Raw genomic sequence first — 72,089 nt, forward strand, 5'->3', positions numbered from 1 at the left:
TCTATTTTCTGTACACTTTTTTTAGGTACAGGAGGATATCCCATTACATTTGATAACCTTTTAAGAAGAGGAACATCAACCCAGCACTTTCTACACTCACATTTGGAATACTTGGAATTATATACACTTTTTTTGGAGCAATTTGGACTTTATTTATTTCACCAGGATTTTGAATCCTTTTTTATGACACATTTTTTATGACACATTTTTTACCACACCCTTTTATATACACACATTTTTATACACACTTTTTAGGTGTACACCTCACGAGAATTATTCACTATCACATATATTATATTCCTTCCATATGGGTTGCTGATCACAACTCATATATTTTTTTTATATATATATTTTTTTTTAATATATTTTTTTTTATATATTTTTTATATATTTTTATTCATTTTTTCATCTTTTCAAAAAATATTTTTTTAATATATTTTTTATATTTTTTACATTTTTTCACCTTTTTGATTTTTACACCAACTTTGGACATATTATCATTTTTATTTTTTTTGGATATTAACCTTGAACATTTGCTTTGGACATTTTGGTATGGGACTTAACCACTTGTATGTTACATAGGACATAACTTCTTGGACATTGTATGGGGCAATCCATTAGATTGTTGAATCTATTTTTAACTGTATTTTTAACTGTCAGTTTATGTTAATAAAATGTTTGTTTAATACATTTTAATATCACATCCTATATATATATATTTTGTTTTTTATCTTTTACCTTTTAAGTACTTTTTCACATGGTTTTATATATATTCTTTGTGTAACACAATATTATATATTAACCTTTATGTATAAACATTCCTAGTCATGGACACCATCTTTAGCAACCCAACCCTCATCTGAGGGTAGTGTAGCGCTGTATCTTGGCATTTCTTTTTACATTGTAAGACTACTCTGAATTTTTATTAAATTTAAAATATCCCATCTATTCTGGATATCTTAATTTTAATATAAGATTCTTTGAATGTCCAATTTATATTCTTCCCTTGTGTATTGCTTAATCTTATTTGTATACATTTTGAAAAAATTCACACACTTTTGCATATGATTTGTTTTTAAAAATATCAATTCCATTTTTGAAATTGATCACGTCATTTAAGGGACATGCCAACTAAATTTTACATTGAATGATTTGTAAACGTGATTTTATTGTTTTGTTTAAACATTTTATGAGCTACATTGGTTCAGTCTATTGTTTTAGTTCTTCTAAAAACATATTGATTTTGGTTTAGGTTAAACAATGCATTACTGGTATTATCCGGCAGTTTTTTTATGCATAAATTGGCATTGTGTCAAAAGTTAAAATCATGTGTTCAGATAACAGTAGTACATAGTTTCAAAAAGTATACAATTACACATTTAGAGCTTCATGTCCCTTTAATAGATGAAAATTAAATAATTCTTAGGATATCCTTAAATAACATATTAGATTCGAATTACATGCTCAATCCCATTCATTACATCAACATATGGAGTAGAGAATTCATTAACACCAACCTTGTCAAATCAATATATTTTTATATTAAAGGGACACTGAGCTAAAATTATTAATGTTGTCATTCAGATAGAGCATGCAATATTAAGCAACATTTAAATATAATACTATAATCATATGTGAAATATTCTATTGCTAAATGTATTTTAAAAACAAGAATGTACGTTTATCTGCAGCTCAATTTTGGTTGACCAACCTGGGTTTTTATTGATGATTGGTGGATACCTTCAACAAACAATATTTATTGAATCCAATATTGCTTATCTGCCTTTAAGATTAAAATGTAGCAGCATTAAAATTATAATAGGAGTCAATGTTAAATCATTTGGAACAGTTTGAACAGTGAAATCAATGATTGAAATAAATCATGTCAGTGTCCCTTTAATAAACAATTGATTCATTAATCCTTACATTCTTTGGATTAGACAATATTGATATATAATTCACATATTCACTGTTGGAGTTACTTTATAGATATAAGCATACTCTAACAGCACCATGATTACATATTTGTACTAATCAATTTTGTTTGGTATTGTGATCAATATGTGTTGTGTCCTAAACAAGATTACTGTACATTGCACAAATGGCTCGATGTGCCACATGTCTTTGTTTATATTTGTCAACAGCTGTTATTCAAAATGTGGTTTGTGTGTATTCTTTTAAGAACATTGATCAATGGGTATATTTAGATATGCAATAGCATCGTATGAGATGAGTTTGATGTCTAATATAGTCAGAAATTAAACATATGTTCAATACATCATTTTTTACAGAATCCCCTTGATTCAATCAAGCATTTTTTTTTATAATGACTGCTCTATTCTTCACATTTTCAAGTTGATTATTCTTATAAATCAGTACAGATGTGATTTAGTGCTATCCCAAATGTGTTCACTAATATATATCTATATCATTCATAGAGAGAGTTGGTGTGGGGAGCCCAGAGGAATCCAGCACCGACACAGAGCCGCCTTTGCGGTCTTCTGGTAAGTCCATTGACTCATTTATATGTCATTGAAGGTGTATTGGTAATCAATATTATGAGCATGATTCTGATGAAGCATAACATTTGAAACAAACATATAATTGACTCCTCTGATTATATATTAATTTGATTTGAATATTGAAAGATTAAGAATTAAAACTTTCTTAGTCTACACCTTTGTTATTCAGAAGATGTATAGCATATGTTTGTTTCCAGGTTCATTTTTGACAACAATCATCAAGTGATACACACATGAGAAATCTTAAATGTTCAATGTACTATGCTTTTATGATTTTAAAATTCATACAAACAATAAATAGAAAATCTGAATCAATGAGAATAACAAATCTAATGTCATTTGTATGCTCCATCAAAATGATGTAAATCATAACTTTGGGTGTGTATATCTTTAATGCAACATTGATGTGTGTCTTTGAGCAACAGTAACATATGTTATAATATCTGATCTTAACGTGTACACAACATGTTATGTTTTACAGAGATTGATTTAACATGTGGGACGGAGGAGGAAGAGGCTCCCTTGAAGTCCGATGGTATGTGGAATATATCTAACATGTTTCCAACATGTTGCTTTATTGGAAATCATTTTATTGAAGACATTCAAAGTCTACAGCTTTTGCACTTTAAAAATGAATATTATTTGTCTGTTCAAATACACTACTGCCCCCTTTATATATCAGGCAGCATGAAGATATGCTTGGATTTGTTTAAATATTTGGATTTGAAATTCATGCCATCATGATGTCACATGCATATTCTAGGCCAAACAACTATAATAATTTTAGAATTGTACAGACAGTCATTGATATTCATTTGAGTGCCTATATGCATACCATATCCTCATGTCATCATTGTTTAGAAATTCAAACACACTTCTAAGTATATTGCAAACATAATCAAGTTTAAATGCGTTGATTTCATGATGTATGAGATGTTAATATATTTATTATATTTATTTCAGATGGATCCTCTGCTTCTGGTCATCATTGTTCCTCCCCTGCCCAGTCCCCTGCCCAGCCCCCTGCCCAGTCCCCTGCCCAGCCCCCTGCCCAGCCCCCTGCCCAGTCCCTTGCCCCTCCCGGGCCTTCCCATTTGTCCTGTCATATCCCTCCCAAAAAACGCCCCTTCGTCCCCCTTCGCCACTCTCCCCGTCCTTTGGCCTGTACAGCTACCCCAGCTGCCCAGCCCCCAACTCACCACTCCCCAGCTGTACGGGCTACCCCAGAGCAGCAGCCCATCCCTCCCCAACCCAATCCCATCCCTCCCCAACCCAATCCCATCCCTCCAAAACCCAATCCTATCCCCCCCCTGTCTCAACCTTCATTGTCCTGTGTGTTGGATTGTCCTTCCCAGGCACAGCTGTAAGTATCATTCAAAATCAACATTATAAGATACTTAAAGGTACACTGAATGAATATTTTTCAATTGTGATTCAAATAGAGCATGCAATGTTAATCAAATTTTTAATTTACTACTCTTATCAATTATTCTTCATTCTCTTGCTATCTTTATTGAAACAAAGAAATGCCGATATTTTTTTTTAATTAAAAAAAAATATGGACATCATTTCTTTATTGTTGGATGAATGTATCCATCAATCAGCAGGGGCAACCAAAGTTGATAACCAAAAATGGCCTGCCCTATAAACTTACATTCTTGCATTTAAAATATAGCTTGAGAATTCAAACATTTAAAGAATATGAGTAAATTAATAATTCTTTTTAATGTCATGCTCTATCTGAATCAGTAACTAAAATATTTAGCTTTACTGTCCCTTTAATTTGATATCACTACATATACCAATCACCACTATTTGGATCCAAATATTTATGTCCAAATGTTCATACATTATCTCTTGTATAACCCAGTGGGAATGTAATTTCTTCTGGTTGCTATGTTTACACAGCTTGTCCTCAACACCAAAATGTTTAAGGATAGGTGTGCCTACCACAGTATAACTAAAATCTTAAAATTGCTAATGTAAGTACAATGTAAATCCTTTAACAAGATTTTAGACACTCAAGCTGTAAAAGTGGATCATCAAAAACCAATTAAAGGGGACAACATGTTGGATTAAAATGTCCATTTAATGGTTTAGGTCTGTCTGAATAACATATTTCATGTGTAAATAATCAATGTCAACAAATTAATTTAAAGAATTATTTGTCTTTATGATGACAATGTATCTTTGCTTTTTATTTTGTCTGTTGTGTAATTATCATTAATATTTTATTTATTCTTTATTTTAGGCTGTGACTCAACATGGCTCACGCTCGAAGGTCTAGTATGCATAGAGCAGGCCGTGTTGAGGAACGCAGCTGTCCTGAGAGGGATGGCCGACACCATGCAGGCCCAGCTACAGGTTCAGCATATGACTCTACGTCAGATGAGGCGCTGGAACTCAATGCTTGAATCTGTAGCTGGACATGCACAGGATGATGAAGGGGATGACCAGTAAGTGGAGGATCTGGAGATGCTCCAAGGGCGCAGATAAGAATCCTCCGTCCACATGTTGATGTTTTTGTAATTGTTGCCATTTGGCCTTTTTTCTGATTATTGTTGTGCCTGTTGCACTCTGTTACCTTTTCATATGTCTCCAATGGGGCTATGCTGGCCCTTGGCAACTCTCTTCATGGACTGTGATGCACTCTGTTACCTTGTCATATGGCTCCAAAGGGGCTATGCTGGCCCTTGGCAACTCTCTTCATGGACTGTGATGCACTCTGTTACCTTGTCATATGGCTCCAATGGGGCTATGCTGGCCCTTGGCAACTCTCTTCATGGACTGTGATGCACTCTGTTACCTTGTCATATGTCTCCAATGGGGCTATGCTGGCCCTTGGCAACTCTCTTCATGGACTGTGATGCACTCTGTTACCTTGTCATATGGCTCAAATGGGGCTATGCCGGCCCTTGGCAACTCTCTTCATGGACTGTGATGCACTCTGTTACCTTGTCATATGGCTCAAATGGGGCTATGCTGGCCCTTGGCATCTCTCTTCATGGACTGTGATGCACTCTGTTACCTTGTCATATGGCTCCAATGGGGCTATGCTGGCCCTTGGCAACTCTCTTCATGGACTGTGATGCACTCTGTTACCTTGTCATATGTCTCCAATGGGGCTATGCTGGCCCTTGGCAACTCTCTTCATGGACTGTGATGCACTCTGTTACCTTGTCATATGTCTCCAATGGGGCTATGCTGGCCCTTGGCAACTCTCTTCATGGACTGTGGTGCACTCTGTTACCTTGTCATATGGCTCAAATGGGGCTTTGCTGGCCCTTGGCAACTCTCTTCATGGACTGTGATGCACTCTGTTACCTTGTCATATGTCTCCAATGGGGCTATGCTGGCCCTTGGCAACTCTCTTCATGGACTGTAATGCACTCTGTTACCTTGTCATATGTCTCCAATGGGGCTATGCTGGCCCTTGGCAACTCTCTTCATGGACAGTGATGCACTCTGTTACCTTGTCATATGGCTCCAATGGGGCTATGCTGGCCCTTGGCAACTCTCTTCATGGACTGTGATGCACTCTGTTACCTTGTCATATGGCTCAAATGGGGCTATGCTGGCCCTTGGCAACTCTCTTCATGGACTGTGATGCACTCTGTTACCTTGTCATATGGCTCAAATGGGGCTATGCTGGCCCTTGGCAACTCTCTTCATGGACTGTGATGCACTCTGTTACCTTGTCATATGGCTCAAATGGGGCTATGCTGGCCCTTGGCAACTCTCTTCATGGACTGTGATGCACTCTGTTACCTTGTCATATGGCTCCAATGGGGCTATGCTGGCCCTTGGCAACTCTCTTTATGGACTGTGATGCACTCTGTTACCTTGTCATATGTCTCCAATGGGGCTATGCTGGCCCTTGGCAACTCTCTTCATGGACTGTGATGCACTCTGTTACCTTGTCATATGGCTCCAATGGGGCTATGCTGGCCCTTGGCAACTCTCTTCATGGACTGTGATGCACTCTGTTACCTTGTCATATGTCTCCAATGGGGCTATGCTGGCCCTTGGCAACTCTCTTCATGGACTGTGATGCACTCTGTTACCTTGTCATATGGCTCAAATGGGGCTATGCTGGCCCTTGGCAACTCTCTTCATGGACTGTGATGCACTCTGTTACCTTGTCATATGGCGCCAATGGGGCTATGCTGGCCCTTGGCAACTCTCTTCATGGACTGTGATGCACTCTGTTACCTTGTCATATGTCTCCAATGGGGCTATGCTGGCCCTTGGCAACTCTCTTCATGGACTGTGATGCACTCTGTTACCTTGTCATATGGCTCCAATGGGGCTATGCTGGCCCTTGGCAACTCTCTTCATGGACTGTGATGCACTCTGTTACCTTGTCATATGTCTCCAATGGGGCTATGCTGGCCCTTGGCAACTCTCTTCATGGACTGTGATGCACTCTGTTACCTTGTCATATGGCTCAAATGGGGCTATGCTGGCCCTTGGCAACTCTCTTCATGGACTGTGATGCATTCCTGTTCTTTACCAGATGATTTATAAACGTTGTTGCTGTTTTCTGACATACTAATAAAAGACATGTCATTGCACAAATCTTTTTCCTCCTTATTCATGTAATTGATTGAAATCTGTAGTTTATCTGGTTGATCCTTAAAGGGACCTACCAAAAATAATGGTGTTTCCTGAATCATATATGTAATACAATTGTAAATGACTTTAAGATTAACATCTCCAATGTAATTTTATTATTTGTCTTTATATATTTTTCTAAAAGCTTTATCATTGCATGATTATGATTAGCATAGTAATTATTTTATATATGTATATATAGATTGTTATTTGTGTATATATATGTATATTTCAAATTTCACATCCATGTGTGTATTTATAAACTCTGCATGAATTGATGCACCTTTAACAAATGATCTGAGGATTGATACAATGATATAATCCCTGTAAAGTGTTCATTTTATTGAATTAGTATTGTCTCTGTGTATCCTCTTTTCAAAAATAAAAATCATGTCCCTTTAAGTGATGGTGAGCACAATTGTTAATGAATGGATTTCCATTTCTAAAGCGTTTTTGTCCTTTTTACATGAACAAGGACATATAATCTTATTAATAAACAATCTTATTGTAATGTTGACAGCACATGTATTTCATTTTCAATTCTATCTTATTGTAAAAGTGTAACCAAATCAATCTCTGTGTGTAATGCGCATATTTTAGATGAAGAATATGTTTTGACAAATATTGTAGGCTGACCATATTTCCACTTGAATAAATGACACGTTTGATCAATACATGTGTCATTATTGTTATTACAAAACAATCTAAACATATCTTAAAACATCAATGGCAAATGTATTTCTCATGTGTATCTTTTAAATGTTAAAGATATACACCATAGCTATAGTTAAAAGGACAGTCAAGTCCGAAAAGATGATTCATGATTTCGTGAAATTCCTAGATAGCAATCTAGACACATACTAGTTACTAAAATATAAATACGTTTCTTATTGATATACCAAGCTGTCAACTGAGTCCTTTTATTGGCTGCGGTTTTTCCTTGATCTCGGATGCGCCATGTTGCTTAAGACGTCACCTGCCAGGCTGTCCAATGATTCCTTGTATTGACTGAAGTTTTTACGCGATCAAGGATGCACCTTTTATTGGATGGCGTTTTTACGCGATCAAGGATGCGCCTTTTTTTGCTTTGCGTTCTTACGTAATCAATAATGCACCTTTTATTGGATTGCGTTCTTACGTGATCAAGGAAGCGCCATGTTAATTAAGACGTCACATGCAAAGGTAAAAAAACGTCTGATTGTATTACGTAGTCCCGCAATTTTTTTTGTGCACGTTAAACACGTTTGTGAATGAGAAGACAAGTTTAAAAACATGTCGAATATGGATTGTTTACATCATGTTACATTGTTGACCCATAGCTGATAAAGACCACCACATTCTCTTTTGCTGGATGTCTGGTTGAATAAACGAACGAAAGCAAAATGTTTTCATGCATAAGATATTTCGAGGCAAGTGCAAATCTCTATAGTCCATGTTGTTGAAAATGTTTGTCAACAATATGTTCCTTTTTATGAAAAATGACTGTTGTGTTTAATGTTAAAGATATCTAATTCATAAATATGCGCTATTGTGTTAGAATAAAGTAATCAATATGCATTTATCTTTATCATATGCTAAATATATGATGCCGACTTCTTCTAAATGTAATTTCGTCATATATTTTATTAAAGGTTCATTAGACACTCACATTAAAAACCAAAATATTTTATTTGGTCTCTAGTTATATAGTCCATTGTTTACCAAATACACGTCTCATTTTGCTTCTGTTCAAATAAAATTTAAGTACTTTTCAGTCTCCTCGCCAAGCCTCAAAGTTTCATGTGAGTACCATCTCCAGCTTTCTCCAGTTTGTGTAAAGGGTCTTTTCATATGTTAATGATGGGGTATTGTCTTGTTTTACAGTTGTAATGGGGGTTCATCTATATTTTCAATAGAGATAACCTGAATTTATTAGAAAGTGTTTAAAGCTTTCTAATATTGATATCAGCATATGTTAATCTTGTTGTTTCTAGTAGTGTCTATTACATGCAGTTCTGTTAAAAATATAGTATACTGTCCCTTTAATGCAAATGTTGATTTTTGTATCATGTATGAGTTCCACATTTGGTTAATCTCCAAATATATTATTGTTAGCATATTTTTCCCCCCCACTCCTAAAAGGACTTTAAACCATATTCATTGTTAAAACAAATGTCTTTCTTAAAAAAAATAAAAACAAAAATAATGTCTCTTTAAGAAAATAGACTTTATTTAACACGTCAATATAAATATTTTTTCAAAATTTATTGTTTGAACAAGTACATGTAGATATACGAACAATCTGCAAATATTATGTTAGCATATGTAATTTTGTTAAAGGGACAGTTTAGAAAACAAATAATGTTTTGCATTATTAAAAAAGTCAATTTTGTAATATCAATGATATCAAAGTTTTCTCACCAATTAATCATTTGTGTTTATTTTAAATTGTTAGCTAAACCTATGAGGTTCGTGTGCTCATTTCTTAGAGCTTGAAGAGTGCATGTAATCATTATGCAATTTGACCACTAGAGGGCATTTGGATAGCATTTGTATATGTTAATCCTTGAGCTCATACAGCATATTTACCATGTATTGATCATTGATGTCTAAAATGTTGTTATGTCAGAACAACAAATAAGTGGTCATTTTTCATAGGCATAGATACAAGGGTAAGCACATAAGTCACACGTATTTCTCCATGTTTTGTTGTTTCCAACTTGATAATGCGTAATACAGTGTTTTCTTTGTAATCAATAATTCTGACTGTCCCTTTAAGCTGTGTTATTGTCATTCAAACAGTAATATGCCATCATGGATAATTGTAAGGTTACATTTTTTTGCGATTCGGGAAACAGTTTGGACATCACATCACAGAAACCAATCAATATCATGAACAAGGATAGGTATGTGATGAGGTTTTCACACACTTATAACCCACACTCTGCAAACAATCTGCCTCCATGGACCCGGTCCCATAGAAGTAGATTATATACAGAGTGTGGTCCACAAGTGTATGAAAACCACATCACATACCTATCCATTATACATTAAATAAAAAAAAAACATTAAACATGAAAACAAATACTTACTTCCTCTTCCTTCCCCTCTTCCCACGGGGCTGAGGCTCTGGGAGGGTCAACTGCCGACTCCGACGAGTTCTCATTGGAGATGTTGTGGGAAGAGTGGAAGGAAGAGTACTGGGACGACCAAGGTGAGGAGGAGGAGATGGCCCGGCAGGAGAAGATGGCCCGGCAGGAGAAGATGGCCCGGCAGCAGGAGGCCCAGCAGCAGGAGGCCCAGCAGCTGGAGGCCCAGCAGCAGGAGGCGGACCAGGAGGCAGACCAGCAGGAGGCAGACCAGCATGCGCCTCCCGGAAGAAATTAAACATCTCTTGTTGGAGATTAAAGGTTCTGTTTTGGCCTTCTTCTATTCGAGTAAGGATGTTTATTATTTGGCTTTGGCCTTCAATGATTTTGTTTTGTCCTTCAAGAATTCTAGTTCTGCCTTCTATATTTTGTATCCGGGAGTTACGCATCTGGTAAATGTAGTCTAGTAGAACCCGCACCTCCACTATTTCCTCTTGTTGTGCACGGCGGGGTGCCCGTGCACGGCGGGGTGCCCGTGCACAGCGGGGTGCAGGTCCTTGAGGGGCCTCTGGTTCGGCGGCCTCTTCCTCTGCTTCCGGGGCCTCTTCCTCTGCTTCCGGGGCCTCTTCGTCAAGGGGGGCCTCTTCCCTCCGAGGTGGAGATTCATCCCCACCACTCTCATCCCGGGGAAAAGGAGGAGCCTGTATTTGCTGTGCTGCCTCCTCCCCAGACTCTGTATATTTGAAAAAGAAAGAAATGTATATATTAGCATATTTCCAAATAAAGCTTTAAATGACTTAGCTTACGATACAATTACAAATGCAGCCTCATTAATCCACTTTGAAATCTAACAATCAATACGATTTCCGCATTTTCTAAACCGTATTTGTGATATCTCTGGTCAATCTGAATGTTTTAGCATTTGTTTTCATTCTGTTTAAATGCACACCTAACCTATAGCCTAGATACTGATGTAACCGCAAAGTAATTGTGAATGCGTGTAAACAACGTTATAGCATTAATCTGATCCTTAAAGGGACATGAAACCCAATGTTTTATCTTTCATGATTTAGAAGCATACAATTATAATCAACTTTCTAATGTACTTTTCTTATCTAATTAGCTTCATTCTCTGGATATTCTTTGCTGAAAAGCATATCTAAATATGCTTAGAAGATGCTGATTGGTAGCTGAATATAGCTGCCTCCTGTGATTGGTTCACCGTGTGCATGGCTATTTCTTCATTAAAGTATACCTAAAGAATGAATCAAATTAGGTAATATAAGTAAATTTGAATGTTTTGTAAAATTGTATTCTCTACCTCAATCATGAAAGTAAAGGTTTGCGTATAGTGTCCCTTGAAATACATTCGTATGTGAATTTATTCTTAAATGAGCTTACCGTCAGATGAGAATGGCAGGTTCCCGGTATCAATTCCTCCGATACTGACTACATCCACCTCGGAGATGCTGGGACACAACATTTCCTCCCATCGGCAGTAATCGATTTCCAGTGCAGGGCCACCACCGGTTCCTGTGGCATGTCGGGCCTCCAGGATTAACTTTTTCTTAAGATCCATCTTGCAGTCCCGGTATCGATGTTTAATAGAGTCCATATCTCTGTTCCGGCCACCCACTGCATTGACTGCATTCCTTATCTCATGCCAGAGCTTCCTCTTCTCAGTCGGGGTGGTCTTCTGATGCTGCAGCCTCCTATACCTGGCCATATAGGCTTCTACGAGGGCCTCCTTCTCCTCCATTGAAAACCTCGCCTCCCTAGTCGCCTTGGCCTTCCCCTGTGACAATGCCCTCTGTTTCCCGGACTGTGAAGCCCTACTCTGTCCGCCACTGGGCCCAGCCACTTGTTCATCTTGAACCAAGTGGCTGGGTCCACCCACCGCTTCCACCCCCGCTTCCTGCCCCCCTTCCTGCCCCCCTTCCTGCCCTGTTCCTCTCCCCCTCCCTCTCCTCCTCCCTCTACCTCTCCCCTACCTGCCCTCCATCTCTTCCCTAAACTAAACCCCAACTAAGCAAACAAAAAGTGAGTGTGATCAAATGAAAGGGGGTCAAAATAAAGAACTAAAAAGACCAAAATAAGTGCTGAAAGTGTGAAAGGGATATAAATAAAAGAGGGTAAGGAGTATTTAAATGAACAAAATGAAGAAGAAGACTAAAAGGAGGATATGTAAACTAAATGTAACTAGGGGATGGGGATGGGATGGGGTATGGGATAAGAGTAAATGGGATGAAAGGGAATGGGACTACAGGGAATGGGGTATGGAGTGAAGTATGAGAGGGTATGGGGTATGGAGTGTATGTAGTGTTATTGATAAGTGTATGTATGTATTGAATGTGTTTGCGTGTAAATGTGTTAAGTGTACAGAAAAAGCACTTGCACACTCACCCAAACCAACTGTCATTCACTAACTCACACTAGCACTAACTCTCTAACTCACACTAGCACTAACTCTCTAACTCACACTAGCACTAACTCTCTAACTCACACTACCACTAACTCTCTAACTCACACTAGCACTACCTCTCTAACTCACACTACCACTAACTCTCTAACTCACACTACCACTAACTCTCAATAACTCACACTACCACTAACTCACTCACGATAACACTAACTGACTCACAATAATGCACAAAATCTCTAAGCTCCAATCTCCAAAAACCCACCAGCAACACAGTGAAAGAAGCCATGCTTGTGTGGTGCTTATATACCCTGTGTAAATGTTTAATGATGTACCGGTTTGCTTTGTAAATTGTGTTCAGGTGTGCTTTATTCTTACTTATTATTTGTGCAATGTGTATTAGGTGTGTGAATTTGCGCATGCTCATTTTGAGTTAGTATTTGTGGAATGTGTAGAATGCGATGATGTCATAGTGCTCGTTTTCTATAACAGTGACCAATAGTATTATGTTTAAATGTTAATTTGCGATGGTGTGGTATTAGTGAAGTGTTGTATATGTATGTTTGTCCTGATATTGAATGCGATTATTTTGCTAGTGTATGTATTTTTTTATTTTCCTTGTTGTTATTTTGCGTATTTCCGCATCTTAAAGTATATGCGTATTCCCTGTATTTTATTTTATTAAAATTCCCCCCGCTTGTGAATGTGTAATGCTTATGTGCTTTGTTTAGTGATTGTTGTTGTGACATTTGCGGCGTGTTATTGTTGTGCATGATTTGGTATGCGTCATATGACCGAGCTGTGAGTATTTCTCGCGAGATCGAGTGTTAGGTGAAAAAAGCGTGTTTGTTTGCTTTTCCATTGATCTCTATGGGAGACTGTCTAACGCGGGCATGATTCCGCGTGTGAAATACACGCGTTAGGAGTATCGTTAGAAGGTTTTGTTTGAACTCTAAATACCGGAGTCAAACAATGCCGTGCGTTAGACATAAACCACGCATAGCGTTAGCACCCCATCTACCGCCAAACTTCAAATCTAGCCGTTGGTGAAGAACATAGGGCCTAGATTTGGAGTTTGACGGTAGCCGTGAAAACCAGCGTTAGAGGCTCCTAACGCTGGTTTTAGGTTACCGCCGGTATTTGGAGTCAGTCAAAAAAGGGTCTAACGCTCACTTTTCAGCCGCGACTTTTCCATACCGCAGATCCCCTTACGTCAATTGCGTATTCCTATCTTTTCAATGGGATCTTTCTAACTCCGGTATTTAGAGTCGTGGCTGAAGTGAGCATTAGAAATCTAACGACAAAACTCCAGCCGCAGAAAAAAGTCAGTAGTTAAGAGCTTTCTGGGCTAACGCCGGTTCATAAAGCTCTTAACTACTGTGCCCTAAAGTACACTAACACCCATAAACTACCTATGTACCCCTAAACCGAGGTCCCCCCCACACCGCCGCCACTTGATTAAATTTTTTTAACCCCTAATCTGCCGAACGCCACCTACGTTATCCTAATGTACCCCTAATCTGCTGCCCCTAACATCGCCAACCCCTATATTATATTTATTAACCCCTAACCTGCCCCCACAACGTCGCCGGCAGCTACCTACACTTATTAACCCCTAATCTGCTGTCCGCATGCCGCCGCCAGCTACATTATAGCTATGTACCCCTAATCTGCTGCCCCTAACCCCGCCGACCCCTATATTATATTTATTAACCCCTAATCTGACCCCCTCAACGTCGCCTCCACCTGCCTACATTTATTAACCCCTAATCTGCCGACCGCAAAGCGCTGCTACTTACGTTATCCTTATGTACCCCTAATCTGCTGCCCCTAACACCGCCGACCCCTATATTATATTTATTAACCCCTAATCTGCCCCCCACAACGTTGCCTCCACCTGCCTACACTTATTAACCCCTAATCTGCCGAGCGGACCGCACCGCTATTATAATAAAGTTATTAACCCCTAATCTGCCTCACTAACCCTATAATAAATAGTATTAACCCCTAATCTGCCCTCCCTAACATCGCCGACACCTAACTTCAAACATTAACCCCAAATCTGCCGACTGGAGCTCACCGCTATTCTAATAAATGTATTAACCCCTAAAGCTAAGTCTAACCCTAACACTAACACCCCCCTAAATTAAATATAATTTAAATCTAACGAAATTAATTAACTCTTATTAAATAAATTATTCCTATTTAAAGCTAAATACTTACCTGTAAAATAAATCCTAATATAGCTACAATATAAATTATATTTATATTATAGCTATTTTAGGATTTATATTTATTTTACAGGCAACTTTGTAATTATTTTAACCAGGTACAATAGCTATTAAATAGTTAAGAACTATTTAATAGCTAAAATAGTTAAAATAATTAGAAATTTACCTGTAAAATAAATCCTAACCTAAGTTACAATTAAACCTAACACTACACTATCAATAAATAAATTAAATAAAATACCTACAATTACCTACAATTAAACCTAACACTACACTATCAATAAATTAATTAAATACAATATCTACAAATAAATACAATGAAATAAACTAACTAAAGTACAAAAAATAAAAAAGAACTAAGTTACAAAAAATAAAAAAATATTTACAAACATCAGAAAAATATTACAACAATTTTAAACTAATTACACCTACTCTAAGCCCCCTAATAAAATAACAAAGACCCCCAAAATAAAAAAATGCCCTACCCTATTCTAAATTACTAAAGTTCAAAGCTCTTTTACCTTACCAGCCCTGAACAGGGCCCTTTGCGGGGCATGCCCCAAGAAATTTACCTCTTTTGCCTGTAAAAAAAAAAATACAATACCCCCCCCAACATTACAACCCACCACCCACATACCCCTAATCTAACCCAAACCCCCCTTAAATAAACCTAACACTAAGCCCCTGAAGATCTTCCTACCTTATCTTCACCATACCAGGTTCACCGATCGATCCAGAAGAGCTCCTCCGATGTCCTGATCCAAGCCCAAGCGGGGGGCTGAAGAGGTCCATGATCCGGCTGAAGTCATCATCCAAGCGGGAGCTGAAGAGGTCCATGATCCGGCTGAAGTCTTCATCCAAGCGGGAGCTGAAGAGGTCCATGATCTGGCTGAAGTCTTCTATCAACGGCATCTTCAATCTTCTTTCTTCGGGAGCCATCATCTTCCATCTGACGCGGAACATCCTCTTCTCCCGACGCCTACTCGCCGAATGACGGTTCCTTTAAATGACGTCATCCAAGATGGCATCCCTCGAATTCTATCAGCCAATCGGAATTCGAGGGACGCCATCTTGGATGACATCATTTAAAGGAACCGTCATTCGGCGAGTAGGCGTCGGGAGAAGAGGATGTTCCGTGTCGGATGGAAGATGATGGCTCCCGAAGAAAGAAGATTGAAGATGCCGTTGATAGAAGACTTCAGCCGGATCATGGACCTCTTCAGCTCCCGCTTGGATGAAGACTTCAGCCGGATCATGGACCTCTTCAGCTCCCGCTTGGATGATGACTTCAGCCGGATCATGGACCTCTTCAGCCCCCCGCTTGGGCTTGGATCAGGACATCGGAGGAGCTCTTCTGGATCGATCGGTGAACCTGGTATTGTGAAGATAAGGTAGGAAGATCTTCAGGGGCTTAGTGTTAGGTTTATTTAAGGGGGGTTTGGGTTAGATTAGGGGTATGTGGGTGGTGGGTTGTAATGTTGGGGGGGGTATTGTATGTTTTTTTTTACAGCCAAAAGAGCTGAATTTCTTGGGGCATGCCCCACAAAGGGCCCTGTTCAGGGCTGGTAAGGTAAAAGAGCTTTGAACTTTAGTAATTTAGAATAGGGTAGGGCATTTTTTTATTTTGGGGGTCTTTGTTATTTTATTAGGGGGCTTAGAGTAGGTGTAATTAGTTTAAAATTGTTGTAATATTTTTCTGATGTTTGTAAATATTTTTTTATTTTTTGTAACTTAGTTCTTTTTTATTTTTTGTACTTTAGTTAGTTTATTTCATTGTATTTATTTGTAGATATTGTATTTAATTAATTTATTGATAGTGTAGTGTTAGGTTTAATTGTAGGTAATTGTAGGTATTTTATTTAATTTATTTATTGATAGTGTAGTGTTAGGTTTTTTTTTTTTAAATCTTTTTTATTGAAGTCATAGATCAATACAAAGTATAGGGTATGTCTCAAAACATTCACAAGACAAAGTATACAAAGCATAATTAGGAGACAATATATTCTAATATCTCAAACATTTCCATAAAATGTGGGCTATCACTTAAAGAGACTTTGGTTTTGTTTTAGAGTATAACAAATGTAATAATAACAACAAAATGGTCCTCTCCTAGCTGTATGCAAAAAAACGTAAGGTATCTATTCAGATAAAGGTAAGACTAGTGAGGGGGTGACTCTATAATTATATGGGGAAGGGGGATGCAGCGGGCAAGAGCCGCTCAAAGTATAATAGGGAGGGAGGTGGGGGGGGGAAATGGAGGGCGGAGCCAGCTAGTATGTCCTTACCAAAAGCAAATTTAGGTGGGGCTAGAGTATAATTACTTAGCATAAGCAAAATCACACTTATCAACACCTTTGTACTCCAATAGTGGGAGCCTGAGAAGATATAATATATTATCTAGAGGAGGGGGGGACGTTAGAAAAGCTGGAGTCTGGGGGACCTGGGGGACCTCTGGGTGAGCCCCTCTCCTAGGGGAGTGCCACCTATAGGCGATGCGGGAAAAAGGAGAAGGGATATGACCCGCAGGCATTAAGTACCGGCGGGAAAGGGAGGAGAGAGGCTTCATCAAGACAACTATTATGAGCTAGTAAAGTGAACAAGAGCATAGATCAATTAGGGATGACAATCATACAGTCACAGAGGATAATAGCCAGTAACAAAAAAAATATGAATATAACACAGCATTTAAGCAGAGAGAGGTCATATACACCACTATAAACAACAATAACTATTAAACATAATATAGAACAGGTTTTAAACTTGTTACCCAGTTACTGTTAGTGATTCATGAACTAGTATGTTGCTGGCAGTAGAAATAACTCCCCTTAAGATGTCCCGGCTAATTGTACCGTGTGTTACTAATTTTAATATATGTCCCAAATATTTGTGTCAATTAGCTGCCTATCAATAGTATATAAGTTGCTATATGGCATACTGTGAGGGGAGTGTAGGAAGCTAGTATTGTAAAGGCTTTCACAGAGTGCAACAGTTATATGATCATAGATATACACAGAGTAATAAAACAGGAGCAATGAGTAAGACAATTGAAAAAATGAGACGGCCACGATGAGAATAATTAATATAGAAAGCTTCATATGCAAGTCAATAAATACTCTGCTGCGCTAATATATAAGAGGATAAAGGGCCATGTAAATCAACATATACCTCAGCAGCTCAACATATGTTATAACTAGCGTTGAACACTGAATATATAGCGTATATAAAATATAAACAGTAGTGTGTGTCTCAGGATTAACTTTACAGACCTCATGAGGATAACTATGAAAGCACTATATGTACCATGAGGCAGCTCATCAACTCTGGGGAAAGGCATATAGAAAGACCTTGTAACACTGTAAGGTCTGTGTACACATAAGGGTTAACATAGGCTAACATTCACTCTCAGGAACCACATAGAAATCAACTGCTAGCCCACTCTTTAGCCTGTTCAGGACTACGGTAACCCAAATGACATCTGTGATTAAATAATAACATATCTAAATATGGTTTCCTGAAGTTTAGAATTTGTCAGTTACTGTGTAGATTTAAACTAAAATGGAAATTAAAAGAGCTAGGGGTACTAATTAAAAGCTATGTCAGAATAAATTGCACCCAGGTTCTAAAGAAGGATCACACCCAAAAATTGAAGAGAAAAATAAACACAGTAATAAGGTTAACTTGCATCACCAAACAACATTAAGACTAGGGCATGAACAAAAAACTTGTGAAATAAACACAGTCCAATTTAAGTAAGACTGTGAGCTCTTATATATTAGCTATGCATATAAATATGTCTAGCCATAGTTAACTAATACTGTGGAGTAAATAGGTAAACCAGGGGGCCTGACTACTTCTCACGTAGTTGTACCATTTGTAGTAGGATCCAGAAGATATATAAATACCATTTTAGAAATAGGGGTAAATAGCATCAATTTTCCACATTATAGTGAGATGTTAATAAGCTAAGTAAATATTGTTGATCTATACGTGCTCATGTATACATAAGAACAATTAGGTAGGCTATGCAATAGCCAGAATTAGCTAGGCTGAATAACCCAAGAAAAGTTCCACAGCTTCTTAGTGTGATAACTCGTCACTTAGAGAGTTAGCTGATGTAGAGTGAAAATCTGGTATCATCTGATAGTGGGGAAAAGTGACTGAATGATGATAATAAACCTAACACATTACTGGTCTGTCACTGTCTGGTGGACAGGGGAGCACTACCAAGTTCCTGATTTGTATTAGAGCATAGGTTACACTGATCAAAATGTGACAGATTTTACAGGATTCTGTCAGTAGTGAGCTATTCATTATAATAACTCAAGATTAGTGGTAAGAGAATCTCCCAGGGTCCCAAGATGACCTCCTCAGGATAAACAAATGTAAAGAGCACAGCTTAGTAGTCAAGTCCCTGAATTTCACTAAGGCACTAGAGTCTCCATAACACACAATAGTAGGAAGAAAGACAGTTATGGTTTTATGGGAAAACAGCAGGCTTGATAGTTTGGTAGAGTAGTGGCTTACAAAGACCTTCTGTGCCATCTTGGGCTTATTATCACATAAAAGTAAATTGCCTTTTAGATGTACATGTAAGGGAGCATTGAGTGCTTCAACATGGGCAATGAACCGGGGCTCCTCTTGATTCCCAATCTCACATGAGTAGCTTACTGGTTCGTTCCCAGAGGGGATTTCCTTTGGCACATTCCGTTGCTTGACTTCAAGCACTCGGGGATGAACTACTTCCCCCCCAGTAAGGCTGTCACAGCATGGGGCAGGATCTACCATAGGACGAAGCTCAACCCTGGTAAGGCCCTCTGTAGCCGCTGCAGTCAGTTCCCCCGGCGAGTCGGATCGTTCCTTATAAGTCGGCAGAAGAGCGCTTTCTATCTCGCCGCTTGTTGGGGTCTTAGAATGTGTCATGCCGAACTTTATGGCACCTGACATGCTGGCAAATCCGGCAGCCATTTTAGCTTCCATCTCTTTTAGGGCTGTTTGTATGGCGTTATAGAATTCCTCCTCTCCCGGTGCCATAGCGAAAACGTGAGGGTGATGAGCGAGTTAGATTCCTTAGAAATATATACCACTCACGCTAAGGGATCCTTTCCTCTGACAGGCTCAAATTGTAAACCTTTTTCAGGATATTAGTTTATGCTGTAAAGCATAAGAATGAGCCGCCATTTTATGCGCACTGAGTCACAACTCTCCGGGGGAGTAGACGCAATTTTCATGTAGCGAATGTCCCATCAGGTTCAAAAACAATCTCAGTATGAATTTGTTTACAATGTGGGCTCTTTCTCTCCAAGTTTGCTGAAATCAGTCTCTGTAAAAGCTGTTAAATGTATATTAGCTGCAGGAGCTCCCTAATACACGTCTTGTCGTGTCGGCAGCTGGCTCCGCCCTCCCACTAAAATGTGTAGTGTTAGGTTTAATTGTAACTTAGGTTAGGATTTATTTTACAGGAAATTTTGTAATTATTTTTACTATTTTAGCTATTAAATAGTTCTTAACTATTTAATAGCTATTGTACCTGGTTAAAATAATTACAAATTTACCTGTAAAATAAATATAAATCCTAAAATAGCTATAATATAATTATAATTTATATTGTAGCTATATTAGGGTTTATTTTACAGGTATGTATTTAGCTTTAAATAGGAATAATTTATTTAATAAGAGTTAATTCATTTTGTTAGATTAAAATTATATTTAATTTAGGGGGGTGTTAGTGTTAGGGTTAGACTTAGCTTTAGGGGTTAATACATTTATTAGAATAGCGGTGAGCTCCAGTCGGCAGATTAGGGGTTAATGTTTGAAGTTAGGTGTCGGCGATGTTAGGGAGGGCAGATTAGGGGTTAATACTATTTATTATAGGGTTAGTGAGGCGGATTAGGGGTTAATAACTTTATTATAATAGCGGTGCAGTCCGCTCGGCAGATTAGGGGTTAATAAGTGTAGGCAGGTGGAGGCGACGTTGTGGGGGGCAGATTAGGGGTTAATAAATATAATATAGGGGTCGGCGGTGTTAGGGCAGCAGATTAGGGGTACATAGGGATAATGTAAGTAGCGGCCGTTTACTGAGCGGCTGATTAGGGGTTAAAAATAATATGCAGGGGTCAGCGATAATGGGGGCGGCAGAATGGGGGTTAATAAGTGTAAGGTTAGGGGTGTTTAGACTCGGGGTACATGTTAGAGTGTTAGGTGCAGACGTAGAAAGTGTTTCCCCATAGCAAACAATGGGGCTGCGTTAGGAGCTGAACGCGGCTTTTTTGCAGGTGTTAGTTTTTTTTTCAGCTCAAACAGCCCCATTGTTTTCTATGGGGGAATCGTGCACGAACACGTTTTTGAGGCTGGCCGCGTCCGTAAGCAACTCTGGTATCGAGAGTTGAAGTTGTGTTAAATATGCTATACGCTCCTTTTTTGGAGCCTAACGCAGCCATTCTGTGGACTCTCAATACCAGAGTTATTTTAAAGGTGCTGCCAGAAAAAAGCCAGCATTAGCTACGCGGGTCGTTACCGACAAAACTCTAAATCTAGCCGTAGGAAAGTTTAAATATTATGTAAGAATTATTAAGCATACTGTAAAATATATAGATATGCTATATGGATTATTTATAATACTTTACAGTATGTTTAATATTTTTTATTAATTTATAAAAATATTTTATATGTAATATTTTAATAATGTGCCTTAAGAATACTACGTTTTCATGTGCACTAACCTGACCACTTTAAGATCTAAATAGAGAAAGACGATGCGCAACACACATATTTTACATTCCTATATTCCTCAAATAGAAAATAATGCATTTTTTCTATATATATATCTGATACTGTTCATGTAAAATACACATCTATACCTATTTATATAATTGTTGATTGGAGTAGCCGTGTTAGTCCAGAGATTTAGATATCAAAATAACAAGATTATTGCATTGAGCAATGATCCTTTTTTTATTGGACTAACTATACATTTATAAGTTGACAAGCTTTCGGAAGAGCTTTATGTTCCGGGGTTAGCCCATAAAACTCTTAACTACTGACTTTTAAATGCGGTAGGAGTCTTGACAGGAGAGGGTCTACTGCTCACTTTTTCAGGCGATCGTAATACAGTCATTAGGAAAATCCCATTAAAAAGATAGGATACGCAATTGACATAAGGGGATTTGCGGTATGCTAAAATCGTGGAAAAAAAGTGAGCGGTAGACCCTTTCCTGCCTGACTCGTAATACCAGCGGGCAATAAAAAGCAGTGTTAGGACCCCTTAATGCTGCTTTTTAAGGCTAATGCAAGACTCGTAATCTAGCCATTAGTGTTTTTAAATGTGAATACCTTAACAGCTGTTAGAGCCAATTAAAAGGTGTGGCTCATAATTACTGCTCCTATGGTTTAAAAGGGAAGCATTTCTTTAGCTAAGCTGATTACAGCCAGAGGGGAGGCCTGGTGTGTTGCGTGGTGAAAATATTATATACTAAAAGGTTTGCTGGATTGCTTTTTGCTGATACAATTCTGCTAAAATTAGCCATGAGGTGGTGATAGGAAAAGATGTACCTACATTTTTAGAGTTATGGGCATTAATAGTAAATTCAGCTAAGGAGTCCAAAGGGAATGATAAATGAATGAGGATTTTTATGTTTTCTTTTTCTGGAATTGATTTGGAAGAAGAAAACAACAAATATTAAAATGTTTTATCCTATGCCAGAATTGATAGGACAACAACCTATCCAGAATAATGAACCAGGTGATAGTACAAAAAGTAATGATGATTTAATAGAACTGGAGGTTAATTGTGATAATTTTAAAAGTGCTCAATGGGAGGATCCCACTTTGGCTGAAGCAAGAAATTATATTCGGGTTGTAAATGGTGTTATTTCACAGCCAGAAACTCCATTACCTTATCCTCACTTTAAAGTAAATAATGACTTGCTGTACAGAGTAGACAAAATAGGGCATATATATCGTTAAACAGTTGTTGGTACCTCAGGTGTTACATCTTGCATATAGTGATGTACTAGGGGGGCATCTGAGACTTTAGAAAACTAAAGAAAGGGTCTTTAGAAGGTTTTACTGGCAGAAGGCTATTGATAAATATTGCTTTTCCTATCCCAAATGGCAGCTCCATGCTCCCACTAAGGATTTCTGTAGTCCATTAGTGCTTTTTACCAATTATTGATGTGTCATTCAAAATAATTGCTATGGACCTGATCAGCCAGAGGACACCTGTATATACTGGTTGTCCTAGATTATGCAATCCGCTATCCTGAGGCAGTACCCCTATGTAATAGTTCTGCAAAATTGATAGCAAAGGATACTTATGTTTAGTAGAGTGGGTATACCTAAGGAAATGTTGACAGATCAAGGGACTCCTTTTATGTCTAAGGTCACAAAAGAATTGTGTAAACTGTTCCATATTAAACATCTGAAAACTTCAGTATATCACCCCCAAACTGATGGGCTGGTAGAGATATTAAATAAGACCCTAAAGAGCATGTTATGGAAGGCAATTGATGTGGATGGGAAAACTTGGGACCATTTGTTGCCTTATTTAACGTTTTCTATAAGGAAAGTTACTCAAGCCTTTACAAGGTTTTCACCCTTTGAACCTTTATATGGTCGACATCCACGGGGGTTACTTGCTATTCTTAAAGATACATGGTAACAGGGAACTACACCCTATAGAAGTGTTAATGAGCATATATCTCAAATGCAGAATTGAAAGGAGGCTGTCATGCCCAATGTTAGGGAACATATGGGAAAAGCCCAAGAATAAAAACGCAGCTTCAATCATAATGCTTGGGTTAGAGTGGAAAGATAAGAACACAAAGCGCATCCCAGATTCAAGGTAAAAATATTTCAAGCTTTAATAGTGCACACAATCTATTGCACTTACAAGAGATAAAATAATAAAATGCCTTATTGGAGAGTATATCCATTCCACACAAATCCGCCAGTAGCGACCTCTGGTCCTCTTGTGGCTCTGTGTATCAATAAGTTCAATCCATAAAATCGTGTAAAGTAAAAAAAGTCTCTTCTTGAGTGCAGAGTCTGTAGATGATTAAAAGTAGACCATCCTGTCTTCGCGTTTCGTCTGTCCTTGGCAAACTTTTTCAAGACAAAGGATGTATAGTATAGTACACCTGAGGATCCCCTTGTTATATAGAGCCTTTAGTGGCTCCACCTCTTCCTGTGATTATGGCATATGTAAACAAAACACACCCACTAGTCATGTGTTGCTGCGATGTGTTCACTAACTCCTAAAACTATATATAGCTCAGTAACTAATAGACTACCTATTATACGATTATAAATACATAAAACAACCAGTTTTGCTCCCTTTTGTAATCTAAGCATTATAACACAAACATTCATAATTCTGACATTGATCATCTTTAAACCCAATTTCATTCCTTTTCGTGATTACTTACATAGTTGATCCTTTGAGCAACCATGTTATCGGTGTCTGAAGTACTGCACAACCGAGCCTGGATTGAGTCACATTATACTCATTTATCACTTACGCCCCTTTCATTACGTGTGCAAAGTTACGTGATGGATACAACACGCCCCTTATTTTCAGTACTGCAAAGTATTGCCTATGAACAGTCATAAACCTATTGCTGTAAATGTTATTGTTGGCTCACTGTTTACGTGACCAGGTAAACTTTATGCTATAAGGTCCTAAAAATCTCAAGTTCATATGGTCCCAGATTCAGTGATGAACATGTATAGTATGCAGATAGGTATTGGTTACCATTAGTTCCATACATAATAGGAAGAGTATAGGATAGATAGTCACTGTACATAACAATAGTGTTCTAAGTATTTTATAGCAGGGTTTTTGATGTGTATATATACAGATATTTCATGTGATAGTACCATAGAATATGGCCAGTATATTTTTGTACTGAGTATTTTGGTGCTTTCGCCAATTTTGTAAGGCAGTTTTATCATAGATTGAGGCAGAGGAATATTTGTACAACAGGAACAAAAGGGAACAAGATTTGGACAGATAGAGGGAAAATATACATCATAGTAGAGAAATAGGTGCTGTACAGCTGCATGACACACAGTTGTGGCAGAGATAGAGTGAATATAAGTCAATATTTCAATATAAACCTGGTCCCGTAAACAGTCAGCCAACGATAACATTTACAGCAATGGGGGGGGGGGTGGAGCTAGCCATCAAGCTGGAGAGACGTGTCTGGAGAGTGCTCTCTGCTAACTACCTAAATTAATTATAAAACAACCGAACAAACCACTATTTTCTGCTTATATAGTGGGACCCCTAAAGATCTGTGTCCCTACTAACTTGTGGTGGACCCTTACGTTGGATTAAATAATATATCTGCTGGAGGAGTCAATCTTTTTTCATCTGAGCCTGCCTCGGTCAGGACCTGTGGAGATACCCGGCAGAGCGTTTTAACAGTCAGCGGTGCAGGGAGCATCCAATCCCCTAACATACGGTCCCTGGCCGTGGGTGAGAGGAAACTTTGTTTGGCCATCACTGCTGTCCGGAGGGCCGGGGCTCCACTCCAGTACAGCAGTTCACTATCGGCGGCTGGTTTGCTAGAGGAGACTGGAGGATATCCACATACAAGTGGCACAACTTCTATCCGGACTTACCCCCTAACTGTTCTCCCATCCGGAGCCTGGGGCCTTGACACCCTATCCAGCTGCCCCCACCTTGCTTGTTTACCTCCCGGCTGCAGCTTGCAAGATATTACTTACACTATCTGTCAGGGAAAAATTGCGGGATAATATATTTTTGCAAAGCTACCTCTATCCACTCTGCAGTCTGCAGTCTGGCCCTTAAACTTGGCAATCTCCTATATTGCCACCCCTGACTTTTGGAGCTCACATTATAACCTACAGTTGGGGCCTTTCAGCATCTACTAGCCCTCACAATGTATAGTTTTCCTGATACTTAGTGAATTGGAATACAGAAACAGGGGCTGCTGGATTATCCCCTAAGACACCTGTGCACAATATCCAACATATGAAGTTTAAATAGAGCAAGAGGAAACGTTAATATACAGCCTATTTTACTTTAACCCCTCATAGCCTGGATATCTTATATAGAGACCTACAGTCCTAAACACAGACCCCCCTTGGTCTTATTCACCATTGACACTGGGAAACTGCATACAAAATATATTGCATTGAGCTGCCTCTTGGTGGGTGTCTCTTGTAACCCCTCTCAATACAACAAAGCTGCTGCGCCAGCTCAGTATCCCTGAATTTTACATTTGGGGTGTAGTGTCATTGCTTACTTTGTGTTTATTTGTAAATTTTGTTCAGAGAGAAGTGTTACTCATAGTTTTTGTCTATAACTAGTTGTATATCTTATCAGTCTCTAAGCTCTCCTCACCCTAAATATTTGTTTCTTAGGCCTATTCTCATTAATATACCACAAATTCATAAAACCAGGAGTGCTAGCAATTTCATAAGAGTGTAGTCTGTGTAACCACCCCTCACCTTACCACTCCCGTCCAGCCTGTCTGGATGGGTCACTTCCCTCTTCCCTTTCCCTTCTATTTAGGTCATATCCCCACGTTCCCTAAGGTGAAGGTCTGGTTGTAGTATATCTGTGCTAGGGCAATCTTTCTGCTCACCTCTCTCCCTTGAGATTTTTTATTGCCACGTCAGTTGTATTCTCTAATTTACCTTTTTACCCATGAGGGATTTTTTTTCCTCTCTGATGTGGTGAGTGGAAAGGCTCATATGACTGGGGCGGTTGACCCTTCTCCGCAGTAGATGCTTATTGGACCTCGATAAATGTCTTAATCATTGTCTTATCCAGTGCAGCAATAACTTGACTTTCTTTTCCATAGGAGGTGGGGGTTTTCAATTTTCTACGCTTTATCTTGAAAATATAATCTGTATTTTTTTTTGTTTGCCCTGGGTGTACATCTAGTCTAAAAATTAATAATGCCACATACCGCCAGGAGGCAATCTAAACCACAGAACAAAATGAAGAAGACATTCCTGGATCATTTTTCTCTCTCTACAACTAGAGCACCGTCTCAGTTGGCCTCTAGTCATGCTGATCACGATTCTCTGGATGGAGACTCTCAATCTAGTGTCAACTCCTGTGTGTCCTCTTCCAAATATATTACAGAGACAACTATGCAGAAGGTGTTGGCGGCCCAAACCGTCTCAATTAATCAAGAGATTCATCGCAGCTCTGCCGAGCTACGAAAGGACATTTCTGAGATTGGAGAACGAGTAGACGCCTTAGAGCGCAAACAGGATGACTTAACCACCGACCATACAGTTGGAATACAAGCTAGCTGATCTGGAAGACAGATCAAGGCGCAGTAACATTCGCTTCCGAGGCATTCCAGAAGATGTTCTGCCGGCAGAGCTGCAAAACTTCCTTTCTGAATTATTTAAGGAACTCCTGGGAACCTTCAATTTGACCTCCACCACTATGGAAAGATGCCACAGAGCGCTTAGACCCAGAACGCTCTCATCTGATAAACCCAGGGATGTGGTTGTTTGTTTCCACAATTACACCCTGAAGGATCAGATTTTGCAGGCAGCTTTTCGTAAGCCTCCCTTATCTGAGAAGTTCAAGAACATTCAACTGTTGCAGGACTTGTCACAACACACTCTTCAACAACGAAGGCTGCTCTCTCCAATCACTGTGATCTTATGACGTGAGAATATAAAATATAGATGGGGCTTCCCAACTAAAATCCTTATTACAAAAGACAATCAGTCTCACACTGTGGCTAACCTCAACCAAGGTTTCACACTCCTGGAATCTTGGGGCCTCCGCCCACCCACGAACAATCCCCAACCTTCATCAGCACAGTCAAGGCTCAGAGCCTCTGCCCCTGAGTGGCAGGTTAAGGAGCAGAGACCCAAGAGGCAAAAACATCTGACCCCCCTGCAGGAGGTGGTCCCCTAAAGACATAATACCCATGGACTTTGATGTTCATTTAACTGGGTCCACATTTACAGGATAAGTGTTTAGTACACTATGCCTATTTTGTTATCTCTATTCTCAATTTTGTTTTTTAGGCCTAAGTTTTACCTTAATGTTACAGTGTTATAAAAGTTTAGTTATTTACTATTCTATATTTTGGTCCACTACTTCTTTTTGAAATGTAATTATTTATATGTTAATGTTATTTCTTTATTGGGTCAAACCGCCCCGGTCTTTTTGTAAGACCTAGGCAAATCTCCCCCCCATTTAGCCCCTGCAGTGGGCTCACCTTGGTGGACTATTTCCACCACACCAAGTACGCATCTATTATGTCAAATCTACACTGCTTTTTCTAGGCGCTCTATTTCTCTCTACCTTACTTTTCCTGCTCCTTCCTTCAGGCTCTTGTTACAGAGACGTTCTCTATATATCCTAAATGGCTGACAAAGACACCTTAAAGTTCCTCTCGCATAATGTAAGGGGGCTAAACTCGCCTGGTAAGCGCAGTGTCTTCCTAAGAACCCCAGGTACTCAAACCCAGATGTAGTTTTCCTTCAGGAGACACATTGGAAGGTAGGTGAAATTCCCTCACTCTTCTCAAAACATTACACCACCTTAATCTTAGCTCCCTTTACCACCAAATCTAGGGGCGTTGCCATTCTTATACATAAGTGCTTGGCATGTGAAATTACCTACCAAGAAGTAGACCCCCACGCTAGATATATTATTCTTAATTGTAGACTCAACTAATGCTTGTACACGCTAGTCCCGGTTTATCTCTCCAATTCGGGTCAATGTAAATACCTACGTAAAATTTTAGTGGCAGTAGATAAATATAAACAGGGCAGAGTCATTATGGGAGGGGATTTAAACCTTTTTTGGGATCCCTCACTAGATAAAAAAACTAACACATCAAACCCTAAAGGCCACAGACTAGATACTCTCTCACTCAAATTTAGGTCCCTTATGACTGCCTTTCGCTATTTTGACATTTGGCGCACCTTTCATACAAGAGACAGAGACTATACACATTTTTCTCCTTTCCACCTTACCTACACTAGACTGGACTACATTTTTAGCCAATCCCAGACCCTAGACCACGTAAAGGACATTAGCATCCATTCATATGCATGGTCCGACCATGACCAAGTGTCGCTCACAGTCTATAATTCTCTCACTCCATCCCTTCCACCTACCTGGTCAATGCCACACACCATACTCGCTGACATTCCCTTCAGCCAAGAACTAGAGAAAGATTTGAGAGAGCTGATCACTTTGAACGATACTCAAGATGTGGCAGATGATACCCTTTGGGGGGCAATTAAAGCCTCGATTAGAGGTTTAATAATTAGAAAACAGGCTATAATCAGGAAGACCCAGGGGTTGCCCCTATCACTAGCCTTCAGCAAACTCAATGATTTGGAAAAACTTAACAGCTTACACCCTTCCCCTACACACTCCACCGCCATAAAGGAATTGAAAGCTTATATCTGTTCGCTAGAGTTAAAACGAACGCAACAGCAGTTGTTGAAACTCAGGCAACTATTTTACCATAAAGGAAACAAAGCAGACACTATGCTAGCCAATAAACTTAGACATAGAGAAAGCTCCTCTCGTATACAAATATTAAAACATGTAAAAACCTAATCACTGAAGGGGGCGCTCAAGATGCAGTATAATCAATAATCTAGAACAAAAGTATATATGATGTGGCAATGTTAAGCTATCATAGATGAGTATATACACAATCAAGGCAGAAAACAGTAAATTCTTAGATACTGTAGTGAAAATACACTTGCAATTGTGAAAAATTAGACAGTCCTTTATACGTTTTTCAAAGGATAGCGATTGCTGTAGCGGCTGCCTCCTCCTCACTGGATGGTCCAGGTGGTACTAGATAAGATAAAACAGAATGGAGGGGCGCCTCATGTGTGGTATCATCTATTAATTAGAAACGAGTAACAGAACTATTGCCAAATGGGTACTCACAAATTTGGAGAGCACACTTATGTGCTGGTAGGGGCGGGCTGCAGAATTAGAAAGGTGTGACAGCTCACCCACTTGAAGGAGCTCTTGGCGTAAGATGGTGGTGATATTCACAGAGCACACCAATGTGCTTGTAGAAGCAGGCTGCAGATTGGTAGAGGTGTGGCAGCTCACCAAAACTCTAGGTATCATGATATTGGTGAAACTGTTGTATGCTGGGCTGGTCTCAGGTGCTGGGCTGGTCTCTCATAGGTGAACAATGGCAGATGGTGCGTAGAAATGAATCCACTCAAAGGATAAAAGATATATCCAAATTTATTAAAAAAATCATAAAAGTTTAAAAACAACAGCACAATGATTGCTGATGAGAGTGGATAACAGGGTGTCCAATAATCACCCAATCATGCAACGCGTTTCACGGTTCACAGACCGCATCATCAGGTATAAAAAATCATAATAAATCATGCTACCCTTCACTGCCTTATATACCTCACTAATGAACAGGACAAAACACCTCTTTTTGCTGGAGAATGATTGATGTGTTACACCTGTGTGGGTTATTCCAAATCATTGGCCTAGAGGTGAAATATCCCTCTTGAATCTGTAAACACTCGCCTATGTTTGCATTTATTAATCTATTCTCTGCAATACAATTATCTGGTGGAATAAACTTCATAACTAATCATTGTTATTAAAAAGCTCCAAACTGGTGAACATGTAAATAAGTTCCCTTACTGGGATAGATGATCCCTCCCACCCCTTTTATTTTACACATTTGAGGTGGTATAACCCTTCCAAAGATTTTTTGGGAGTCTGTATTTGACAACACTATGTAATGAAAAGATATAATATAATTCGTGTCAATTTAAATGTTTACTTCAATTTGTCTAGTTTAAACTACTAGTAGCAACTAAAACTGTATAATTCCTACTTTGTTATGAACACATACAGATTGTGTAGCGGTTCTTTGTTGTTATTTACTAACCTGAACACTCTTATTCTATTGGTCAAAGCTGCTATGTGGGCAGTGGTCGCGTGACGTGGAGGCTGACCGCCACCACCCACTTGTTACCCAGACCAGTAATTGTGCATATTGTCATTTGACAGGGTGCCATCTATGATAGACGCCCCCTGAGTCTCTGAGATTTGACAGTCTGCTTTGAAGCCGTCTCGGCGGTCCACTGACCGAACATGACGGCTGAAGTTCCGTTTACAATCCCCAATCGCAACAGCCAAAAAGCCCTTCTTGTAGAAGTATAGAGATCGTCAGCCTCGCAACCGTAGTTGCGGAAATATCTGATTTGTATGCAATGATAACCCAACAGAGGACCTGCTTACAGTTTTCCTCAAAAGTGGGTGTGTGTATAGCCTGGCCAATCACTTTCTTAATCCGGATTACAGTTTTCCTCAAAAGTGGGTGTGTGTAAACTAGCCAATCACTCTCTTAGTGCAAATTAGTTTGTGACTGGCTGAAATGTCAGTATGTGCATAGTGATTGTTGCGATACTCGCAACAGTGTCCCTCAAGTTCTTTATTGTAGAATGTATTATATTGTTTGTATGGATCGGGAGTTAGTGATTTTCCTTTTTACTAAGTGTGTGTTACAATATTATTGTCGTTTCTCAAACCGCTATATAATAAACTTTGTGTCTTGTGTTTTTATTCGCCAGCATTTGTTTCATTCTCTGGCTAATCGCCTACCAAAATCTTTATATAATACAATACATGGCCTAACTTGACCAAATGACATTTCTAAATTCTTATTAAGTTTACAAGTGAGTATATTCCTAATAACTGGTATATGTCCAGGGGGATATAATTGATTCCAAGAAAACATAAGTTGCGTTATGCAATATAGGATAAAGGATGATAGACTAAACTTATAGAGTGAAATGTGAGGTGTGGTGAATGTGTATGGAATGTGATCATGCTGAAATAATGGAGAAAATAGGGGGAAATACTGGAGTGAAAGAAAGATAACTTAGTTAACGAATTAATAAAATGGACTGGAAGGGAAGATTAATCTGTGAGACGTTAAACGGGAAATATCTTAATATAATAATGGATTGTGGTCTCATCTCATAGTAATACTCGTGAAAAACTTATAGTGATGAATTTATAGTGATAATCTGGAAGATCTTGTTGGGAAAGAGAAAAACCTATTAAAAGGATAATTGGATAGAAAATCTATCACGGGGATATTGTAATAATGGGTGCCAGGACCGGGGAACAAAAGTAATAGGCTATATGGAGAATAATAAATAGTATGACTAAAGGGGTGACTAAAATGTATGGAGGGGTGAACTAGACTAAAAGGCTGCCAAATCAATAACTTCATTTAAGCCGGAGGGAAACAGAGACTGGAATTTATAAATCAAATATGTTTCCCTCTGGCGTAGACGGGTGTACCTATTATAACCTATTTTGTGGGGGATGTGTTCGAGTGGAGTGATAGAAAAGGTGTGTTGATGTCCATAATGTTGGATGGTGCTGTTTCTTGAAATACTATGTTTGAGTGATTGTTTTTTGATATTTCTTAAGTGCTCACTCCCTCTCGTGCGTATCTTCCGGCAGGTGCGGCCCAAATATTGAAGGCCACATCTGCAGGTCAATACGTAAATAACATAATCTGTGCCACAATCTATCCTATTTTTAATGGTTTCAAAGATGTTGTCCATGTGTTATATACCTATATGGCAACATGATTTGTTACACCTAAAAGCTCCTATCTTAAAAATCTTATTTATATTAAGTGTAGGCTGATGTATACGATTTCTCTTGGAAATCACAACTTTACTTGGGGCTAGTTTTTGTTTCAGGGTCGGTGCTCTTCGGAATACTACACGTGGATATCTGGTGATACTATGTTTAAGAATTGGGTCTTTCATTATAATAGGCCAGTGTTTTTCCAAAGTTTTCTTTATATAGGTATGTTGTGAATTAAATTGTGTAATGAAAAGTGGTTCCTTGGGATTGTTATTAGATGATCTGGTCAAATTTTGATATTTAGGGGTAAGGATATTCAAAAATATCAAAAAGCTGTCTTCTATTAATTGGGCAGGATAGCCTTTTTCTTTAAATCTATTGCATAAAATTTCTGACTGTTGATCATATTGGGTTAGAGTGCTACAATTCCTTCTAATCCACCTAAACTGACTGTAGGGGATGTTGGTCTTCCAGCTGTTGAGGTGATTACTTGAAAAGTGTAAGAAGTTATTGCTATCAACCTCTTTAAAAAAGGTGGAAGACACAACATCCCCCACAGTATTCCATTCAAGACAAACGTCCAAAAACTCTATTTTTTCGTTCTGTATGTTGTATGTGAAGGAGAGGCCCATAATTTTTTAATTTAAATGGTTCACAAGTGATGTAACTTCACCTGTGGTGCCTTCCCAAATGAAAATGAGGTCATCGATGTAACGGCCATATAATACCAGGTTTGCCTCCCAGTTAGTTGCCATCTAGTTTATGTTTTCTAAGTTCTTTAGCTGCAAAATATCTCTGTAATGAGAGTTTCCTAGTAAACGAATTTATATCAACAAAAGATTGAATAAATTAGGTTGATGTGGGGGACAATAGGACAGACCTCTACCTAGAATTCTGATCTCGTCATCAGATACAGTATGTGAAGATAGATTAAATATGCCATCTTTTAATCTCTGAAGCTTTGCTTTTTTGAGGGTGTGCCCTCTACCTCTCCTCCCTCGTTTGGAAAAAAAATTAAAAAAATAAGATCATTTCCAAACGAGATATTTTGCAGCTAAAGAACTTAGAAAACATAAACTAGATGGCACACCAATCTTAACTAATGCAATGGACCCTAGAAATCTAACACAGATAGTTTATACTGACACCACAAATTTAGCAAACGATCTATTTGAACAGATTGTGCATACTGATCTTGCACCCCAGTCCACTTTTAATCCTCAGAGAGAGGAAGGATCATAAATTGATCTCTTCCAGCAATTGGTGTTAGATGACCTGAATAAACTAGCTTATAAACAGCATAAAAAGGCTAAAATAAATGGTAAAAGTAAACTTGGACACATTTGGCCTAATGAACAGAAAGCCCTTAACAGCCTGATGGCAAATAAAAATCGAATAATACGTCAAGCGGACAAAGGCGGCGGGATAGTCCTACAGGATTATCCTGACTATATTACAGAGGCCAAACGTATTGTACTCGACACAGAGTATTATAGGAAACTAGATAGTGATCCTACATTAAAATTCTGTAAAATTCTCAAAAATCTAATCTTAGACGGTTTCCATAAAGGAATTTTAAACAAAAAGGAAAAACAATATATTTTACCAGATCACCCCAGTATCCCATTTTACTATCACCTCCCAAAAATACATAAAAGTTGAATAAAACCGCCAGGGAGACCTATAATTTCAGGAAGCAATAGCCCCACTAACCGTCTCTCTGAATATATTGATTTACTTTTGCAGAAATACGTTATGAAGTTACCGTCTTATATTAGAGACACCACAGACCTATTAAATAAGCTCAAAAATGTCAAAAGGAAAGAATGTACCCTCTGGCTGACGTGCGATGTAGGGGCACTCTATTCTAATATAGATCACACGTTGGGGCTTAATGCCATCAAACATCACCTTGAGAATGACATATAATTACCTTCTATTCAACAAGAATTCATTATGATTTGCATCCAACACATTTTATCACATAATTATTTTCAATTTTTGGCTGACTTTTTCCTACAAATTAAGGGTACGGCCATGGGTACCAGGTTTGCCCCCAGTTTTGCTAACCTCTTCATGGGTGTTTTTGAAGAAACATACATCTACAACACTAACTGGGAGTCAAACCTGGTATTCTATGGCCGTTACATCGATGACCTCATTTTCATTTGGGAAGGCACCACAGGTGAAGTTACATCATTTGTGAACCATTTAAATTCAAATAATATGGGCCTCTCCTTCACATACAACATACAGAATGAAAAAATAGAGTTTTTGGACGTTTGTCTTGAATGGAATACTGTGGGGGATGTTGTGTCTTCCACCTTTTTTAAAGAGGTTGATAGCAATAACTTCTTACACTTTTCAAGTAATCACCTCAACAGCTGGAAGACCAATATCCCCTACAGTCAGTTTAGGCGGATTAGAAGGAATTGTAGCACTCTAACCCGATATGATCAACAGGCAGAAATTTTATGTAATAGATTTAAAGAAAAAGGCTATCCTGCCCAATTAATAGAAGACAGCTTTTTGAAGGCAAGGAATGTGGATAGACAGAATATCCTTACCCCTAAATATCAAAATTTGACCAGATCATCTAATAACAATCCCAAGGAACCACTTTTCATTACACAATTTAATTCACAACATACCTATATAAAGAAAACTTTGGAAAAACACTGGCCTATTATAATGAAAGACCCAATTCTTAAACATAGTATCACCAGGAATCCACGTGTAGTATTCCGAAAAGCACCGACCCTGAAACAAAAACTGGCTCCAAGTAAAGTTGTGATTTCCAAGAGAAATCATAAACATCAGCCTACACTTAATATAAATAAGATTTTTAAGATAGGAGCTTTAGGTATAACAAATCACGTTGCCATATGTGTAGGTATATAACACATGGACAAACATCTGTGAAATGTCATACAACAGGGGAAGTATTCACCATTAAAAATAGGATAGATTGTGGCACAGATTATGTTATTTACGTATTGACCTGCAGATGTGGCCTTCAATATTTGGGCCGCACCTGCAGGAAGATACGCACGAGATGGAGTGAGCACTTAAGAAATATCAAAAAACAATCCCTCAAACATAGTATTTCAAGACACAGCACCATCCAACATTATGGACATCAACACACCTTTTCTATCACTCCACTCGAACACATCCCCCACAAAATAGGTTATAATAGGTACACCCGTCTACGCCAAGGGAAACATATTGGATTTATAAATTCCAGTCTCTGTTTCCCTCCGGCTTAAATGAAGTTATTGATTTGGCAGCCTTTTAGTCTAGTTCACTCCTCCATACATTTTAGTCACCCCTTTAGTCATACTATTTATTATTCTCCATATATTCTATTACTTTTGTTCCCCGGTCCTGGCACCCATTATTACGATATCCCCATGATAGATTTTCTATCCAATTATCCTTTTAATAGATTTTTCTCTTTCCCAACAAGATCTTCCAGATTATCACTATAAATTCATCACTATAAGTTTTTCACGAGTATTACTATGAGATTAGACCACAATCCATTTTTATATTAAGATATTTCCCGTTTAACGTCTCACAGATTAATCTTCCCTTCCAGTCCATTTTATTAATTCGTTAACTAAGTTATCTTTCTTTCACTCCAGTATCTCCCCCTATTTTCTCCATTATTTCAGCATGATCCCATTCCATACACATTTATTCTATATTGCATAACGCAACTTATGTTTTCTTGGAATCAATTATATCCCCCTGGACATATACCAGTTATTAGGAATATACTCACTTGTAAACTTAATAAGAATTTAGAAATGTAATTTGGTCAAGTTAGGCCTTGTATTGTATTATATAAAGATTTTGGTAGGCGATTAGCCAGAGAATGAAACAAATGCCGGCGAATAAAAACACAAGACACAAAGTTTATTATATAGCGGTTTGAGAAACGACAATAATATTGTAACACACACTTAGTAAAAAAGGAAAATCACTTACTCCCGATCCATACTAACAATATAATACATTCTACAATAAAGAACTTGAGGGACACTGTTGCGAGTATCGCAACAATCGCTATGCACATACTGACATGTCAGCCAATCACAAACTAATTTGCCCTAAGAGAGTGATTGGCTAGTTTACACACACCCACTTTTGAGGAAAACTGTAATCCGGATTAAGAAAGTGATTGGCCAGGCTATACACACACCCACATTTGAGGAAAACTGTAAGCAGGTCCTCTGTTGGGTTATCATTGCATACAAATCAGATATTTCCGCAACTACGGTTGCGAGGCTGACGATCTCTATACTTCTATAAGAAGGGCTTTTTGGCTGTTGCGATTGGGGATTGTAAACGGAACTTCAGCCGTCATGTTCGGTCAGTGGACCGCCGAGACGGCTTCAAAGCAGACTGTCAAATCTCAGAGACTCAGGGGGCGTCTATCATAGACGGCACCCTGTCAAATGACAATATGCACAATTACTGGTCTGGGTAACAAGTGGGTGGTGGCGGTCGGCCTCCACGTCATGCGGCCACTGCCCACATAGCAGCTTTGACCAATAGAATAATAGTGTTCAGGTTAGTAAATAACAACAAAGAACCACTACACGTTCTGTATGTGTTCATAACAAAGTAGGAATTATACAGTTTTAGTTGCTACTAGTAGTTTAAACTAGACAAATTGAAGTAAACATTTAAATTGACACGAATTTCGATATAACTTTTCATTACATAGTGTTGTCCAATACAGACTCCCAAAAAATCTTTGGAAGGGTTATACCACCTCAAATGTGTAAAATAAAAGGGGTGGGAGGGATCATCTATCCCAGTAAGGGAACTTATTTGCATGTTCACCAGTTTGGAGCTTTTTAATAACAATGATTAGTTATGAAGTTTATTCCACCAGATAATTGTATTGCAGAGAATAGATTAATAAATGCAAACATAGGCGAGTGTTTACAGAGTCAAGAGGGATATTTCACCTCTAGGCCAATGATTTGGATTAACCCACACAGGTGTACCACATCAATCATTCTCCAGCAAAAAGAGGTGTTTTGTTCTGTTCATTAGTGAGGTATATAAGGCAGTGAAGGGTAGCATGATTTATTATGATTTTTTATGCCTGATGAAATGGTCTGTGAACCGTGAAATGCTTTGCATGATTGGGTGATTATTGGACACCCTGTTATCCACTCTCATCAGCAATCAATGTGCTGTTGTTTTTAAACTTTTATGCTTTTTTAAATTTATTTGGATATATCTTTTATCCTTTGAGTGGATTCATTTCTACCCACCATCTGCCATTGTTCACCTATGAGAGACCAGCCCAGCACCTGAGACCAGCCCAGCATACAACAGTTTCACCAATATCAGGATACCTAGAGTTTGGGTGAGCTGCCACACCTCTACCAATCTGTAGCCTGCTTCTACAAGCACATTGGTGTGCTCTGGGAATATCACCACCATCTTACGCCAAGAGCGCCTTCAAGTGGGTGAGCTGTCACACCTTTCTAATTCTGCAGCCCGCCCCTACCAGCACATAAGTGTGCTCTCCAAATTTGTGAGTACCCATTTGGCAATAGTTCTGTTACTCATTTCTAATTATTAGATGATACCACACATGAGGCGCCCCTCCATTCTGTTTTATCTTATCAAATATTAAAACATAGGGCACATTCCTCGATATTACCTAAACAATTAGGGTCCATGTTTGCTTCTTACTATGAAGAACTATATAAATCCGATCCTCAGAATCCCCCTCCGCCACTCCGACATCCTCTATTCAGCAAACTCTTAAACGCCTTAAGCTCCCCACCCTGTCAGATGAGCAACGAGACTCCCTTAAAGTGCCAATAACCACGCTCGAAATTAAGCAAGTAATCAACTCATTAAAACCACTTAAGGCCCATGGCCCAGATGGGTTCCCTGCACTATTTTATAAAACCTTTAAAAAGGAGCTTATCCCTATTCTACACAGATTTTTCCAATACTCTGGTACACAAGGCTCTTTAAACGGGAGTTCCTTGAAGCTGTTATTATTACTATCCCCAAGCCTGGAAAAGATCCCTCCCTCTGCCCCAGTTACCAGCCTATATCTCTTATTAATACCGACATAAAAATTTACTCCAAGATTTTAGCGAATCGTATTGCGTCCCTTTTACCTTTTATCTAATTAACGCGGATCAAGTTGGTTTTATCCACAACCGCGAGGGCCCTGACAATACTAGACGTCTCCTTAGAATTGTTATGGAGGCTACTAGAATGGGAAAGCGCTTTTCGGTTGTCTCTTTAGATGCCGAAAAGGTGTTTGATTGGGAGTATTTGTGGGAAGCCCTTGATATCTTTGGATTCCCTGCTGAAACCCAATCTCTGATAAGGGCCCTTTATTCGCACCCGACGGCTAGGGTGAAGTATGGGATTTTGCTCAGACCCTTTCCCTTTGACCAACGGGACTTGACAGGGCTGTCCCCTATCTCCCCTGCTCTTTGCCCTTGCGATTGAACCCCTGGCAGAACTTATACGTCAGGACCCTTCTATCTCTGGTATCACCTTAAATGGCACTGTTCACAAAATTGCCCTCTTTGCCGATGACATTACAATTTTCACATATACCCCCCAAACCACTATCCCTGCCCTCTTATCGCTGTTGAAATGATTTGGAGACTAATACTTCAAAGACTGAATACTACTCTAAGGGCTTCCCGACGGACTACACCAAGTCTCTTTTGCAGACCTTTGGGTTCACTCATAGATCGGATAACATTAAACACTTAGGCATTTTTATCTCACCTGATAAGGCCCAACTGATTCTTGATAATTATACTCCCCTCCTAACCGAACTCAGATCTTTAGCTGCTAAATGGGACTACAAGTCAGTATCTTGGTTAGGGAGAATTACGGCCCTTAAGATGTTGTTTTTGCCAAAACTAACTTACCTCTTTTAGTGCTTGCCCATCAGACTCCCACGTTGTTTGTTGTTACAGTTTCAAAGTGGCTTCTCCAAATATATTTGGTCGGGCAAACTAGTCAGAGTAGCACACAAAACACTACAATACCCAAAATCCCTTGGAAGGTTAACTTCCCCTTCTGTTACCTGTTACTATGAAGCAGCAATGCTCTCCCACATTTCACGCTGGGGTAATAAAGCATGTACGAGTAGATATTTGCCCTTGAGCAAGTATCTCTCCCTACCCATATTCACCTGCACGTTCTTATTTCGATCCCCCCACATTGTAGACGTACCCTTAATATCAAAAACTATATAATTAACGAATGCCTTATTCTTGGGACAAATTGAGACACTATTCGAGAATATCCCCCCCACCCCTCACCCATCCACTCCCTTGCTGGCCTGTTGCTGGGTCTCCCCGATGCACATCCTAATGCTTTGTCCAATTTGGGCCTCACTCTGGTCTCTGACTTAACATCTCCCCACCCTCCAAACACCTATTTACCCTTGTCCCTTCTCACTGGCTCACAGGTCACTCCTCCCAGACTTGGATTCGAATATACCCGAATTAAAAGCATCCTGAAATCTTGGGGATTCTCCCCGTCAACACCCCGACCCTTGACTGGTTGGGAAACTATGTGGAAAACAGGCGAAAAGATATGTAGACCCTTGACCAATTTCTACTGGCTTATGGAGGGGGCAATTCCTGATGATAAGGCGATACATATTACCAAATGGGAAGACATCCTACATGTGCACTTCCCTCAGCTTCTCTGGACTGGGGCCGTTGAAGTAACGACAAAAGTCATACACTGTACGACCCTTTTCGAATCCTACTATAAATTACTCTCTCACTGGTATTTTACCCCAATGAGACTTTTTAAACTTAACCTAATCTCCACACCCCAGTGCTGGAGACTTTGTGGGAACCCTGGGGACTCCCTCCACATTTGGTGGACCTGTCCCAAACTCAAAACACTATGGCACAAGGTGTTTACCCTATTAACTAAACTAAACATACACATCCCAAAAACACCAGAGATAGTCCTACTGCATGTAGATAATGAGGAAACAAAAAAGGAGGCGCCACAATAGTGTGAATACGTCAAATATCATTGCCCCTGCACATATCAAGATATCACTTACTAGATGTAAAGCACTTGATAAGTGCCACAAGTGCGAGCTGGACCATCAATAGCTGCCCAGCGAGCTATCCTCCCGAGATATGTGTCGGCTCACTCAATACTGATGACAGGATCCAGTCAAATGGATAGGACAAGAGATTCCTCTCAGAGTGATATGTCAGGAACCACTCGTAAAATGTCCATATATATATAATAAATTATAGCTGAATAAAAACTTTGTGATGTCCAAAAGTGAAATAAAATAGGTAATTTATTTGATACCCAATCCACTACGCATTTCTCGGTATAACAACTGTTTCATCAGGTGTAAATTTCACATACAAACATCACGTCTTATAAAACAAAAATTGGCATCTAAAGCCGGTAAGTGCACATGCGCACATAAAACCATGAACCAATAGCAGCCTTCGGCTGAGCCGGCTAGATACTGATACGTTAAAAATAGAGTTGTGTGCAGACCTAGCTACTACATTGGTGTTAAATCAGTCGGTGTAAAAATTGAGATAGAAAAAATCAGATAGAAAAAAATCGTCACTTGAATAGCGAACAGAACATTGCATAAAAACTTCCCAGACCTAAATAAATAATAGGGAAGTAACCCATACATGTTAGAATTATGAGTTAACACACAAACAACGAACAACATATATTGAAATATTCTATATAAAAAATTCCAGATAAAAAAGGCGATAGCGAGATTCTCATTAAAACATAAAAATAGAATCAGGGGATATTAAAGCGTTAACAATAATGGTATATGCATATCTAACCCCTACAATGTGTATAGCCAATCAATGATAAATAATACTAAGAAACAATGTATAATATCTAAATGATACATCGCCACTGGAGTGTTAGATAGATGGATATATAAAAACAATGTATATAATCTAGACAATACATTGACAGCGCTATGATCGCCTTAAGCAAAAGTGTATATCAAATATATATATATAAAAAAATATACATAAAAATATATATATATATATATATATATATATATTATAAAAAATATACATATAATATATGAATATTAAAAAATAATATAAAATATATTGAATTTAATATATCATGTGCCAAAAAATGTACAGGAACCATTCGCAACACCAAGTGCCAATAGGGGACAATAGCACAGAGTAAAGTGTGCGGTTGCACTAAATATTCACATACAAACAAATGTGGAATATTTAATTGGAATGCCCATAAGTATATATGGTAAAAATATGTAAAGAGAAAAAAAAAAGATATGTGTATAGAGTGAGAACTGTAATTATGGCGATATGCAAAAAATGGAGGTATTTGGTTTATAAATTATAGATAGGTAATATATATGCCCCATAAATTGAAATTAGAGCCGGCTCAGAGGATTGCTATTCATGCATAGTCCATTACAGAGCATCACCAGATATTGTATACATACAAATATACATAAAGAACATAGTGCAAATATGCGGGTTATAAAAAATATATAATTGTTATCTCTTCAAAAACATATACAATAAACCTAGGTGGATCAATATTAAGATGTCATATACCCAGGGTTCCTAATTATAAACTGCCTAAACTATGATCTCATTATAATAAACCTAGGTAGACCAGTATTAAGATGTCATATACCCATGGAACCTAATTGAAAGCTGCCATATCTATGTTGTCGTTAAGACCATGGGGGTTTAAGTGTTTTGAGCTTCCAAATCCAATAGGTCTCTCTCTGTCTAAGGTGAATGAACCTATTTCTACCCCATTTGGGTGCCACAGACTCTATTGGAAAAATTCTGAAAATATCATCTTCTCCCATATGACATTTTTCTTTATGGCGGGGGACACTATGGTTAATACATATTTTCTTAGAGTTTTTGACGTTTCTCATATGTTCCCCCCATCTCTTTTTTATGGGTCTTGACGTTCTTCCGATATATTGTACCCCACATTTACACTGTAGCAAATAAACAACAAAAGTTGAATCACAAGTAAAACTAGAAGAAATATTAAATTTTTCCTTAGTAGAATGGGACATGAATTCAGTTTTATTTCCTGCAGTGTAACTACATAAACCACAATTAGCTTTTCCACATCTAAAGAAGCCATTTTTACTGACTAAAAAGCTATTGGTGTTTTGCCTATTAACACTTTTATTCAGAGATTTTTTTCATTAGAACCTTACTGGGCGCTAGTTTGTTTTTTAGAGTCTGAGCTCTCCTAAAAGTACAGATAGGAGTATCTTCAAGTAGCTCTTTTAATATCGGGTCGCCCTCCAAGATATACCAATGTTTCTGTAAAATAGTTTTGATTAAATTATGATTGCTATTATATCTGGTAATGAAGCAGGGATTATTGTTGGTTTTATATTTACCTGATATTTCCTTTTGTTGACCTATTTCTTTGGAAGTGAAAATTCCATTATTTCTTTCTTTCTGGCCCTTAGATAGCTGTCCTCTACTAATTTAGGTGGATAGTTTCTTTCTAGGAATCTTTCTTTTACAACTTTTGATTGTTCATCAAAAATTAAAATATTTGTACAATTTCTGCTTATTCTGCAGAACTGATTATAAGGAATATTATCCTTCCATGGTCTATAGTGGTTGCTCTTATAATTTAGGTAACTGTTTGTATCTACAGTTTTTTAAAAATGTTTTAGTCAGAATACATCCCTTATGATCCCAATATAATATAAGATCCAGAAATTCGATTTGTTCTTTTGATATATTAGATGTAAATGCTCATCCCATATTATTCAGATTAAGTGATTTAAAGGATTACTTTCTGTTATAATTTTTAAGCTAAACAACTAACATATTAAAGTTAATAAACATTAATTAAAACCTACTGACCTATATTTTCTCCAAAACGAAGTTTCATAACGTTCTAAAAGTTATATCTTTTATTCGCCGATGATGTCACGTTATCCTGCCCACTATTTTCAGCAGTGCATGTTCAAAATACTTAAACCAATAACTTTGTGTTTAAAGCGCCATTTTGAAACCTAGGTATTGTAAACGGATTGGTACAGAGCAAAGGATACCCACGGAGTGGGTTTGGAAAACAATTAAATTTGCAGACAAGATTTCTGATATACGGTAGAGATATGTTACTGAAATGCTATTGATAAAAAGCGTATTTGGGGTAGTTAGTTAGTAACAGGCATAGAAAATATTTACTTACAGTGGCCCTTTAATAAATTCTATAGCAGCAGTTTCTGTTCCACTCCAAATAAAAAGTAAATCATCAATAGCACACTATACTCTGTGCTATTGTCCCCTATTGGCACTTGGTGTTGCCAATGGTTCCTGTACATTTTTTGGCACACGATATATTAATTTCAATATATTTTATATTATTTTTTATATTCATATATTATATGTATAATTTTTTATAATATATATATATATATATATATATTTTATGTATATATTTTTTTATATATATATTTGATATACACTTTTGCTTATGGCTATCATAGCGCTGTCAATGTATTGTCTATATTATATACATTGTTTTTATATATCCATCTATCTAACACTCCAGTGGCGATGTATCATTTAGATATTATACATTGTTTCTTAGTATTATTTATCATTGATTGGCTATACACATTGTAGGGGTTAGATATGCGTATACCATTATTGTTAATGCTTTAATATCCCCTGATTCTATTTTTATGTTTTAATGAGAATCTCGTTATCACCTTTTTTATATGGAATTTTTTATATAGAATATTTCAATATATGTTGTTCATTGTTTGTGCGTTAACTCATAATGCTAACATGTATGGTTACTTCCCTATTATTTATTTAGGTCTGGGAAGTTTTTATGCAATGTTCTGTTTGCTATTCAAGTGACAATTTTTTTCTATCTGATTTTTTCTATCTCAATTTTTACACCGACAGATTTAACACCAATGTAGTAGCTAGGTCTGCACACAACTCTATTTTTAACGTATCAGTATCTAACCGGCTCAGCCGAAGGCTGCTATTGGTTCATGGTTTTATGTGCGCATGTGCACTTACCGGCTTTAGATGCCGATTTTTGTTTTATAAGACGTGATGTTTGTATGTGAAATTTACACCTGATGAAACAGTTGTTATACCGAGAAATGCGTAGTGGATTGGGTATCAAATAAATTACCTATTTTATTTCACTTTTGGACATCACAAAGTTTTTATTCAGCTATAATTTATTATATATATATGGACATTTTACGAGTGGTTCCTGACATATAACTCTGAGAGGAATCTCTTGTCCTATCCATTTGACTGGATCCTGTCATCAGTATCGAGTGAGCCAACACATATCTCGGGAGGATAGCTCGCTGGGCAGCTATTGATGGTCCAGCTCGCACTTGTGGCACTTATCAAGTGCTTTACATCTAGTAAGTGATATCTTGATATGTGCAGGGGCAACGATATTTAACGTATTCACACTATTGTGGCGCCTCCTTTTTGTTTTCTCATTATCTACAGATCTTTACTGGCTGCCCGTCAGTCCCAGAAGGAGTACATCTGCCTCCTCATTTCCTGATTATACGAACTGTAATCGGAACTGCACCCCGGATGGTGTTTTCGTTCAATATCACCTGTTGTGTACTTTATATTGTGTTTTTTTGTGCTATCATCACTTCATACACTGTATCATTGTTGTTTTTTATGTGCTATTTTGATACTTTACACACTGTATCATTTTCAGCAGTTTTCACTTTGCACAAGTTGTGAGTATATTGTTATTAGGCATATAGTGTCCCTAATTGGCATTTATTTGGTCCACACTACATATTGTGGCACGATAACTATTACACCCTCTTTTTTGAGTGTGTCATACATTAAATAGGCGCCTATCACTCTTATTTACGACTACTGCATGTGGGCTTGCATTCCCTGCCCAAGTACCAGTCCTTCTTTTGTGTTTACCTTTTCTCAGCCACCAGATTGGCAATTACTAGGGAATGGAAGAGCCAATATCCCCCGAGCTGGTCGGATGTTTCAGACATTATGGCCTATATTAACTCTATGGAACACAATGTATTTTATACTCTAGATAAAATAGATCTTTTCGAAATGATTTGGGAAGATTGGACTAAACTATTTAACTCCAATTGGCTCCCTAGGTCAGAATTCTAGAAGGCTAATACACACCCATTTTATTGGCGCGCCCTCTAAACAAGAGCCTCTTCTCTTTTTCTTCTTTTTTTCTCTTCTGTTTCCTCCCTTCTCCCCCTCTCTCTTTTTACTTTTTCTCTTCTCTTTTCTTGCCTCTCTCCTCCTTCTCTACTCTCACCATATGGTTCTTATCAGCCTACAACACCATCCTGCTTTCAGATGTACCGAGGTCTCCACGGTACTACCGATAGAATGAATATAACTCGAGAACTCCTGCATCTGTTTTATGATGTTTTATGTTCAACTTTATCTCCCCTTCTGTGTATGGGAATCCCGTTTGCTGTTTTTGATCTGTATCTGCCGATTTTTCCTCAATAAAGTATTGAAAATTAAAAAAAAAAAAAAAAAAAACATTTACAGCAATAGGTTTATGGCTGTTCATAGGCAATACTTTGCAGTACTGAAACTAAGGGGTGTGGTGTATCCATCAGGTTACCTCGCACACGTAATGAAAGGGGCGTAAGTGATAAATGAGTATAGTATGACTCAATCCAGGCTCGGTTGTGCAGTCCGTCAGACACCGATAACATGGTTGCTCAAAGGATCAACTATGTAAGTAATCACGAAAAGGAATGAAATTGGGTTTAAAGATCATCAATGTCAGAATTATGAATTTTTGTGTTATAATGCTTACGTTACGAAAGGGAGCAAAAGTGGATGTATGTTTTATGTATTTATAATCTTATAATAGGTAGTCTATTAATTACTGAGTTATATATAGTTTTAGGAGTTAGTGAACACATCGCAGCAACACATGGCTAGTGGGTGTGTTTTGTTTCCATACGCCATAATCACAGGAAGAGGTGGAGCCACTAAAGGCTCTATATAACAAGGGGATCCTCAGGTGTACTATACTATACATCCTTTGTCTTGAAAAAGTTTGCCAAGGACAAACAAAACGCGTTGACAGGATGGTCTACTTTTAATCATCTACAGACTCTGCACTCAAGAAGAGACTTTTTTACTTTACATGATTTTATGGATTGAACTTATTGATACACAGAGCCACAAGAGGACCAGAAGTCACTACTGGCGGATTCGTTTGGAGTGGATATACTCTCCCATAAGGCATTTTATTATTTTATCTCTTGTAAGTGCAATAGATTGTTTGCACTATTAAAGCTTGAAATATTTTTACCTTGAATCTGGGATGCGCTTTGTGTTCTTATCTTTCCAGTGTGTTTGAAGCCTGAGTATTCCTTTGCACTCAGTGAATGTGTAAGCTGCACCAAAGATTCGTCATCAAGGGGGAAAGAAATTTGGATTGAGGAACCTGTGTCTCTATTTAAAGCATTTACCATACTCCCCAAGTCATGAATGTGAGTTAATCAAGTGGTTTATGTAATAGTGTATAATATTTTACCTTCTGAAACTATATTAAGCTTATGCAACATTATTTGTTTACATTTTCAGCAATTAAGATTACTACAAGATTAATAGATATATCCGTATAGTGTATACAATTTATGTCTAGCCAGTAGGTATTCTCTGTCTAGTTTGTAGAAATATTGCTGGAAGGTAATACATTTGATAGTGAGGTAACAATAGTTTATATTGTGTTATTATTATTAATATTACAACATCATCATCATAATATAATTCACACTGTAGGTAAAAGTGCTATTGTGAACTTATAATTACCTAGGTTTTTAGAAATTATTTAAATTAATATAAGTATTCATACATTGTGTACATGTCTGTGCTCAGCTTAATTGTTTGTGTGGTATTGCTTGGGTTAGAGTGTTTCAGCCTGGTGACAAGGTACTAGTTTTAGTCCATACAGTAGAAAATACATTTTTGGCTACTTGGCTGGGCCCAGATGAGATAATTGAAAAGGTGGGTGATGTTAACTATAAGGTTAGTCAGCCAGGAAAAAAAAAACCCTGAGCAGATATAACTTACTGAAGCATTGGAAGGATAGGGAGGTTTTGTTTACTGTAAATACAACTGAGATGCCTGCTACTGAGCCAGAGGTAAATGTTTCTGTGCATCAAAAGCAAGAGATCAAGGACTTTATTAGAAGGAACAGAGTGTTTTTTTTTTTAATATGATGCCAGGGAGGACTAACATAATTAAACATGACATAGTTACAGAAACAGGATTTTTTTCCCCTTCAACCCTATAGAGTTCCTGAAGCCCATAGGGAGGCTATTAATCTCGAGGTGGAAATGTTAAAACTTGGGGTGATTGAAGAATCACACAGTCATTGGAGCAATCCAATTGTGTTAGTTCCGAAACCAGATGGTACTTTAACATTTTGTAATGATTATTGCAAATGAAATTGTAATTCAAAGTTTGATACCTACACAATGCCTAGGGTTGACGAGTTAACAGAAAAACTAGGAAAGCACATTATTTGACAACACTTAATTTAACAAAAGGATATTGGCAGGTACCCCTCACTGACCAGGCAAAGGAGAAGACTGCTTTTTCAACTCTAGATGGGTTGTTTTAGTATACGTTATTACCATTTGGGTTACATTTCAGAAAATGATGGATAGAATGCTAAAGCCCCATGTTCGTTATGCTGCAGATTATCTTGATGATCTAATAATTTATGTTACAAATTGGGAATCACATCTTCCAAAAGTACATGCTGCTCTTGACTCAATATTCTATGCTGTTTAAACTGACAATCCTTCATAATTTACCATTGGTTTAGAAAAAAATAAGCACTTGGGATAAACAATTGGGCGAGGATTAGTTAAGTCACAGACAACTAAAATAGAAGCCATACAAAACTGGCCCTAGCCCCCAACTAAGAAACAAGTTAGAGCTTTTGTTGGATATTATAGAAGGTTTATTCCAGAATTTACTACGATAGCTACTCCTTTAACTGATTTTACAAAAGCAAAAGGGATGGTTAAATGGTTTACAGAAGCAGATCAGGCTTTTAAGCATTTGAAAAGTGCCCTTTGTGTCTATCCAGTTTTGGTACTTCCAGATTTTTCTGAAGATTTTATAGTGTAGACTGATGCTTCTGATGTTGGTGTGGGGGCTGTTCTTTCCCAAGTATACCAGCGGAAGGAGCATCTTGTATTATTTCTTAACAGAAAATTAAACCAACAAGAGAAAAAAAATACCATATTGTTCGAAAAAGGATAAATTTAGTAGATGGAGGCCGCTCCAAAATTGGCCCCAAGTATGGTCCAGAGTGGGAAGTCAACTGGGGGTGGTAATTGGCTAAGAAGAAAGGGAAACTTTAAATGTGAAGCCAGAACTTGTCTTACTTGTGACATGATGATAGTATCTAGGCAATTTAAATCCACCGTTGATAATGAGTATGAGATATCTTTTTATGCCAATTGTAAAACTAGTTTTGCCATTTATCTTTTAGAATGTAATATGTGCCATATTCAGTATATTTGTAAAATGACTAGGGAGGTGAATATTAGAATGAGGGAACATGTAAATGATGTCAAGAATTATAACAAAGATTCTACGGTTGCCAGACATTTCAATTTGGTTCACTTCACTAGTGTTGGTGATTTTTCAGTGAAAATTATTGAACTCCATCTAGAGGGGGGAATAGGTATAAAATTCTTGACAAAAAAAAGAATTAGACTGGATATAAAAGCTTAAGTCCAGAATCCCTATGTTCTTAAATTTGGAATGGGACATTAGCTATTTTGTCTGAATGATATTTACATGATTCCTTGTTTATTCATTGGAACTTTCAGGGGAAGTGTCAATTATTCTTGTGTCTGCTCAGGCTTTAGATATGTTAAGCAACTCAGTAATATGTATACTTTCATTTAATAATTAATGAATTTAGGGTGGGGTAGCTAGATTGGGTTTCACTCTTTATAGTTTTATAGTCTTATGTCATCCCAGAATATAGCTTGACATCTTATCTTGTTGTATACCTTATTGAATTTCATTATGGCTAAATTTCATTGTTAGTGTATCTATAAATGTCTCCCAGTTTTGATTATATTCCAGGGTTAGAATCAACGTATTTGTAGATTATGACAATTTGTCATCACTACTATTGTCAATCACTATCAATTTGTATATCAACTCTCACTCATTCTATGTATTTTCTCCTTTGCATATGTTAATAATCTGCATGAACTGGTTATTGTAAATGTATTTCAATTTGTTAAATTTTCTTGTTGTTATTAATTGTACAGGGATATTAATGGTTAAATTGTTGAGGACCTTGTGCCTCTATTTAAGAGGTAATTGAACATGGCCTCATTAGTCTATGAGTAAGCACCACTAGGGGGCGCAAAACACGTCAGACCTTCTTGACTTTGTACTACCTTTTTTAATATGTTGAAATAAACTTCTATTTTTTATTCTACTGCTGTGATGCTGGACATTGTTTTCTTTTGTGGAAAAATAATGTCTTGCTATTAAGTGGGCTTTAGAGTCTCTCCGGTACTATTTGTTGGGGAGGAAATGCTCCTCTCAAATAGATGAGTCAGAATAAGGAGAGGAATGCAAGAGTGACTAGATGGTTTCTTAGTCTGCAGCCTTTTCATTGCACTGTTGAGCACAAATCAGATCTTTTGAACGTAAATGCTGATGGACTTTCAAGGGTAAACTCTTTAATATCTATGATTGTGAGCTGGGGGGGGGGGGGTGACAGAAAGTCTGGTTTAGTGATAGAGGGAGTATATATTAGACCAAGTTTAATACATTCCATTATACCATTTGCTAAGAAACCCTAGGGAAGTGATAGTGTTTTTAACTGTGAATACCTTAACAGCTGTTAGAGCCAATTAAAATCAGGTATGGCTTATGATTACTGCTCCTAGGGGATTAAAGGGAAGAATTTCTTTAGCTAAGCCAGGCAAAGGAGATTTGTTTTAATGCAGACAATGCAGACAGAGACTTGCTGTTTTTGAAGCTTGTGCAGAGAATGAACCTGTTCCTTTGGCCTTACCTTTGTACAAACTGAATGCTGATGTTAATGTCACCATGGCATTTGGAAGAAAATAAAGTTTTAAAAACTGAAACTGGATTGTCCTCTTTTGCATATCAACCCTAGAAGACAGTGATTGCCAAAGATCTGTGTTACAATATATAAAGGTGTATTTAAGAATAAAAATAATATTACCCTGTAACTGAAGAACAATGGCATGTGACACATGTACAGTAAATTTACAATAAAACACATAAATACATAAATATGTACACACATATCAACATATATATATATATATATATATATATACACACACTTATGCATACATATACATATTTAGAAATGAATATGTATGTATATCTATGTTAAAGCCCTTTTCTAACAACTGAGAACTCTTATCTTTGAGATCTTATGATCTTATAACTTAATAACAATGTAATTTTATGTGTTTTATGCAAGTTTTTATTAGAGCGTAACAGTTAACCAGAACTCTGAATTAACAATATTTTACTTTCAACTTTGTAACACACCCTACTTCCCGAAGCAAGAAACAGTTAGCATTCCTTTTGCAATCGCAGTGTGGGTCTATGTTTTTACTAAACTATTGGATTTTACAATTTTTTATTAAAAGCTACATTTTATCCCTGCTTCCCAATTTAATGTTCATTAGAAAAAAAGAAACATATACAAAAAGTGTGTAGGTGGGGGGCGGAGCTAGCCATCAAGGGAGTAAGACGTGTCTGGATGGAGCTCCCGATTCTATATGCTTTAAAACAGCTTTTATTTATGTAGCCCTCTGCAAAATGCACCGGGACTAAGATTTACAAGAGATAACGCCACTTATTGAACTCAGAGATAGCTAGAAATGCAGAAATCTACAGAAGACTCAACCCTTTGATCTGAGCATATCCATGCGGCATCATACACCATTTCCTGGGGAGCTATGGGACGGTATGAATCATATGCAGCAACAATCTTATGAAGGAGCAGCTCTTCTTCTATACACTACAACATTACTCAGTATAAATGCTCATAACGCTCATCATCTAGTGGGTCTGCTATACCATAGTAGAGCGAATTCATGACCAAAATGATCATTCTGCTTCTGCAGCAGCTGGGAGACAAGCTTGACTCTCAATTCCTTTTACTACGGGCGGAACTTGCCTCTGACCGGAGTTTAGTGAGAGAGGAGAGTGGACTCAGCTTGAAGAGGTTGCAGTGTACAAGTATGGAGCAACAACAGGCTAATACACATTCACAAGACTATACCACAGGAAAGCCTCTGCAGGCGGCAGCCTCCTGGTGCAACATAATTTGACTGGAGAGAGGCGCGCAGCTCTTGACTCTTCAACTCTATCCTGAGCTGGAACCTAACTCAATACTGGCGCAGAGGCTGTCGCACTTACACCGGCCCCTTGGTCGCGGAGGGGCGATCGACTTCCGTGGTTAGGATCTGGTGCCCTTTGATCTTCTGACCTTCTGCAGAGGCCCTGTGTCTGGATTGCTGAGTGATAGCTCACTGCTTAGGAGTCCCGCTTCGCCTCCCCCGGCACTCGCTCTGGACAAGAGCCATCCTGTATTGCAGCATGATCTGCAGGTCCCTCTGTGTCGGTCATCAGATCTCAAGACCGGAGTGGGGTAAATTCTTTCCAGCTGTTAAGATGTGATGGAGTATGATTAACATCTAACTGTACCTAGCCATAAAGCTATTAACTTACAGCAGACTGCAGACGATTGTACCAGTAATGGACTAAATGATGGTTCTTCAGGGAACCTAAGAACATGGCCTGCAAACTATGTAAACGGGGCTCAATTAACTTTGCTTATCTATTATGCTATTCTATAGCCTGGTTAGCCTACATCGTTCCCGGTTTATAACCTTACTATGTGGACCTTGAGAGTGATTATTAAACATTTCCCCAAACTAAGAAGTCCAGCGATCGATAGACCACTTTTCCCAAAGTTTCTCTTTTATTTTATTTTTTTTGAATACCCTCCTTACTATTGAGACTGCCTCCTTCATAGTTGACTATCTGAAAAGATGTTATTATACAGCAGTTTATGTTTATATTAAGCAGCAGGCACATATTCAAACTGCTAATCTTTCTTACAGTACAAATCACTCACATACAGGACACTCATCCCAGAGGGGTTATTTGCTTTAGTTTGTGTGACTTTTGTTATTTAGCATACTGTGTAAAAAGGTTATATATGTTTATTATGTCTAACTTTACTTGTTATGTATATCCTCAAATGCTCTATGTACCTTTCTACCCCTGCTGGTGAGAGCATGGGTTAGATTATATTTGTAATCTGCTCATTTACATATATTTGACCCCATATGACCACGTGCCTGATATATTAGCTAGATTATAAACAGGTTGACAAATATTTATCAGTAGTGATGTTGCAAACCTTAAAATTTCGCCATTGACTTCAATAGGCAGGCGAACTTTAAAACCCACAAGGACTCTTTCTGGCCACAATAGTGATGGAAAAGTTGTTTCAAGGAGACTAACTCCTGGACTGTGGCATTCCGGAGGGGGATCCATGGCAAAACTCCCAAGGAAAATTACATAGTTGATGCAGAGTCTGGTTTTAACCCATAAAGGGCCTTAATCACTTAACATTACAAAATTTTTTTTGAATAACGTGCTTTAAAACATCAGGTATGATATTGTATCGATCAGGTAGTGTTAGGGTTATGCCCGCTTCACAGTGACAGACCAAACTCCCTGTGTAACTCACCGCAAACAACTGCAAACAGTCCATTTGCACAACCACGAGATAGATAGATTTGATAGATAGATACATAGATTACATAGATCAATAGATGCAATATACATATGATAGATCCAAATGACATAGATCAATAGATGCAATATACATTTGATAGATACAAATTACATAGATCAATCGATGCAATATACATTTGATAGATACTAATTACATAGATCAAAAGATGCAATATACATTTGATAGATACGAATTACATAGATCAATAGATGCAATTTATATTTGATAGATACGATTAATAGTTAGATAGATTTGATAGATAAATAGATAGATTTGATAGATATATGATTTCTCTGACAGAGTATAACAATAAGACATGCGGCCTGGGACCCGTGGTGTGTTAAGTAGTATTATTCTTAGCAGTTTACTACCTGTTACTCCCCCTATCGGGGGAGGTCTATATGGCCTGCATTTTTGGAACAGGGAAATCGAAGAAAATGATTGGTCTGTCCTCCTACTTCAAATTTGGCCTAAACACAAGTGGCTGTCTCAAATCAGTCCGGCCACGAGATAGATAAATTTGATAGATAGATATACATAGATTGATAGTTAGATGGAATCCATAGAAGATAAATAGATCGATTTGATAGATATATTATTACCCTGACAAAGTATAATAATAAAACATGCGGTCTGGGACCCATGTTAACTAGGTTGTGTTAAGTAGTACTATTCTTAGCACTTTAATCCCTTTTACTCCCCCTATCGGGGGAGGTCTATATGGCCTGCATGATTACCCTGACAAAGTATAACAACAAAACATGTGGTCTGGGACTCATGGTAACTAGGTTGTGTTAAGTAGCACTATTCTTAGCACTTTAAGCCCTGTAACTCCCCCTATCGGGGGAGGTCTATACAGCCTGCCTGATTACCCTGACAAAATATAACAATAAGACATGCGGTCTGGGACCTATGGTAACTAGGTTGTGTTAAGTAGTACTATTCTTAGCACTTTAATACGTCTTACTCCACCTATCCGGGGAGGTCTATATGTCCTGCCTGATTACCCTGACAAAATATAACAATAAGGCATGCAGTCTGGGAGCCATGGTAACTAGGCTGTGTAAAGTAGTAGCATTCTTAGCACTTTAAACACTGTTACTCCTCCTATCGGGGGAAGTCTATATGGCCTGCATGATTACCCTGACAAAATATAACAACAACACATGCGGTCTGGGAGCCATGGTAACTAGGTTGTGTAAAGTAGTAGTATTCTTAGCACTTTAATGCCTGTTACTCCTCCTATCGGGGGAGGTCTATATGGCCTGCATGATTACCCTGACAAAATATAACAACAAGACATGCGGTCTGAGACCCATGGTAAGGTTACTTCCTTTTGCACAATAGAGTACAGGTATGGCATCAATTTTAGGAACCCGGAGATAATTTTTAGGAACCGGGAGATGGAAAAAGATGCTTTGACAACCAGTACAGTTCATTCTCCTTCAGCCTTTTTATACGAGGGTCCCGGACCCTCAACAGAAACAACAGCATGAAACACCACATATGCCATCCTTTTGAACAATCCAGTACAGGTATGGCATCGATTTTAGGAACCCGGAGAAAATTTTTAGGAACCTGGAGATGGAAAGAGATGCTTGGACACCCAGTACAGGTTGTTCTCCTTCAGCCTTTTTATACGAGGATCCCGGACCCTCAACAGAAACAACAGCATGAAACACCACATATGCCATCCTTTTGAACAATCCAGTACAGGTATGGCATCAATTTTAGGAACCCAGAGATCATTTTTAGGAACCGGGAGATGGAAAAAGATGCTTGGACACCCAGTACAGGTCGTTCTCCTTCAGCCTTTTTATACGAGGGTCCTGGACCCTCAACAGAAACAACAGCATAAAACACCACATATGCCATCCTTTTGAACAATCCAGTACAGATATGGCATCGCTTTTAGGAACCCAGAGATAATTTTTAGGAACCGGGAGATGGAAAAAGATGCTTGGACACCCAGTACAGGTCGTTCTCCTTCAGACTATTTATACGAGGGTCCCGGACCCTCAACAGAAACAACAGCATTAAACACCACATATGTCATCCTTTTGAACAATCCAGTACAGGTATGCCATCAATTTTAGGAACCCGGAGATATTTTTTAGGAACCGGGAGATGGAAAAAGATGCTTGGACACCCAGTACAGGTCTTTCTCCTTCAGCCTTTTTATACGAGGGTCCAGGACCCTCAACAGAAACAACAGCATGAAAAACCACATATGCCATCCTTTTGCACAATAGAGTACAGGTATGGCATCGATTTTATAAACCCGGAGATAATTTTTAGGAACCGGGAGATGGAAAAAGATGCTTGGACACCCAGTACAGGTCATTCTCCTTCACCCTTTTTATACAAGGGTCCCGACTCCCGGACCCTCAACAGAAACAACAGCATGAAACACCACATATGCCATCCTTTTGCACAATAGAGTACAGGTATGGCATCGATTTTAGGAACCCGGAGACAATTTTTAGGAAGGAACCGGGAGATGGAAAAAGATGCTTTGACACCCAGTACAGGTCGTTCTCCTTCAGCCATTTTATACGATGGTCCACGACCCTCAACAGGCACAACAGCATGAAACACCACATATGCCATCCAGTACAGGTATGGCATCAATTTTAGGAACCCGGAGATAATTTTTAGGAACCGGAAAATTTAACAAAAAACATGCTTGGACACCCAGTACAGGTCGTTCTCCTTCAGCCTTTTTATACGATGGTCCACGACCCTCAACAGGCACAACAGCATGAAACACCACATATGCCATCCTTTTGCACAATCGAGTACAGGTATGGCATCGTTTTTAGGAACCCGGAGATAATTTTTCGGAACTGTGAGAGGGAAAAAGATGCTTGGTCGGTCCTCCTACTTCAAATTTGGGGCACTGCGCGTGCAATCTACTGTGCCACCAGATATGAGTGGTGTGTTAATGAGTACTATCACAGAGTCATCACTGTTATGTGCCTTTTTTTTGGTTTGGGTTTTGTAGTCACAGAGCAGCACCAGAGGCCAGAAAAATTAGGCATGTTCAAATGTCTGAAAAATTAGTTATTGTTGCAGCCTACAGCAGCGGCCAGAAAAATTGATGTTTAAAAAACAGTTAGAAAGTGCCCTAAAACTTTGCGGCTTGAACACTAGTTGTTGGCGGATAAGTCATGCAAGTCATCCGGCCTTCGAAGAAAAAATACGGCAGCGTGTGTACCATTTGTAGCCCAAGGCAGCTCATCTCATCATCAGGCCTTTTTTACTCAAATGTATCGCCCAATGTCAGTCCCTTCGGGATCCATCCCTCATTCATTTTAATAAAGGTGAGATAATCAAGACTTTTTTTACCTAGGCGACTTCTCTTCTCACTGACAAAACCTCCTGCTGCACTGAAGGTCCTTTCTGACAGGACACTTGAAGCGGGGCAGGCCAGAAGTTTGATTGCAAATTGGGATAGCTCAGGCCACAGGTCAAGCCTGCACACCCAGTAGTCAAGGGGTCCATCGCTCCTCAGAGTCTCGAGATCCGCAGTTAATGCTAGGTAGTCTGCTACCTGTCAGTTGAGTCTTTCTCTGAGGCTGGATCCCGAAAGGCTCTGGCGATGCATAAGAGTTAAAAAGGTCCGCATGTCCTCCATCAACAACACGTCAGGAAAGCGTCCTGTCCTTGCCGCCGTGGTCATGAGAGGAGGATTACTTTCATCTCTTCCCATGTTAGATTCCCGTTGTGCTGTGACATCACCCTTATACGCTGTGTAAAGCATAGTTTTTAATTTATTTTGGAACTGCTCCATCCTTTCCGACTTGCGGGAATTTGGTAACATTTCAGTCACTTTATGCTTATACCGGGGGTCTAGTAGTGTGGACACCCATTACAGGTTGTTCTCCTTCAGCTTTTTTATACGAGGGTCCCTCAACAGGCACGACAGCATGAAAGACCCCATTTGCACAAAGTTGGATGCTGAGCTAATCATGTCCCGTTCCTCGTCCTCACTGATGTCACTGAAGGTATCTTCTTCCCCCCAGCCACGTACAACACCACAGGTACCAGATAGGTGACAACAACGAGCACCCTGGGATGCCTGTTGTGCTTGGTCTTCCTCCTCCTCCTCAAAGCCACATTCCTCCTCTGACTCCTCTTCCTCACAATCCTCTTCCTGCGTTGCCACAGGTCCAGCAAGCGATGCTGAAGAGAGACTGAGTGGAGGATGGTTGAGAGGGGGCAAGGAGAACAGCAGTGGTTGACGTGGCTGAAGATGCTGGAGCAGGAGGAGGAGGGCGGCTTTGAGTTTGTGTGCTGCTTCTACTCATGTGTTCTTCCCATCGGCATTTGTGATGAGAGACAATGTGCCTTCGCAAAGCAGTTGTACCTAGGTGGGTGTTGGACTTCGTACGACTCAGTTTCTTTTGGCACAGGTTGCAAATGGCATCGCTGATGTCAGAGGCAGACACACAAAAAAATGCCACACTGCTGAGCTCTGCGATGACGGCATTCTGGTGGTGTCAACAGCATGCGTTGATTGGCGTGCTGTCTGGCTGACCCGGGTGCCAATGCATGCTGTCTGACAGTGCCACTAGCTCCTTGCGACGACCTCCCCCTGCTTCCAACTCGTCTCCTCCTCCTCCTCTCTGTTTCCCCATCTGAACTTTCCCCCTCTTCTTCTTCTCTTCTAGCGGGCACCCACGTGTCATCCACGGACACATCATCATCAACAACCACTTGACTTGTATCTGACACATCAACAAAGGAAGCAGCAGCGGGTACAACATCATCATCATCATCACACCATATGTCCATGTCTGTAATGCTGCCTGACTGAGACATATCACTGTTATCTACATCCTCTGTCAATGATGGTTGCGCATCACTCATTTCTTCCAACTGATGTGTCAATAACTCCTCTGACAGATCAAGTGAAGCGGCTGTGGTGCTAGTGTTGGTGGTGGCAACAGGCGGGCACTGGTCACTTGAGAGGTGCCCGAAGCACAGCTGGAGGTGGATAGTGCGTCAAGGTTAGGACTAGGAGCGGAAGCTGTAGAAGATTGGGTGTCCTGTGTTAGCCATTCAACTAAGTCCTCCTCATAACTTTTCACGTCCCTGGCATCTGGCCTCTGAACACTGTGCATAGTTGTAAGGTCTAAGGGAATCACAGCACCATGACCACGACGGCACCTGCGGGGTGGCCTGCCTCTGCCTGTCATTTTTTTTAAAATGTACACTTACAATACTATTAAACAAATTATTAGTGGTGGCACTGGGCAAGTGGGCAATGTATACACTGTGAGCCTGACACAAAAAATCAGACTGATGTTTCAAAGTCAAAAATGTTTATTTTTTAAATATTAAAAGTACTGTTACAACAAATATGAGTGGTGCCACTAACTTGGCAAGTGGGCCTGGCACACATGCTGGCAGGCAGGCAACTTCAATTAGATTACTATAGTAGACTGATGTTTCACAGTCAAAAAAGTTTTTTTATTAAATATTTATAATACTGTTATAACAAATATGATTGGTGGCACTAGTTGGCAAGTGGGCCTGGCACACACGCTGGGAGGAAGGCAACTGCAATTAGATTACACTAGCTGACTGATGTTTCACAGTCAAAAAAGTTTTTATTTTAAATATTTACAATACTGTTATAACAAATATGATTGGGTGCACTAGTTGGCAAGTGGGCCTGGCACACACGCTGGCAGGCAGGCAACTGCAATTCAATTGCACTAGCAGATTGATGATTCACAGTAAAAAAAGTTTTCTTTTTAAATATTTACAATACTAATATAACAAATATGATTGGTGGAACTAGTTGGCAAGTGGGCTTGGCATACACGCTGGCAGGCAGGCGACTGCAATTCAATTGCACTAGCAGACTGATGATTCACAGTCAAAAAAGTTTTTATTTTAAATATTTACAATACTGTTATAACAAATATGATTGGTGGCACTAGTTGGCAAGTGGGCCTGGCACACATGCTGGCAGGCAGGAAACTGCAATTCAATTGCACTAGCAGACTGATGATTCACAGTCAAAAAGGTTTTTATTTTAAATATTTACACTACTGTTATAACAAATATGATTCGTGGCACTAGTTGGCAAGTGGGCCTGGAACACACGCTGGCAGACAGGCAACTGCAATTAAATAACACTAGCAGACTGATGTAAAAGTTTTTTTTTTTTTTTTTAAAAAAGGTTACACTAATGTTACAACAGATAGGAGTGGTGTCACTGAGGATAGAAGTAGGCACAATATGTTCTGGCTTCCTGACACACAGGCTGGCACTAGTGGCAGGCTGGCCTGGCAACTAAAATTAAATAACACTAGAAGACTGATGTAAAAGTTTTTTTTTTACAAAATTTAAACTAATGTTACACCAGATAGGAGTGGTGGCACAGAGGATGGAAGTAGGCACAGTATATGCTGGCAGCCTGAAACACAGGCTGGCACTAGTGACAACCAGGCTGGCCTGGCAACTAAAATTAAATAACGCTAGAAGAGGACTGATGTAAATGTTTTTTTTTAAAACAATTACACTAATGTTACACCAGATATAAGTGGTGGAAAACAGAGCTATTAATCACAGCATATGATGTGGACCTGACACAGAGGCCTGATGGAAAATGAAATTAGATTACACGAGCAAAATGATGTAAAAGTATTTTTTTAAAAAAATTAAAATAATGTTAACCAGATATCAGTTGTGGCACAGAAGAATTAATCACAGTATATGATGTGGGCCTTACACACAGGCCTGATAGAAAATGAAATTAGATTACACTAGCAAAATGATGTAAAGGTTTTTTATTTTTTATTTTACACTAATGTTACACCAGATATCAATGGTGGCACAGAGCAATTAATCACAGTATATGATGTGGGCCTGACACACAGGCCTGATAGAAAATGAAATTAGATTACACTAGCAAAATGATGTAAAAGTTTTTTTTTTTTAATTTACACTAATGTTAAGCAGATATCAGTGGTGGCACAGAGCAATTAACCACAGTATATGCTGTGAGATTGACACACAGGCCTGATAGAAAATGAAATTAGATTACACTAGCAAAATGATGTAAAAGTTTTTTTTTTTATTTTACACTAATGTTACACCAGATACCAGTGGTGGCAGAGAGCAATTAATCACAGTATATGATGTGGGCCTGACACACAGGCCTGATAGAAAATAAAATTAGATTACACTAGCAAAATTATGTAAAAAGTTTTTTTTTTTTTTTTAAATTTACAATAATGTTAAGCAGATATCAGTGGTGGCACAGAGCAATTAACCACAGTATATGCTGTGAGCCTAACACACAGGCCTCATAGAAAATGAAATTAGATTACACTAGCAAAATAATGTAAAAGTTTTTTATTTTTTTATTTTACACTAATGTTACACCAGAGATCAGTGGTGGCACAGAGCAATTAATCACATCATATGCTGTGAGCCTGACACACAGGCCTGATAGAAAATAAAATTAGATTACACTAGCAAAATGATGTAAAAGTGTTTTTTTAAAAATTTACAATAATGTTAAGCAGATATCAGTGGTGGCACAGAGCAATTAATCAGAGTATATGATGTGGGCCTGACACACAGGCCTGATAGAAAATGAAATTAGATTACACTAGCAAAATGATGTAAAAGTTTTTTTTTTTAAATTTACAATAATGTTAAGCAGATATCAGTGGTGGCACAGAGCAATTAAACACAGTATATACTGTGAGCCTGACACACAGGCCTGATAGAAAATGAAATTAGATTACACTAGCAAAATGATGTAAAATTTTTTTTTTTTTTAATTTTACACTAATGTTACACCAGATATCTGTGGTACTGGTGGCACAGAGCAATTTATCACAGTATATGATGTGAGCCTGACACACAGGCCTGATAGAAAATGAAATTATATTACACTAGCAAAATAGAAACATAGAAACATAGAAACATAGATATTGACGGCAGATAAGAGCCATAGGCCCAGCAAGTCTGCCCGACCTTACCTAACAGTATAAACTTATCTAGTTCGTAGGATAGCCCTATGCTTGTCCCATGCATTTTTAAAGTCCCCCACAGTGTTTGTTGCTACTACCTCTTGAGGAAGTTTATTCCATAAATCAATCACTCTTTCTGTAAAGAAGTGCTTCCTCAAATTACTCCTGAATCTACTACCCTTTAGCTTGAGCTCATGACCCCTTGTTCTTGAATTTTCCATTTTATGTAAAATACCCACAGCCTCAGTTTTACTAAACCCTTTAATGTACTTGAAAGTTGCTATCATATCACCTCTTTCCCTTTTCTCCTCTAAGCTATACATATTTAGGTCATTGAGCCTATCCTGGTAAGTTTTATTTTTTAGACCATGTACCATTTTGGTAGCCCTCCTTTGCACAGATTCAAGTTTGTTAATATCCTTCTGAAGATATGGTCTCCAGAACAATACTCAAGATGAGGCCTAACTAATGATCTATAAAGTGGCATAAGAACCTTACTATTTCTGCTGCAAATACCTCTACCAATACATCCAAGCATTCTGCTAGCCTTACTCGCTGCATTACTACATTGTTTACTAAGTTTTAAATCATCTGAAATAATAATTCCCAAGTCCTGTTCCTCGTCTGTAACAGTCAGTAAAGTGTCATTGAGTCTGTAATTAACATTTGGATTTTTCTTCCCTAAATGCATTATTTTACACTTTGCTGTGTTAAACTTTAGATCCCAGTCATTTGTCCAATCCTCCAATTGTTGTATATCACTGTATATCACAAAATGATGTAAAAGTTTTTTTTTTTAAATTTACACTAATGTTAAGCAGATATCAGTGGTGGCACAGAGCAATTAACCACAGTATATGCTGTGAGCCTGACACACAGGCCTGATAGAAAATGAAATTAGATTACACTAGCAAAATGATGTCAAAGTTTTTTTTTTTAATTTTACACTAATGTTACACCAGATATCAGTGGTGGCAGAGAGCAATTAATCACAGTATATGATGTGAGCCTGACACACAGGCCTGATAGAAAATGAAATTAGATTACACTAGCAAAATTATGTCAAAGTTTTTTTTTTTTTCTTTTTAATTTTACACTAATGTTACACCTGATATCAGTGGTGGCAGAGAGCAATTAATCAGAGTATATGATGTGGGCCTGACACACAGGCCTGATAGAAAATGAAATTAGATTATACTAGCAAAATGATTTAAAAGGTTTTTTTTTTAATTTACACTAATGTTAAGCAGATATCAGTGGTGGCACTAATCACAGTATATGCTGTGAGCCTCACACACAGGCTGACAGCCAGGCAAATGCAAATAAAATTACAAATTAAAAAAAAAAAACGACTGAAGTTCTAGCCCTAAAAAGGGCTTTTTGGGGTGCTGTCCTTACAGCAGAGATTAGATGAGTCCTTCAGGACTGTAGTGAACACTAAATACACTAGCCTAGCTATCTATTTCCCTATAAAATCACGAGCAGCAGCACTAACCCTCCTCTCACTAAGAAAGCAGGATCGTAAGGAATCTAAAATGGCTGCTGCCCAGGAGCTGGGAGGGTCTGGGAGGGAGTGTCTGCTGCTGATTGGATCAAATGTGTCTGCAGGCTGTGAGATACAGGGTCAAAGTTTCCTCAATGATGACGAATAGGGGGCGGATCGAACATCACATATGTTCGGCTGCCACGGCGAACGCGAACAAGCTATGTTCGCCAGGAACTGTTCTCCGGCGAACTGTTTGCGACATCACTATTTATCAGTTCTCCTTGCCAAGTTATAGAAAAGGGCCTTCAGTTACCAGGATGGCTTTATTACTGAATATAAGTGTTATATATCTCTTTGCTCTTGATATTTAGCATAGAGGTTAGATTTTATCTGCAAATTGCCCATTTACATAGCTCGGACCCCAAAGATCCACGTGCCCACAAATCGGCTAAGATATACCAAGGTTTTGCTTAATTTGAGTTTTCCCTGTATTTCCCGCCTACATGTTATCTTAGAAATTTTACTCCTCTATGTGACAGTAGACTTAATCACAACGAGGTTATGCGTAGTCAGGTGTCACAACATACTATAGCTTTTCACAGATAAGTATAGCCTTATTTATTCAGGCTCCTAGAAATCTAACTCTGAACCTCTTTGCCATTATCTGCTAGGTAACGCCATAACTATTAATCCTTTTTGTTTTTAAACTTCAATTGTATGCACCCTATGTCCCACTGTATATTTATCACTGAGTATATCTGCAACTCCCAAAAGAGGCTTATATTCTGGACTTCAGAATCTAAACATTTATCAATCAATCTCTTGTGGAGACCACCCCCACTGAAGCTTTTAGATGGAGTCCATATACCTGACATCCACCTTATGGATGTTATCTTGTTATAATCTAAGTAGTTTATTTGTTAACGGTGGCACATGTTACAGACTGCACATATAGACGTGTAGATGCATAGATGTAACTCCATACCACATCGTCCTATATCTTGATACTATTTATTATAATTTAACAATTCCTCTGACTAGTATAGTGCGTACTATTTTTCAATTATCATGCTATTTACATCCATTACCCCTATTTGACCCCTCTCCTCCCTTTTCCGCCGGCATTTCTTACCTGCGGGTCATACCCCTTCTCCTTTTTCCCACATCGCCTACAGCTGGCAATTAACCTCAGTATATGCTGTGAGCCTGACACACAGGCCTGATGGAAAGAAAATGAAATTAGATTACACTAGCAAAATGATGTAAAAGTTTTTTTTTTTTTTAATTTTACACTAATGTTACACCAGATATCTGTGGTACTGGTGGCAGAGAGCAATTTATCACAGTATATGATGTGAGCCTGACATACAGGCCTGATAGAAAATGAAATTATATTACACTAGCAAAATGATGTAAAAGTTTTTTTTTAAAATTTACACTAATGTTAAGCAGATATCAGTGGTGGCACAGAGCAATTAACCACAGTATATGCTGTGAGTCTGACACACAGGCCTGATAGAAAATGAAATTAAATTACACTAGCAAAATGATGTAAAAGTTTTTTTCTAAAATTTTACACTAATGTTACACCAGATATCAGTGGTGACAGAAAGCAATTAATCACAGTATATGATGTGGGCCTGACACACAGGCCTGATAGAAAATGAAATTAGATTACACTAGCAAAATGATGTAAAAGGTTTTTTTTTCAATTTTACACTAATGTTACACCAGATATCTGTGGTACTGGTGGCACAGAGCAATTTATCACAGTATATGATGTGAGCCTGACACACAGGCCTGATAGAAAATGAAATTATATTTACACTAGCAAAATGATGAAAAAGTTTTTTTTTTTTTAAATTTACACTAATGTTAAGCAGATATCAGTGGTGGCACAGAGCAATTAACCACAGTATATGCTGTGAGCCTGACACACAGGCCTGATAGAAAATGAAATGATATTACACTAGCAAAATGATGTAATTTTTTTTTTTTTTAATTTTACACTAATGTTACACCTGATATCAGTGGTGGCAGAGAGCAATTAATCATAGTATATGATGTGGGCCTGACACACAGGCCTGATAGAAAATGAAATTAGATTACACTAGCAAAATGATTTAAAAGTTTTTTGTTTTTTTTTAATTTACACTAATGTTAAGCAGATATCAGTGGTGGCACTAATCACAGTACAGGGAGTGCAGAATTATTAGGCAAGCTGTATTTTTGAGGATTAATTTTATTATTGAACAACAACCATGTTCTCAATGAACCCAAAAAACTCATTAATATCAAAGCTGAATATTTTTGGAAGTAGTTTTTAGTTTGTTTTTAGTTTTAGCTATTTTAGGGGGATATCTGTGTGTGCAGGTGACTATTACTGTGCATAATTATTAGGCAACTTAACAGAAAACAAATACATACCCATTTCAATTATTTATTTTTACCAGTGAAACCAATATAACATCTCAACATTCACAAATATACATTTCTGACATTCAAAAACAAAACAAAAACAAATCAGTGACCAATATAGCCACCTTTCTTTGCAAGGACACTCAAAAGCCTGCCATCCATGGATTCTGTCAGTGTTTTGATCTGTTCACCATCAACATTGCGTGCAGCAGCAACCACAGCCTCCCAGACACTGTTCAGAGAGGTGTACTGTTTTCCCTCCTTGTAAATCTCACATTTGATGATGGACCACAGGTTCTCAATGGGGTTCAGATCAGGTGAACAAGGAGGCCATGTCATTAGATTTTCTTCTTTTATACCCTTTCTTGCCAGCCACGCTGTGGAGTACTTGGACGCGTGTGATGGAGCATTGTCCTGCATGAAAATCATGTTTTTCTTGAAGGATGCAGACTTCTTCCTGTACCACTGCTTGAAGAAGGTGTCTTCCAGAAACTGGCAGTAGGACTGGGAGTTGAGCTTGACTCCATCCTCAACCCGAAAAGGCCCCACAAGCTCATCTTTGATGATACCAGCCCAAACCAGTACTCCACCTCCAACTTGCTGGCGTCTGAGTCGGACTGGAGCTCTCTGCCCTTTACCAATCCAGCCACGGGCCCATCCATCTGGCCCATCAAGACTCACTCTCATTTCATCAGTCCATAAAACCTTAGAAAAATCAGTCTTGAGATATTTCTTGGCCCAGTCTTGACGTTTCAGCTTGTGTGTCTTGTTCAGTGGTGGTCGTCTTTCAGCCTTTCTTACCTTGGCCATGTCTCTGAGTATTGCACACCTTGTGCTTTTGGGCACTCCAGTGATGTTGCAGCTCTGAAATATGGCCAAACTGGTGGCAAGTGGCATCTTGGCAGCTGCACGCTTGACTTTTCTCAGTTCATGGGCAGTTCTTTTGCGCCTTGGTTTTTCCACATGCTTCTTGCAACCCTGTTGACTATTTTGAATGAAACGCTTGATTGTTCGATGATCACGCTTCAGAAGCTTTGCAATTTTAAGAGTGCTGCATCACTCTGCAAGATATCTCACTATTTTTGACTTTTCTGAGCCTGTCAAGTCCTTCTTTTGACCCATTTTGCCAAAGGAAAGGAAGTTGCCTAATAATTATGCACACCTGATATAGGGTGTTGATGTCATTAGACCACACCCCTTGTCATTACAGAGATTCACATCACCTAATATGCTTAATTGGTAGTAGGCTTTAGAGCCTATGCAGCTTGGAGTAAGACAACATGCATAAAGAGGATGATGTGGTCAAAATACTCATTTGCCTAATAATTCTGCACTCCCTGTATATGCTGAGAGCCTCACACACAGGCTGACAGCCAGGCAAATGCAAATAAAATTACAAATTTAAAAAAAAAAAAAAATGACTGAAGTTCTAGCCCTAAAAAGGGCTTTTTGGGCTGAAGTTCCTTACAGCAGAGATTAGATGAGTCCTTCAGGACTGTAGTGGACACTAAATACACTAGCCTAGCTATCTATTTCCCTATAAAATCACGAGCAGCAGCACTAACCCTCCTCTCACTAAGAAAGCAGGATCGTAATTAATCTAAAATGGCTGCTGCCCAGGAGCTGAGAGGGTCTGGGAGGGAGTGTCTGCTGCTGATTGGATCAAATGTGTCTGCAGGCTGTGAGATACAGGGTCAAAGTTTCCTCAATGATGACGAATAGGGGGGAATCGCCCACCGCGGCGAACGCGAACAAGCTATGTTCGCCGGGAACTGTTCTCCGGCGAACTGTTCGCGACATCACTATTTATCAGTTCTCCTTGCCAAGTTATAGAAAAGGGCCTTCAGTTACCAGGATGTTAGTATTACTGAATATAAGTGTTATATATCTCTTTGCTCTTGATGTTAGATTTTATCTGCAAATTGCCCATTTACATAGCTCGGACCCCAAAGATCCACGTGCCCACAAATCTGCTAAGATATACCAAACTTTTGCTTAATTTGAGTTTTCCCTGTATTTCCCTCATAAGCCTACATGTTATCTTAGAAATTTTACTCCTCTATGTGACAGTAGAGTTAATCAAAACAAGGTTATGCGTAGTAATTTAGATCATGGGAATTAGTACTTATTATTGCAACCCTAGTCAGGTGTCACAACATACTATAGCTTTTCACAGATAAGTATAGCCTTATTTATTCGGGCTCCTAGAAATCTAACTCTGAACCTCTTTGCCATTATCTGCTAGGTAACGCCATAACTATTAATCCTTTTTGTTTTTAAACTTCAATTGTATGCACCCTATGTCCCACTATATATTTATCACTGAGTATATCTGCAACTCCCAAAAGAGGCTTATATTCTGGACTTCAGAATCTAAACATTTATCAATCAATCTCTTGTGGAGACCATCCCCCACTGAACCTTTCAGATGGAGTCCATATACCTGACATCCACCTTATGGATGTTATCTTGTTATAATCTAAGTAGTTTATTTTTTAACGGTGGCACATGTTACAGACTGCACATATAGACGTGTAGATGCATAGATGTAACTCCATACCACATCGTCCTATATCTTGATACTATTTATTATAATTTAACAATTCCTCTGACTAGTATAGAGACAGTGCGTACTATTTTTCAATTATCATGTTATTTACATCCATTACCCCTATTTGACCCCTCTTCTCCCTTTCCCGCCGGCATTTCTTACATGCGGGTCATACCCCTTCTCCTTTTTCCCACATCGCCTACAGCTGGCATATCCCCAGGAGAGGGGCTCATATAGTAGCCCTCTGCTTTCCATTCATATTCAAATTTCCTCCCCTGATCCTATTCTTTTTAGGAAACTATCCCTACTTTTACATCTCCTAGCTCGAATTCACTCATGACATATATAGAGGCTTAGAATGACCCGAGTCAGCTTAAGATATGTCACATTCATATGAACCCCCACATAATACGTGGCCAAGATGCACTGTATTGTAAGTTGGTCAATATATATGTATGACTATTTCTCTGATATTAAACTAGAGCCCCTTCAACTATTAAGATTAATGGCCCTGTAGTCTTTATCTTCTTACCACACTAGCTAGCTCCGCCCTCCATTTCCCCCCCATTACGAGCGGCTCTTGCCCGCTGCATTCGCCCCCCCCCATATACTCAGACCTTGGAGAGGTCGGACAAAAGACAATTCCCTACCTACTATTATTTTTAGTCTATAAAGTACCTCTTATCTTGAGATAGGGATCATTAGTTATATAATATAAAAACTGAGGTTTCAGTAATATATGTTCCAGTCACCTATGTTTCATATATATAGTTTTACATTTTTTCTTCATGATGAACAACTGCTTCATTAGCACACCAATGATTTAGCCCACATTTATTACTTGTATGTGATATGTATAAGTGTTATTATTACTTCTGGTCCGTGCCTGGACATATTGTTTATTCTATTGTTATTACCTATTACCTCAATAAAAAAATTATCTAAAAAAAATTGTGTAGGTATTGCATCAGTTCAGAAACTAATATACAAGTCTTTTATACGGGAGATAAAGGAAAAAAATCACATTTAAGACTAGAAAAACAGAAACTGGTGTAATCACTTAAACAAACTAAATAAAAACTAAATGTAAAACCACTGCACTAATTTGTAAATAAAGAATACAGTCATTATGTTTTTAACCATTAATAGTAAAAAAATAAGTTGTCTCTTAAAGATTGTTGTTCCTCCAGAATAGTCTCAAAGAAATTAGGAATTCATTGGGACATTCTATTATCAACAAGGTATAACACACAGGAAATAAAGTTACGAGACAAACAACAGTATTGGCGCACATCCAAACAAATGAGACCACATATTATAGATGCCGCAAAAACTTGCTTTCAAAAAACTTTTTACTTTTAAATAAAAATGGGATCTTATTCACAGAATATGGCCATATTCTGCTCAGCCAGTCACCACTGTCCCAAGATAGACTGGTCCTAACACTATAAAGTTTAGCCTTACTGATCTGAATCATTCAATTCTTTGTATTCCTTTTTTTTAAAAAAAATATTTTTTTTTTATTGAAGTTATGAGAAAATGTAACATAAAAGATATGTCCACAAGCAAAAATTACATAGAAATAAAATATACATTGTAGACACACAACGATTACAAGAAATAGCATAGATTGTGATTCCACATATCAATTACAATTATTTAGCTAGGGAAATGGTGGCACTATAACCATAGAGTATAGAGTTATATCTTGTATGTTAATTATTTGTGAAAAGGTGGTGAAGTCTATAATGTGGGGAGAACATAAAGATGTGAGACCTCATGACTAGCTTGGCTACTGTGTCATAAAAATGGTTTGGACATAGTAAGATAAAACTTCAGTTTTATAATATATCATATAGCAATTGTTCCCCACGTCGCTAGGGGGGACTCTTATGGACCCATCTACTCTAATGAAATTAGGTCATGGGGAGGTGGCTTTTGTCTTGGCCACTCTTGGGCCATAGTATATGGGGGGAAGTGGATTCAGCAGGCAGGAGCCGCTCTAAGAAGTGAGGAGGGCGAGGAGGGGCAGAGCCTTCTAGTATGTCAGAACAGAGTTATGAAGGGAGTGAGAGGAGGACATTTAGTAATGATAGAGGGGTGAATATATCTGAGGGTAGGCATCTGTAGAGAGGTATGGGTAGAGCGAGTCATTTACACTGGATCTCCACAATGTGCTATTTAGACCAGAACTTCAATCAGAGCAAGATCATTGCATACTATTGCCTGCTGTACTTGGTTATATCTCAAGATTAGAAATCATATAGTCAATTATAGTGAGTGGTTAACCCTTTTATGAATGGTAAGAAAACACAATCTGTGGATAAAGAACTGTCTGCATGATGAAGGTGTATGATGTTAAAGTATATTAGACCAGCCCATGCAATAAGCTTGACAACATATACTGTGTGGAAGGGTACAGAATATAAGAACTACAATCACAAAGTCTGCACCCAATATAATTAAATGAACAGTGGTGGCTTATGGTAGACAAGCAAGTTAAGCATGATGATTGACAATACTATATATAGGCTTTAGTGAACAACAGGGATACCAGAGAAGCCTATTCTCTAAGAATAATACAATATATGAATAGGAAAATAAGATTGACTGCAAGCATGTTTGAACTGACTCTAACTACCCTATATTGAAGGGGAGAAAACTGAGTTAGGGAGAGGGCTATCAACCAACACCTGCCTGAATAGAGTAGAAGTCCAATAATTGGTAATAGACGTTAAAAGGGTGAATAACCCTGGGATGTTAATCGGTCCAATTACCACTGTCACTTCTGGGCCTCTGGAATTTTAAGTAATGAGCTAGAGAAGATAGCATACCTCAATACTGTGTGTGTAGGAGGGGGTCAATGTCCAATTTTAACCCTTAGAATATAAATATAATTTCAAGTGCATATATGTTCAAATCCTTACCTCAGATATAAGTATGGAATATTGTGCCCTTCAGGGCAAGCATATAGGAACTTATTCAGCCTAAAGGTAAGCCTATGGCAATATAATTATCTCAGGGCGATGAACTGCTGGAGTAAATAATAGCCTAAGTGGTCAAATTCATGTCAGGTATAAACCACAAGTCACAATCCACCATGTTAGGAAAACGCTCATAATAACTGTATCTTAGATCTCTACTGCATATCTTGCTCACAAATTCAGGCCTCTGCATTCTATGGGCATATTAATTAAGTAAAACAAAATCTATACTATAGAAGGAATCCAGTTGGAGTTTTTGATTAGAAGACTACCTTTAACCTTTAGAGAAGGGGGAGGTATATGCTTGGAGCTGATGCCTGATAGTTGTATGACTTTCTATGTGAAGCTCATGAGTGACACTGTCATGCTGTTTCAATAGCGATGCTGCCCCATGAACAAAGGAGATTCGCTAACTATATTACATATTAGGGCCACAAGTGTAGTGTATATTAGTGCTACATGTATATAAAGGAGACCATACAAGATTCTGGGAGCTGATACTTAAATAACTGTGGATATTTGAATTTCTTAGGTACTCTAAGAGTTGTGAAAAGAGCATAATATATCCATTGGGTCTTACTTATTTAACATATCAATATATAGGGGGACCTGTGGGCTATATGACTACCACAGGACAATGTGTGGAATAGGAGGCAAAGACAGTGATAGTCCAGAGAATAGTAGATAACATCTGCATAGTACAGAGGAGTATGTGAGGCAAACGGGCTAGATGGCTATGATATATATGTCCCAAGCTGTGAATTATTAAATTGCCTATAGAGCCTAATTTGGGCCTTTGTTCTCTAAATTTCTGTTGATGGTATGGTATAGGAAGGGCCCAATTGAGATCTGAGATTTAAGGTCACCTTATAGGGCTTGAAGTAGAAGGGAATATCTGCAAGGCACTAAAAAAATGGAGATAGATCTCTAAATATATAAAGCAAAAAAAAAAAACCTCCTCTGAAAACTATGAGTGCATGCTCAGATATTAAAATATTGTGGAAGATAGAGCTCATGTAGGTTAATAATGAGAGAACACTTCCAACAATATTTGGGTAACTGACCTATATAAATTAGAGTTAAATTTGTGGTGCCACAGTTTCAGAATAGCAAATTAAATCATATATTGTTAAGAATAAAGGTAGTCCCCATATTTCAGATCCTGAGATCATCACCCTGGGGATCAGTTATCTGCGGAACAGTGTCAGAAAAAAATAATATATACCAAGCAACTGTAAATGTTAGCAACCCAGGTGCAGGTAC

The sequence above is a fragment of the Bombina bombina genome, chromosome 3 (assembly GCF_027579735.1).
Source record: "Bombina bombina isolate aBomBom1 chromosome 3, aBomBom1.pri, whole genome shotgun sequence".
In the NCBI taxonomy this organism is placed as follows: Eukaryota; Metazoa; Chordata; class Amphibia; order Anura; family Bombinatoridae; genus Bombina; species Bombina bombina.